The sequence below is a fragment of the Mytilus californianus genome, unplaced genomic scaffold (genome assembly GCF_021869535.1).
Source record: "Mytilus californianus isolate M0D057914Y unplaced genomic scaffold, xbMytCali1.0.p SCAF_1, whole genome shotgun sequence".
NCBI classification, from domain to species: domain Eukaryota; kingdom Metazoa; phylum Mollusca; class Bivalvia; order Mytilida; family Mytilidae; genus Mytilus; species Mytilus californianus.
This window is the reverse complement of record NW_026262581.1, coordinates 109,250,440-109,318,127: the sequence shown is the minus strand read 5'-3', so window position 1 is coordinate 109,318,127 and position 67,688 is coordinate 109,250,440. Positions and strand designations below refer to the sequence as shown.

The 67,688-nt window shown below is 32.8% G+C and overlaps 1 protein-coding gene across 2 annotated transcripts; it reads right to left on the bottom strand.

Moving 5' to 3' along the window:
- Nucleotides 1-33,852: 33,852 nt before the first annotated feature.
- LOC127730214 (beta-1,3-galactosyltransferase bre-5-like) lies at nucleotides 33,853-44,024 on the bottom strand. 2 transcript variants are annotated; one of them, XR_007994998.1, is made up of 3 exons: nucleotides 42,222-42,613; nucleotides 35,275-36,482; nucleotides 33,853-34,168 (listed from the first exon to the last, which is right to left on the bottom strand). XR_007994998.1 is itself a non-coding variant. In XM_052238504.1 (3 exons), exons 2-3 carry the CDS (start codon nucleotides 42,269-42,271, stop codon nucleotides 35,474-35,476), a joined length of 1,059 nt encoding a protein of 352 aa, XP_052094464.1. In that variant the 5' UTR covers nucleotides 42,272-42,284; nucleotides 42,861-44,024; the 3' UTR covers nucleotides 33,853-35,473. The 2 variants fall into 2 exon arrangements, 1 of the variants encoding a protein (XP_052094464.1); XM_052238504.1 differs by adding an exon at nucleotides 42,861-44,024 and having other exon boundaries at nucleotides 33,853-36,482; nucleotides 42,222-42,284.
- Between the last annotated feature and the right edge of the window lie 23,664 nt (nucleotides 44,025-67,688).

Here is a 67,688-nt window from a genome sequence, read left to right as displayed (position 1 = left end):
ACGCCTACAAAAAGTTTTTTGTCGCTGATAGTAATAAAAACTCATCAATGATACCAGGCTTATAATTTTGTGCGCCAGACGAGCGTTTCGTCTACACAAGACTCATCAGTGACGCTCGAATAAAAAAAAAACGAGACCCAAAAATCCTTAGTATTTCAAACAATTCAAAGTTTTGTAAACAGTGAATTTGACAAAGACAACAACAAAGTTTTTGTAGTTGATAATCACTGTTTAAACTACCCCGGCAAAAAATGTTTGGACTCGATGGTATCTAATATCCGGCACGGTGACGGAACATCAATAGATAGAGAAAAGGTAGTTTTCTGTTTATTTATTTGTTATTGTTATGAAATCGGAGAATATTTATACATATACAACTATTTTCTATTGTGAGATGTAATATTTTCTACAACCGTTCTAGATTAACGGAGAAATAAGTAAAAATGCACGTCAAAATGACGAATTGAGTGAACCTTGCCTCGAATTTGTTTAATTTCTCCTTAAATTGTTCACATGGTACGGAAAGAAAGATATTGACATGAAGATTGCAAAACTAGTCACTTTGAGCACCTCAATACTTGTATTTCTGCGTATGAATCGAAAGAAATGGGTCATGTCAAAATGGAAGCACCCGGTTTTGTCAATGTGTACAACCCGGTTTTGTCCTAGATTTCACAAGGCAGAACCCGGTTTTGTCTAAGAAAAAAAAGGCATAATCGCATAACATAATTGAATTTCAGCAATTAGGAGGAAAAAAAGGAGTTTGGTGGCTGGTAAGAAAACGATTTCTTACAGAGGACAACTTATTATTTATTGAATCTGTAAACACTTGAATTCCTACTTTATTGGAACAAAAATAATTATAATTTTGCTTTGCATTAAAAAAAAAAACTCTAACTGCGAAATAGATAGAAATGAAGGTTAAACCGCAAATTGAGATTTAAGCTCTCTATACGGTTTTTTTTTATATGAATTATGTAAATTTTAGTGTTTAAACTTAAAATTAGAGTTTATGGTCTTAAAAATTGAAGAACGCACATTTGATATGTGATTTTCTTGCACAACAGGATGGTTATCTTTATAAGTACCCCAATCTACCTAGGGGTGTAATATTTCCTATGATCGTTTTAAATAAATCTTCTTAAGGCTAAATGTTCAGTATATGGCATGATAATCTGACACATGTATATATGCTTGCAGAATCGCCATAGAAAATGAATGTTTATGGTGAGAAAAGGATTACAATAATCATGCGTTAAAAATCAAATCCATCTATCCCTAATTGTAACTATAATACTAAGTATAAATTAGTATAATAGTCTCAGGCCATCGAGAAAATGCAATAATGATTATTTTATTAATAGTTGTATAAATAAACGGTTCTGTTATCTCTCCATTGTGGTATGATTTTCGTACATTGACGTTGGTCAGTATATTATTGACAATATATAGGGACGGATTCAGGTTTTTTCAAAGTGGGCGTAATTCAAACACCTTACATACCGCAGAGCGTAGCAAAGCGAACAATGTTTTGGATGAATTAAGCTAAATAAAATCGTAAAAAAAAAAGATTTAATATATTTTGGGCCATCAAAGGTGGGGATGGGGGCATGTGACCTATACGCCGCCTGGATTCGCCACTGATGTTATATAACTAAATCGTATACCAACTTAAAATTTTATAAGAAATAAGAAAGCAGGGACACCCGCGAAATTGGATGTATGTGAGTAGGATTATCATGTTTATTCTAAAAATTCACATTGATATTTTGGAATTGTCGGAATGCGAGACCAAGGGATGTAAGTTCGTGGCGGCTTGAACTATTTGTATGAAGCTTCATATGTCAGAAGTTAGAAGGCCTGACTGCAACATACCTCGCAAACAGATCTTTTATGTAACGATGTTTCTATCTGTCATATGTCCATTGCCCTTGACCTCATTTTCATGGTTCAGCGAATTCCTAACAAAATGAATAGCTGATAATGGTTGATATCTATATGATCAAGGTTAACATTTCGTGTTCAAGTCCGTATCTCTAATACCATAAGTAATAGGTCAACTATATTTGCTCGTATGGCGCATATGACTATTTAAGTGACCTTGAACTTATTTTCTTGATTAATTGGTAAATGTTCAGTTCTTTTTTTTGGTTGGTTTTAATGATTGTAATGTGTTCATGTCCGTCTGGCAGGTTTCATCAGACCTTGACTTTTTTTATGGTTCCATGAACACTGTTAATTTTATGAGATACTTTTATTAAATTATTTATCTTACACTACAGACCTTCAAAATAAATTCGATAACGATCATTCCAGCAGTCGCGACATGTCAGTGCGTACAATCACTCTTGTATAAATAATACGTAGTATTTATTTTTTGTTAAAAAACAAAAAAAAAAAAACGCAATTGAAGTTGTTTTGTCATGTCTGATTAGTTTATCTCGTTCGTGAAAGCCTTAATTATGAATTGTTAGACTTTTTTTTTAATTCAAGAACGGTGCAATCTTGTTCGGAATTCTTGGTTGGTTTTAGCTCACCTGGCCCCAAGGGAAAAGTGAGCTTTTTTCATCACTTGGCCCCCGTCGTCCGTCGTATTCCGTTATTTTTTTACATAATCTTCTCCTCTGAAATTACTGGGCTACAATACATTTAACAAACCTTATCCACAATCTTATGTCGGGTTTAAAAGGTCTAACGAACTTATGTTTAATTGTTTTTCATCATCATTGGGATATCTAGTTTAAAAGGTTTTTGATGACCCCGCTTGTCAACAAAGATGGCCGACATGGCTTAAAATAGAACATAGGGGGATGCAAGTTTTGTATATTATTTGAAAACAGCTATAGATAGAGAAAATTTAACAGGGGCAGATATGTTCATAATGTTGAGCTGTATCTTTTGTCCATACACATCAAAACTCTCACACGAATTCTTATAGAAGTAAATGTCCTTGAATGACAAATTTCTCTTGTTTTTCCATTTTTGTCTATCATCTTGAAATATATAAAAGCCATAGCAAAAATGATCAGCAAGACAATATATACGAATAAGTCGACTTGGTCGATATCCTTGTAACAATTAGTGACGTTTAATTACGATTTTTACCATTTCTTTGCGTTTTTTCCAATTATCTTACAAACATCTTCTCCTCTTTAACAATTTAATCAAACTTGGCCACACGCTTTATTGACGTATCTGGTTTGAAAACCCACATGATCAGCCATTTGTATATTAATTTTTTGTTTCAGGGTACCAGTGTTAACGTTGCTTTTCATAAAATAAACAAAACCGGGTTCAATACATAGACAAAACCGGGTCATTGTGTAGTAAACAACATTGACAAAACCGGGTGCTTTCATTTTGACATGACCCATTTCTTTCGTTCCATACGCAGAATTACAAGTATTGAGGTGCTCAAAGTGACTTGTTTTGCAATCTCCATGTCAATATCTTTCTTTCCGTACCTTTCTTTTCGTACCATGTGAACAATTTAAGGAGAAATTAAACAAATTCGAGGCAAGGTTCACTCAATTCGTCATTTTGACGTGCATGCATTTTTACTTATTTCTCCCTTAATCTAAAACGGTTGTAGAAAATATTACATCTCACAATAGAGAATAGTTATAAATGTATAAATATTCTTCGATATCATAACAATAACAAATAAATAAACAGAAAACTACCCTTTTCTCTGTCTATTGATGTTCCGTCACCGTGCCGGATATTAGATACCATCGAGTCCAAACATTTTTTGCCGGGGTAGTTTAGACACAGTGATAATGCATACAGTATATAATAAAAATAAACTCATCATAGATACCTGGATTAAAATTTTGTACGCAAGACGTTTCAAAGGCCAAATACAACTTACGAAGTTGAAGATCATTGAGGTTATAATTTAATCTATGAATTACTGTGCACAAAATATTTCTATGAAAGTTATTTTTCACATGTTATAACGTGTCCCATTTTTGTAAGTTTACTGTGTGTCATAGAATATTGAGTGGTTGTATTTATTCTCTGCTAGTTAAGGTTGTATAGCTCTTGTTGTTATTTCTGATAAAGTTAACATATAAATATCTTAAAGTGAATTTACCTTTAATAATATCTGTAATTTTGTACAACCACATAATCATAATTGCGTACTTACGCCTTCCTATTAAAAAAAAGTATTTTTTTATATAGAAATTTAAAGATATAACTAAATAGATTTCATAATTGTTTGTGAAGAAGGGTTGGTGGCTATTCTTGCAACATAGCATAGTTTACTTAGTATGTATGTTTCCCATTGCTGTATAGCGTGTTTTTCCTCGCTCTCTCAAATACTATAATGTCCCTTTTTTGTCTCGCCTGCGACGAAAGTCGCGGAAAGCGAGACAGGGATTGCTTTTCCGGAAACGACGATGACAACGACGACGACGACGGCGACGGCTCCAAATCCGGCTTCAACAATTGTTAAGTTTTCTGCTTAAGTTAGTTTGATAGGAACTACTTGTGATAGATCATTGATATTTACTATGAAGTTGCATTACTATCAGTACATATAAGTATGACAACTATTTTGAGGCCCTGCCCCCTAAGTCATGGTCCAGTGACTTTGAATTAATAAGCAATTTTCAATGTTAAGTGTTCTGCTTAAGTTAGTTTGATAGGATCTACTTGTGATAGATCAATGATATTTTGTAAGAAGTTGCATCGCTATCAGTACATATCAGTTTGACGACTACTTTGAGGCCCTGACCCCTAGGACATGGTCCAGTGACTTTGAATTAATTAGCAATGTTCAATCTTAAGTTTCTGCTTAAGTTAGTTTGATAGGATCTACTTGTGATAGATCAATGATATTTTGTATGAAGTTGCATTACTATCAGTACATATCAGTTTGACGACTATTTTGAGGCCCTGTCCCCTAGGTCATGGTCCAGTGACTTTGAATTAATTAGCAATTTTTTGTTAAGTTTTCTGCTTAAGTTAGTTTGATAGGATCTACTTGTGATAGATCAATTATATTTTGTATGAAGTGTGAAGTTGCATTACTATCAGTTTACATCAGTTTGACGACTATTTTGAGGCCCTAACCCCTAGGACATGGTCCAGTGACTTTGAATTGATTAGCAATTTTCAATGTTCAGTTTTTCTGCTTAAGTCAGCTTGATAAGAACTACTTGTGATAGATCAATGATATTTTGTATAAAGTTGCATAACTATCAATACACATCAGTTTGACGACTATTTTGATGCCCTGCCCCCTATGACATGGTCCAATGACTTTAAATTAATTTCCAATTTTCAATGTTAAGTTTTTCTGTTTAAGTTATATTGATAGGAACTACTTACAATAAACAACGATATTTTGCTATAAAGTTACATTACTGTCTGTACATCTCAGTTTGTCGACCATTTTCAGGCCCTGTCCACTAGATCATAGTCCAGTGACTGAATTAATAAGCAATGTTGCTGTCCATCAGATTGTCTTTTTCTGAATTTTATGCCGATAGGCGAGACATATATATATATATCTGTGTCAACAGTTTATTTCTTTACATTTTCATTCCCGAACCATATTCCATATACATTGACTTGTTCTATATCTTGTAAATTTCTACGGTTTTCTCCTATTTTTATTATTTTCAGTTTTATTTTCATTAATTTTTTACCCGCATACAGTTTCGAAAGGTTTAAATTCATCCAATAAATGTTTGAAGTCACACATTTCTATTGTGATTGTTAAGCAATCGTCTGCATGTTGAAATAATTTACTGTTAGTTTCAAGATTTAAGATGTGGATTCCTTAAATTTTTGTCGAGTTTCTTATTCTTGACTCCAAAGACTCTATAGTAAAAAGTAAAAAGTAAAATAACAAAAAAAAAAAACGAACTCCAAGGAAAATTCAAAACATGTCCCTTATCAAAGAGCATACACATAAATAGAAAGTGGATATCCTTGCCTGATTGATCTTGTTATGTGCATTTTGTCTGTTAAAAATCCATTTCTATTTACTGCGCTAGTTATATCTTAAATTATTTCCACCATTTAATAAGGATTTTAGAAAATTCATGCATGACAAGATTTTAAGTAATAATTCCTGTTTTCATCGTTTCCGTTAGATATACTCTTACATATACTTTACTAGTATTTAATTTCTCCACTTTGGCCTTTTTCCATTTCCCAGTAAATCCCAGCTTTTGAAAAGAAGGCTTAAACAAGTCCATCGATGCCCGGAGTTTTATTATTTTGAAAATTTTTAATATTTTGAAGACATTTTTCTTCTGTAATAAAAGGGTTGATTGTTTACACGTCGTGGTGAGTCCCAAGTATTCCTGATTTCGAGTCGTTCTCAGATATAATGATGTTAAAATCTACAAATACAAACTGTCTATCCATTTTTATAAGACTGCTCTGTGTATTTGAATAAATGTTTATTTGTTTTTGTTCTACATTCACATTTGGTCCATGAATGTTTAATTTATGATGAAGTAGAGCTTATGTGTAATGATCTCCCTTTTAAATATATGTGAACATTCTGTACTTTAATAAGAAGATGTGGTACCAATGCCAATGAGACAAATCTCTACCAGAGACCAAATGACGTAGCAGTTAACAACTATGGGTCACCGTACGGCCTTCAACAATGAGCGAAACCAATATCCCCTGTGCTTCAGCCTAACCATCTGAGGTGAATACTTTTAAATTAGTATTTGGTCCCATGTCTATTTTACTTGATTCCTTTAGTATATAGAATTAAAGGAGATATTGTATGATTGTCATATACCCGTTTCCTGAAACATAAAATATTTTTTGTGGTCTTGTACTTGTTGAATAATTGATAAGAATTTTTTTCATTGAGAGAATTGCTTTTCATAAATACTTCTGAAATATCAAATAAGAATAAGGGGTCACGGGCCTTATTTTCTTGAAAAATCCAAAAAGCACAAATTGTCCTGTTAAATTCAATATAATTATATGCCTTTGATTTAAAAGGGATTTTTCTGAAAATTTTATATACACTTAACGAAACTGATTTTTTTGATAGTTTAATCTTTAAATTTCAAGTTTAAGATGTTTATGTCGTATATTGAATGATACTTGGTAAACTATTTTTAAACCCAAAAAAGTATTTTTGCAACATGCTCAGAAGGGATGTTCAGAAAAAGACACCCGATCTACCTTAAGTATACGCTTAATCATGCCTTCTTAAACCAAAAAATCACTAATTTCTTGATATTTTTCTTTTTCTATAACGCAACAAATTCTGTATTGCCTAATTGCTGTAACAATTTACTTAGTTTTGTTTATGCTTTAGTTGGTCCTCTCTTTTTTGGGTTTGACCGTTTCCGTTTCACTGTCGCTGTCTCATTTTTTCTCTCTTCTCATTGTTTTATTAATTTTTTGTTTGCTTATTTTCGGTTTGAGCCACATTTGCTCCCGTTTTTTTCTTCTTTTTGTAATCCACTCGGCCTTGAGGCACACATGCTCCGGTTGATCGGATTTTTTACCTGTAGTTTTCGGATAAGCACCATATATTTTTTTGTTTTATATGTATTTGGGATAATAAAAAAATATCCCCTTATCCGTTATTGCTGGCACTTCATCTTCTATTTTTTTGCAGTTTTATCTTTAAATAGAATATCTGGACTTGTTCGGCTAGAACCCCTTGAGCCTCTTTATATTTGTTTACAATCTTTTGAAATGTGACCATATCCGCCACTGTTGAAACATTTTCTTCCAACTGGTTGCTCTTCATATTTCATTGTTATCAATTGGGCCATTATATATAATTTACTTGGAAAGTTTTTCAGAATTCTGGTGACCTTTTCAATTCTACCTCTCAATATCTGTGAAATCTTTATATTTACTTTACATTACATTTTCTATTTGACAGTATTGGAATATAGGGGCTACAAATAGGGTGTTTTCTATGAAATGTTTTTTTTCCAGATTAAAGGGACTGCAGTTTTATATTTGTTTGTTTGGATTGCTCGGAAAAATTCTAAAAGTCTAACACATTACGACACAGACCACTGTAAAAAAACCAACTGTTTACTTAACAGATAATACTTATGGACACCTTTTGATATGCAGTACCATAAAGAACCTTACTCATTTGAAGCTGCCTATACAATGCATAGCGATGGTACTATCTAAACCTTATAAATTCTATACATTTTCATGCCTTTGTTAATGGAGATATAAGTTCCAACTCGTTTACAGCCTACTACTAGCTAAAAGTTAAAAAAAGTGTATACGCAATCCTCACGCTACTAAAACTCCTATGCCAACAACAGCAGCTAAAACAACAATCCAGTACAATCTTTCTGGACTACGAGGTTGCCACAAGAAACGAGGTAGCTGTCACCAAAACATCTACAACCTGACAAAGCTGTTGAGGCATGAGGAATCTATAAACACTACGACCATGACACAGTATGCAGCTGGTGGTAATCGTGTGAGACCATGACACAGTATGCAGCTGGTGGTAATCGTGTGAGACCATGACACAGTATGCAGCCGGTAGTAATCGTGTTAGACCATGACACAGAATGCAGCCGGTGGTAATCGTGTGAGACCATGACACAGTATGCAGCCGGTGGTAATCGTGTGAGACCATGACACAGTATGCAGCCGGTGGTAATCGTGTGAGACCATGACACAGTATGCAGCTGGTGGTAATCGTGTGAGACCATGACACAGTATGCAGCCGGTGATAATCGTGTTAGAAAAAAGAAAGTACCAAGAATCGACAATAATATCTATAAACTGGAAAAAAGACTTCGCAACTATAAAACCACTCATGTCTAGTAAGGTGACGCAGCATCATTCTTACATCATATTAATTGGGTTTGCAAAACTTATGAAATATAATATACGTCGATATACATAGTGCTACAATTTAACACTGTTTTTTGTAAAATTTATCTTGTGATCAATTGTTTCTTTATTCTATTTTGATAAATCATTTATAACATACTGTTTGTTTCTATTTGCCTGGTCTGTTTTACATTCAAAATTACAAACAAAATTTTAAAAAAAAAACCCATTATATTTCAAATTACAAAATATATCACCTAAAGTTCATTGTTTTTGTAAATACTTTATCAGAATGTTTACTTAATATTGAAACATGTATTCCATCTATTCACACTGAAGAATTAAATGTATTACCTATTATAAAAGAAAGACGTAAAAGGAACCGTGCGAATTAAACGGTCTTTTCACACTCGGCAACTTCAAAGAAGCAATAATCACTATTTTACAAAGGGTGGCCTGGGGACATTAATCCGATTAATGTTTTAAAGATTTGACATAAGCTGTAGGGTCAAGTTTAGTCACGGTTCTCCAACATTTGAAATTTTAATACACGCTTATCCAACAAATGTCAAACAATAGCTTGACTTAGTATTTATTTAGCAATAAAATTGTTGTTAAAGACCTTTATGTTTCATATAATTTTCGAATTGTACTGCTAATAAAATATGTCAAATTAAAGAGAAATTCAGAAAAGAAACCAGAAAAATTACTGACATTAAGTTTGAAAATCAAATCTATGATTTGAATTCGTTCATCTTTTTATTTTTATAATCTACGATATATCTATATATAAGCTGGGAAGACAATATTATTACAAACAATAGTAACAAAAGAAATGCTCCCATCCGTCATTTGGATCACAAGGTCGTTTAATTATAGATTGTAAAATACCCCCATCATTGTCCAGAGTTCGGGGGATATGATAAATATTTATATACAGTCCAGGTTGACGGGGGAAATAAGATAACAATAAACAAAAGACAAAATATCATTTGTTAGCGTAACATATTATCTAAAATGTTAAATGCTTTCTATACAGTTTATTTTATTAACTTTTGTTTTTGTCGTAATTATAAATTCTAAAATTTTGGGCCAGATTTTAGATTTGGTAAAGATTGACATCTGAAACGCATTGAGTATTACGGTTCCGAATAGTAAATGTCAAATGTGTTGACACACCCGTTGCCGCTTTCAAAAACTTAAACGTCAAAGACCATGTTATAACTATATCTTGTGTAAAATGGAATAAAGAGTTGAGAGTGTGTCTATTTTACAACCCGGAAACAATATATAGGCAGAAAATAATGAGTGAAAATAGGTCAATTCAGGTCCTTTAAGAAAAAGTGGAGGGTAAATTTGTTCCCCAAAAACTACTAGTCCAAATGATAATGACGTCTAAAAAGTTATTTTTTTATTTTTGCTGTTACGACTTCCTGCGACGTCATTAGAACGTCCAACAAAAAAAATTCAAAAAGCAGTACAAAACTTCATAATTATTTGGACTACAAAACTGCCAGTCGGACAATTTACAAATGGCGTTAAATAAAGGCAACAGTAGTATACCGCTGTTCAATAGTCATAATTCGATTAAGCGAAAACAAATCCGGGTAACAAACTAAAACCGAGGGAAACACATCAACTATAAGAGGAAAACAACAGAACAACAGAAACACTGAACTACAACAAAAGCAAACGCCAACATACATAGAAACGGACTATCTGATAACAACTGCCAACCGCGGAACCCAGTGTCTCGCCTACTTTTGCTGTTAATCGCAGGCTCAACAAAAATGAGGAAAAAAATTTATAAAAATATTCCTCTCTATACTATCTTTTGATTGTAAGTTGCTTCTGTCCAAGTTTGGTAAAAATCCAGGATAGTTTATGAATCTAATAAATGTTTTAAAAACTTAAACTGCAGACTGTATGTAATGTTAACTGGAAGAAAAACTAAGTCCACTTATAAGTAAAATACAGAAAAAATGGAACAAAATTTTAACAAAATTTCCTTCTAGATACTAGCTTTTGATCATAAACAAGCTTCTGTCCAAGTTTGGTACAAATCCAAGATAGTTTAAGATAGTTGTTAAAATTTTAAAAACTTTAACCACAGAGCGAATGTAATGTTAACTGGCAGAAAAACTAAGTCCATTTATAAGTAAAATACGGAAAAAATGGATTTTTTTTTTACATAATTTACTTTTGGATATTATCTTATGATCATAAACAAGCTTCTGTCCAAGTTTGGTAGAAATCCAGGATAGTTTAAGAAAGTTATTAAAATTTCAAAAACTTTAACCACAGAGTGAATATTTGTGGACGCCGCCGACGACGCCGACGGAATGTAGGATCGCTATGTTTCGCTTTTTCGACAAAAGTCGAAGGCTCGACAAAAGTCGAAGGCTCGACAAAAATGGTGGGTTGAACCTGGTTTTATGGCTAGTCAAACCTCCCGCTTATATGGCATTGTTAAAAAATACCGCTAAAATGACAACACTACGTGACAGGAATACAGTACAAACAAACAAAAAGGAGTTGTGGTGAGTATTTTAACTGATGCAGGATATTTTGTCTTGTACATGCAAGGAATTTTTAGAGCTTTCACAAAGATTTCCCTTTAGAAACAATTGAACCACAACAAACGTCTGAGTCAGCTACATAATATGCAATGACCAACCATTTAATTTCTGAGGGTGGGTTGGTTTTGGGTCAGTGACACAATGTAGTATTTCTATAAAAATAAACTTATTTTTTTACGATTTAATCTAAGGGTTTTAAAGAGTTCTTTAGATAAATTGAATCGTTTTGTTTATAAGATATAATTTTTTTTTATTAATAAACGCTATATCAATTCAATTAAGTTGATAAATCATAAAATAATCATGCGTATATCATACCATAATGTAAATCATGATAAAATTAAACCTATAAATATATCAAACTGAGAAGTTGCTGAAGACTGCTTATCAAGAACAACAACTCCAACTATCACCGTAGATATTTGACTTTTAAGACAGCATCACGTTATTCCGTCCTACGAGCATTTGCCAACGTCACTTTGAGATGCTGTTTCTTCTTCTGTATTTAATGCATCTGGAGATAAAATCGAAACTGGGACTTGCAACCTCTAGCAAAGAAATCGACAAAAGTGCACACTGACAAATAAACAACAGAAGCATAGGATTTCGGAAGTTAAAAAATACACCCGTCTCCTTTAACAAGATGACAACATTGAAAACATAGTGCAAAGAAACACGCTGCAATACAATTTGCAATTTCTTTTTGCTTATTCTTTAGTTTGCGGGATAGAAATTTCAATCTACATGGTCACTTCCGAATATTCATAATATCAATAGAAAATAAAGTGTATACTAAATTATACAATATCAAGTTTTAGAAAAATAGATTTAAGTCGGATTCGATATTCTAAATATGAAACTGTTTATTATAAATTTAGTAATTCAATAGAAGATTTTGATGATTTTTACAATGATACAAAAGAGTCCTAAATATCACTCTGCTACATTCTCCTCGATGTTAGAAAATGACTTCCATGTCATTCAAATCTGGTTTGCCCGCTCACTAAAAGCTGACGTCCCCAGCAAATCATTAATAACTAGGTGTTGCTTTGCGTGATGTCAAGGATGGTTCTGTACAACTCTATTTTCAAGCCTTTAAATCCTTCTGTTTTGGCTTCAGATTCCAACCAGTGTATCTTCATCAACAGTCCGACTGTTGGGTCGTGGTCTGTTTTAATACAATATAGTCCTCGATATATTTTGGTGGTTTTCTCTTCCTCTGTATTTTAGTTGTCACTGGTGGAAGTGTTGGCAATATTCGTCATCTTCGTAGCTATACCGTTTCAGGAGTTCTGGTTGGTTTATCTGCATCATCTAGTGATGAGTCTTAAAAGTGTGTAGTGTGTGTTGTTTTCCTCTTATAGTTGATGTGTTTCCCTCAGTTTTAGTTTGTAACCCGGATTTGTTTTCTCTTAATCGATTTATGACTTTTGATCAGCGATATACTACTGTTGCCTTTATTTGGTAGCCGCCTGAGCAGTCGCTTCTACAGCTTACTCATTAAAATAGGTTTGTTCTGCAGCCGTAATGTTGTCCGCAGCAGAAAGAGTGTGTCATAATTAACCAGTTCCCTGTTGATTACTACTATCGGCAGCATCATGGTAGTCCTTTCGGTCCATATCTGGTTCATTACTGTTAGTGTTGTCCTATGTACTCTTACAAGGTATCCTAGAAAAATACTTCTGTTCCGAATCCTTTGCGATGGTCTTATTCTCAATGTTCTTTTCTGTTTTCGTCGGTTCCATATACTGCTTCTTGCTTCTCTTTCTCGACACAGGACGTTTTTTCTTTTTTTTGTCTTAAATTATTGGCAAATCTTCAAGTGGCAAATGAGGATTCAGCTGTAGTGTCCTCTTTCTTCCCTCATTGTTCTCTTTCTGTTCCACAGATATGCTGGAAAATTTTTACGAAAAGTAAAACGATAGCTGAGACTGGCAACAGTCCATACGGTTCAATAAACATTTTTAAAAATCCTAAACTTTCCAGCTAAAATCTATGTATCCTTGTTGTAAAATAGGACCTACTTTTATTTACACAAACACAAGTGAAGGTCATTACTTCGAAAAACATCCTTGACGATAGTGAACTAAATACAATTGTTCGAAATGAAAATCACACTTTATAAATATCGTACGTCCGAAGCGCTTTTCTGGATTTTCCTTCGTTTACAGACTTCATCACATCATAATGGGTTAATACCAACTGGCAAGTTTTGAATAACTACCAAACCAGAAAACCAAGGACGACGAACCACATCGAAGGATGGCACAACAGCATAAAGAAGATGATTCAAGTACCACACCCAAACATTCAAACATTGTTAAAGTACTTAAACGAAAACCAGACAGGGAACAAAGTGATCGCTATCCAGTACCAGGCCGCAGTACTACAATCCACAGAGCGAAGAAAGAAAACACTACCAACGACTACAACAACTCAAAGTGCACCTACATAAGGATGAAGTAAGTGCAATACAGTATGTTGCAATTCCTCATATTTATTACACTTGGACTTATTTGCCTGTATAGTTCGGATCAGTTCTAACCTCAGTTCAGAACCACCAGAATAATCTGTCATATAACTGTTCTTAACTGTTCTGCCCTAGAACTGTTCTAGGGTATAACTGTCAGAATCATTTCTAGGGTAGACATGTCAGGATCAGTTCTGGTATAGATCTGTCCAAAATCTGTTCTAGGGTTAAATGACACAAATTAGAGCAGCTCTCTGATCATGATATAGAAAATTTCTAGTTAATTTCGAGGTTAAGGGAATTAGCGGAATTTTCTCTGTAGTGTACATTCTAGATAAAGGGAAACTAATTACTAACATAATAACAACAATCTATGATGAATGTAAGTTCTGTTATGTCTCCGTATTTATAATTAATTTTTAATCAAAATATTTGTATTTGTATATATTTTTTTCTTTGGAAATGTGAATCATACAATTCGAGGAGCACTTTGTTACATCGTTAAAGGTAAAATATATAGATTACACAGTGACCATATCATTTTCTCGTGAAGACTCGCTTATTTATGACATTATGATCTCTTATGTAGTGATTTATATGTGGTTTAAGATCATTGTGACATTCTGGCACACACTAATAGAAATTCATAATAACTGTCGCACACACTAATAGAGATTGACAATAACTGACGGACTCGGAATCTCTACTGGCACACACTAAAAGAGATTTACATGTACAATAACTGTCGGACTCGGAATCTGTACTGGCACACATTAATAGAGATTGACAATAACTGTCGGACTCGGAATCTGTGCTGGCACACACTAATAGAGATTGACAATAACTGTCGGACTCGGAATCTGTACTGGCTCACACTAATAGAGATTTACAATAACTAATAGAGATTTACAATAACTGTCGGACTCGGAATCTGTACTGGCACACACTATTAGAGATTTACAATAACTGTCAGACTCGGTACTGACACGGAATCTATACTGAAAAAGAAAAGTATATATCAGGTGCTGATACCTCAATCTCAGAACCAATACAACAAATGACGAAAACCTGAAAAAATACAATCATTTTAAATTACAATATTTACATTGTATTGAATAAATGTTATTATGTACAAAATGAAAACAACACGTTATAAATTGCATGCGTCCGAAGCGCTTTTCTGAAATGTCAAATATAAAATGATAGCACTCTCCGTTAAATCTGAGATCATGGAAGTATTATATTGACATTTTACTTTCATGGTGACATAAACAAACTGTTAATAATTAAATATAACTCACACTGTGGTTAGCCACAGATTGTGTCCGAGATGACGTTCTCTAAGAATGTTCCTCATTTTATGACGATCTTTTGGTTTTGTACGTGATACAGGTCAGAAAGGGGAACAGTGACGATGTTTTCGATAATAAAAGGTTTTACATGGTCTTATTATAAGATGTATAATTCTTCCATGGTCAAGAATTCATAATAGTACACGAATTGTGAATATTATCAAACAAGCAATATAAATTAATGGATGTGTTACCATAGAATCCGAATGATAATAGTATTACGACTACAAAGTAAACTATAAGGGTGATCTCAAAATAATGTTGACGCTAATTTATATGGCCATGATGAATGTCTGTATCCGAATAGAATCGTTCATTATAAGAATTTGAAATTCTTTTCTGAATTGTTTTTTTTTTTCATCAAAGCGTGGATTTTTTTTCGGGGATGAGTAAGTGTAGTATCGGTAAAGTAAGCGAAAAGATTTTCCCTATTTCACAATATTCTCATGTTGGCTCCTCTTATCATATTTAGTTGATCGTCAAAACATAACCCTCCTTTTCATGTGTAACTGTCCCTTTTCTAATCTAGTTCTGTTTGATATATTGAACGGGAGGATCTCGTTGCTCACTTCGGTTTATGAAATTTTATGACTTTTGAACAGCTGTATACTACTGTTGCCTTTACTTGTCGAAATAAAGGGACGAGTTATAACAATAACGATACCAATTGTACTGCACTAGAAGCACTTTTCGTCAACTAATATCTCTTCAGTGATGCTTGAGGCCAAAATATTTGAAAATCCTCAAAATTTAACCAAGGTTCAGGTGCTGACAAAACCAAAGGACAAAAGGTAAAGCCAAACCAGACAAGGAAAAAGAGCTTTGCATTTTATGTACGATTGGTTTACATTCCTTTCTCCTCTTAACGTGACACAATGCATGGACATTTTACATAATACAGCACACACTCAATATTAATACAAATTGATAGGGTTTAATTCATATGATTTAAAGTAAATGTATTTCTTTGATTATTCAAATTCGATTAGACGAAACTCTATCTTTCCCGGTAATTATGTATTTTTTTCCCCCACGCAACGCGTTGCGGGAGACATAGAAATACCGGGCGTCCGTCCGTCTGTCGTGCGTCCGTCCGTCCGGTCTTGTTCGAGCTCTCATGTGTACAATTCTTGCCAGATTTTTATGAAACTTATATCATAGGTTTATATCAGCAATGTCTTGGACGAGTTCGAAAATCAGTGCTGATCATTTTTTTATAAAGGAGTTATGTCCCTTGGATACATTAATTATATGGAAAATTGCATCGTTAGCGCTCTCATTTGTTCAATTCTTGCCAGATTTTTATGAAACTTCTATCATAGGTTTATATTAGCAATGTCTTTGACGAGTTCAAAAATCAGTGCCGATCAATTATTTTTAAAAGAGTTATGCCCCTTCGAAACATTAATTATAAGGAAAATTGCCTCGTTAGCGCTCTCATGTGTACAATTCTTGACAAATTTTTATGAAACTTATATCATAGGTTTATATCATCAATGTCTTTGGCGAGTTCAAAAATCTGTGCCGATCAATTATTTTTTAAAAGAGTTATGCCCCTTCGAACCATTAATTATGTGGAAAATTGCATTGTTAGCACTCTCATGTGTACAATTCTGGCCAGAATTTTATGAAACTTAAATTATAGGTTTAATTCAGAAATGTCTTTGACGAGTTCGAAAATCAGTGCCGATCAATTATTTTTAAAGAGTTATGCCTCTTGGATATATTAATTATATGGAAATTTGTCTTAAGAGCGCTCTAATGTGTACAATTCTTGCCAGATATTTATGAAATTTATATTATAGGTTAATATCATCAATGTCTTTGACGAGTTCGAAAATCAGTGCTGATCAATTATTTTTAAAAGAGTAATGCCCATTGGAAATATTGATTATATGGAAAATTGCATTGTTAGCGCTCTCATATGTTCAATTCTTGCCAGAATTTTATGAAACTTTATATCATAGGTTTATATCAGCAATGTCCTTAACACTTTCGAAAATAAGTTATGATCAAATAATTTAACGAGCTCTGCCCCTTCGAAATATTAAATATAATGGAAATCACATTGCATTTGCTCTGAAGCCTTCATTTCTCTAAGATATTGATAAAAAAAATTAAAGAACGAAAAAAAATGATTTTTTTATTATTGCCCTTGTACCTAGGATAGATAAAATATGAACTCTGTATCTATTATTTTAAAAACTATATCATGATTTTATCAATTTGAGATCGGCACCGTAATTTTAACTGTCATGCTCTTGTTCGTATTCGCAGTCGGGTCAGAGTCATACACTTATTGCAAATCTCTAATAATAAATGCTCAAACAGCAAAAAAATATATTCAATATTTTATTTATTTAAGTCTCGTTTCTAAATAATATATAATACAACATTTCACTAAGTGTATATTTTCAATACAAAATAGAAAGCCATTCTATATATACAAAAATATAAGGAGACTTTAACATTAAAACATCACAACGAATTCGTCAATTACACAGAATTATAAGATATAACAACATTAAAACATTTCAAAAAATTCGTATATTATAAAATATATGTATATGTGCATTATTACATTTTGTATTATACTTTATATAGAAATATTGCTTGTGGTGAGCAAAATGGGTCGGAAAATACCCTGATCTTTTCCAAGAGTATAGGGAAAAAAGGTTAAATAATATAAATACACGTAAGCCAATACAATCCATCTTTGGCTAAAATGTTACATTTTTCACAGTTAAAAACGTCCCTTTTTTGTATAATTTCAATTTAAATACGTGAAATCCCCATCTCAAAATAGAATTTTTAAAGTTAAAAGCCTTGATGATTGGACATGTTTTTACTTTTCGGAACGCATTGAATGCATGTTCGGAATAACCTGATCTTATGACAGAAATGTGTCATCGCTTCACATGTAAATCTAAACAACTTGAACACTTGCGTCTTGGTGAGCATTTTTTGCTTACAATTCTGAATTGATAAACATATGATATTTATATATATAGACTGCAATGTGGACTGATTGTTGTTGATCAATCGATTTGAGATCATAGAAATATAGTGTCAAACAATTACCTCCCGTGCAAGCATAATTATATTGTTATGTAACCGTCGTCTAGAGTATTAGAAATTATGATAACTGAATATTAATAGGCTCCTGACTTTGGACAGACACAAAGTGTCCTCAGTTTTTGTTTGTTACCTAATCTTCTATAAATTCGATTTATGAGATTTGAACATCGATCAACTACAGTTGCCAAAACAATAAACATGTTTGTGACAATGTCCAATGTAGGACACTTCATTGCAAATTTTACTACATACTTATATTAAATAAAACCTAAGTTAACAGTTAAGATGTGTGTGCAATACTTTCCACGATTGATTACCCTTTCAGGCATACCCCATCCCCCTTTTCAGCATATAGCCTAACCACACAGAAAAGTTCTGCCATCAACTGACCAATTCGTAAAAGTGTATTCCTTCCAACACCTTCCATCAAAAATCAAAACCAGAAATACTTCTTTTCCTTGAAAATAATCCCATTTCCCTGCAAATTAAATTCACATTGTTGCATAAAGTTGAAATATTACACATTACTTATAACCATGGAATGGGATGTGTTTGCCTAACATAATATTTTTGCTCTACAACCGTTCGCTCACAGAGTCTGTTAACTGTGGGTTCATTTGCCATCTTTTTATAAATTCATTTTTATTAGTAAATGGATATGATTTTTTGATTTTTTGAATTCATACATCATGAACGTGCGTTCAGAATGGGGATGTCAATACGATGCTTCGTGCTAAGAGAGAGTGCATGTTAAAACCCTTTCAACAACTCTTTGAAGTTTCTCTACAAGAGACCAAATGACATAGAAGTTAACAACTATAGGTCACCGTACGGCCTTCAACAATAAGCAAAACCCATACCGCATAGTCAGCTATAAAAAAACCCCGATATGACAAGGGTAAACCAATTCAAACGAGAAAACTAACGGCCTGATTTATGTAAAAACAATGCACGAAATACAAATATGATACACAGCAACAAACGACAACCACTGAATTACAGGCCCCTGACTTGGAACAGGCACATACAAAATGTGTGTGTGTGGGGGGAAGGGGGTTAAACATGTGATCGGGTGCCCAACCCTCCCCTAACATGGGACAATGTTGTAACAACCCAGTCTTGCTAGGGTGTGTGATATGTACATGTATGTGAGATTGTAGTACTTTCACATACATGTACACCATTGGATTTGGATATAGCACTGTATCCCTTAAATAATAGCACCACACTTATAATACATTCCATTATCATATCTATTCAGATAGCAAAAAATATAGCACCATGGTGCTATAAGGTTCTATGGAATACTGGGTAAAGTTCTTTATGCATATTTGAATTTTGAATTATATGCATATGTGTTACTGTAATTTGCTATTTCCCTGATGATACAATTTCAGGGAATTGGCACTGACATGTAATAGGGTGTACAATGATTGTTTACATGCACTTTGATTGGTTGATTGAGCTATAGTGTTGAACACATCTTTCAACACCCTTTGCTTTATCAAGGTTGCCATTTTTTGTAGTAAGAAGCCGAAGTACCAAGAGAGAACCAGCAACCTTCGGTAGGAATACCGGCAATGTTATATTCGCAATATATGACAATAGTAGGGTACTGAATGTTCAGCTGCTCACCCCCGTACCACTATAGGATAGAAGTGACCCCCGTCCTTTTCCCCTTTTCATGAACATTATGTATCAAACAACATTGGAAAATATGTATACTACTTTGACATCTACTTTTATTCATACCTTGCATATTTTTGTCTTGAATTTCATTTATATAAATATAAATTTGTCTTTTTTGTGAATTTACCATATAGTGTACATGTATATGTAACATTTATTTTTTTTCAGAGTGACAATCATCAAAATAGAAATACAAAATCTAAAACCCAAAGTTTCATGCTCTATTAGTATATAAAATAATGCTTATTAACAATTTATTTAAAGTGAGATTTTAAAGGCTGGTCCCTCAACAGACTGGTTCCTGTCCTTTATCTGTTTCTCTCTGATACCCGTATGTTGCAAGGGAGAGGACCAGCCTAGTCCCTCAACAGCTTTATATTTTCATTTCATTTTGATTTATTTAGTTCTAACAGCTTTCATCCAATTTTATTTCATTTGTTCAACATTTATGTCTATTTACCAAAATATATGCCATTTGCACTTTTCTATTCGAATAGTCTACTGATGAGTCCCATTAAATAGGATCACATTAAATTCAAGATGTGGATTCATTTGTATTATTCGTGGGATACCAATTTTCGTGGTTTTCATGTGTATAGGTGAACCACGTATTTAGATTTTCAACAAAGTACAAGTTTCTATTGGCTTGTTTGCAGACTTTCGCAAAACCACGAAATCAAATTTTCTGGATGCCCCTCCCCCACTCTTTTATGAATATTATGTTTAGAGACAAAGACTGCCAATGTTGATGAACTAATAGTCATAAATCGTGTAAATTAGAGAAATTTCCTTTTTCTGAAACTACATTAGACAATTTTTAACAAAGCTCTATTTTTTTTTATATCAACATCCTTTATACCAGAATTTTTATCATAATTTTATATTACACTTCTTTTTATAAAGCCAATGATGACTAACATCAATGAACCCCTTAGCTACACACACACACACACATGCATTTCCTGAATAAAATCTATATTATGTTAAGAATTATTTGAGATACATCACTGTAAATACATGTACATGTATATTATAGCAGAGACATATAATTGTATCATGTCTCTGATTGTAAGTTGTGATATGTTTTATATACCTTTTGTCTCCTCCCAAATTCCCCAATTATATATTTATTAGATATAAATAGTCCAAAATGTACAGTATCTCGGTTCATTGATGTTTTCAGATTGTTTTACAGTTATAGAGACTAGAAAGACGAACTACATAAAGACGGAACAATATGATTGTGCACGGAACATGCATTTCGGGATAGCAGTGGAATATAACCACGGTAAGTATAGTGTCCGGTCAAGTTGCGATTGTGATTTTTCGGGTGAGTCGGACCACTTTGTTCGAGTGTAGACCGGGTTTTTTTTACGAGTGAAATTACATACGATCAAATCGATTTACTCTTTTTGTTTTGCAAGTATATAGATTCTACCACTGCATAAGTGTGAAACGATATTTCTCCACTCGAGGCAGTCAATTTTTTGGTCATTTAATAACTCTAATGATTTTAAAACGATATGTAGACAAAATTCACTTTTTTTCTCAATATGATATGCAAAAAGTTGTGTTATTTTTATGTGACGTCATCTGGCATGGGCGTCTTTTTCGTGATGTAATAATAATAAATTAAGAGGGAAACAAGACCTTTTTATAAGTAAATGTTGACCGATAGGCCACTTCACGGTTATTTCGGCCATATTGAATAGGGGGCAGATTTTTTGGATAGAGGTGGAAATAGTATGAAAGTACGGGAAATCCTATGCATGTTTCCAAGCAACTGTTCTGTTTTAATGATGGTTTCCCGTCTTTTTCAAGCCATTTTTTCCTCCATTATGAAAATCTGCCCCCCTATTCAACATGGCTGCACTAACCGTGAAGGGGTCTATTTTAAAAGAACTTAGATCAAACGACTGGATCAAACGAATAACACGCTGATTATATATAGATTATTCACTGCATCGAGTGTTAAACTATATTTCATTATTTGAGACAGTTGAATTCCATATCAATAGCGCTATACTTGCCGAGCTATTTCAAAAGTTGAAATTTAACTGTCGATAGTGGAGAATTATCGTATTGCACGAAATTTGGTGGTGAAATCTGTTTTTCTGATCACAAATACGATAAGTTGGCACACATTATTTTTTCTTTATAAAGATCTACAAAAAGATGTGTTCTTAATATGTGACGTCATTTAAGGAATGACATTAATATTTGTTTCTGTCATCAACAATGTGGTGCACACTGAATTTTAAAAGTGTGCACCACATTTTCGAGGTTATTTAGAATAGACAGAAAAACTATTACAGTCATTCCTTATAATTTAATTCTAAATTCCGTTTTTAAGGAGTAAATCATGAAAAACGTTGATGACGTCACGGTCACATGACAAAAATTATGTCTATGAGTGGTAGACAAAAAACTCTCAGCCATGCAGAAGACGTGTTACATCCAAAATTAAATTATTAAGCAGTGTCGCCTTTTTTCTTGTCAGAGGAAAGCAAGAAAATTAGACGTCATACGTTGATTATAAAAAATATAATCAACCGGTCAGGAAAAGTAAAGAGCGGGTAAGAACTATAGAAATCAGTTTCATTCAATACTGCCCTATTTATTCCAATTATATTCAAGTTTTCAACACAAACTACGCGTTATTGTCTTCTATTTCATTTAAAATCAAGCTGTAATTTAGCAAAGGATAATAGTGTTCATTAATTTTTAACTTTTTTTAATGGACTGCAAAATTTCTGTGCGTACATTTCACCATATTATGAAACCATAACGGTCAATAAAGAACTCACGGCATGAGACTAATAAATTTCTTAATGCTTGTTTTGTTTTTATTGTAATTATTTATGGCTTGCAAATATTCCTGATGAAGGTTAATCCAGAAAAGCGCTTCGGACGCATGGAATTTATAACGTGTTGTTTTCATGTTTTATGTTTCTTAAATTTTCTTTGTCGCACACTTATGTTTAATTACAACAAAACTAAAGTCATATAAAAAAGAAAACACAATACAACAACATTAAGGAACTGTTTTCAAGCATTACAAAAAGAGCCAACTATTTAACTTTACTATTGTTTATAATTATACATGATTTTTTTCTTCATTTCTTATGCCAAATTTGATTTTTGATTTCGAAGATTTACAGGTTATTCCAATGACTGATAGAGATGCGAATGAAGATTTATTCAATGATAGTCTTTTCACACTCGTCAACTTCAAAGAAGCAATTATCGCTCTAAGTTGGCCTATGGTCTCTAATCCGATTGTTTTATACATGTAAACATTGAACACCATTTATAAATTTGTTATCCAAACAGTCTGTTGTCGTTTCATATGATTATATTATGAATAAATGAATATTAATCTGTTGATTGTTAACTGTTACACAGTCTTCTCCTATGTTTTGAGCTGTACATATAGTGTGTAAATAAATCTATATGTATTGAAAATGGTATTGCGTTTAAAGCAGACACGGTGTCAACTATTGAACAAATATTAGTGTATGTATTCCTCGACCTTTGAGAGTTATAAGACGACAAAGTAAATTCGTATATAGTTGATTGGTTAAACAATATAGTCTTTATAAAAGTAAAGATATACAAAAAATTAACTCCTACTCAATTTCATCTTTTTGGGTTTTATTTTATATAAACATTTTATGTATAACATGTTTTATCTGTGCCAATTGCTTTATTTTAATTACACATTTTTAATTTCGAAATTTTTTATTCTAGTAAAAATGATTAGAATTTTCCATTCTTGCAGATTTATTCTACTTCGCTATTTCATAATTGGTATTTTGTCCTCATGTGCGACACCATACGGTTGCAATGAAAAAATTGATGGTATAGGTATTCTATCTAGTCCTTCCCGTAGCTCGTTGATAAGCAAGTCTGTGTTGTTTTTTTTATCCAGTCGAAATGTATTGGAGACAGTGTATATGTTCCGGACCATATGAGTATTTGGAAGAAATTAGAGACACCAGTAGTTGGATCATCTAACCTCGTATATTTAATTGAAAGAAACCAGTCAAACGTTTATTGTCGTTATATATGTCGCTTTACCTCAAGCACCTTTTAACTGTTAGTTAGCATATTATGTAGAGAATCATCAAATTAAGGGCATTTGATATCTTAAATAAAACTATTCTAATTAGATATATTTTCATCTGATATTGGACGGAAGATGTTGCCCTTTTATGTAATATAAGCTACGATTATTTGAAAATGCTTATAAACAGCCAAATGAATGCACAAAAGTAAAAATATGAGTCACAAATCCGATTGAATACAATTATCTGTCCTATTTTATTGGTTCTGTAACGTTTGTTTCAAATAGGACCAACTTTTTACCAAAAATCACCAGCACCGTATCAGGACCCACCAGCATAATGACAGGACCCACCAGCACAGAATCAGGACATGTCTAAACTGAGAAAATGCACAATTTTAATAAATTGCGCAGGTTTTTCACAAAATAATTTTATCGTGTGGATTTGGGTATAGAAAGCGGACTCCAGGGGCATTTTTGTTTTAATTTTTCAGTTCTAGATTTTCTAAAAATGAGCACTTTTGTGTTACGCTCACTGAAACAGTTTAGAGGGTCACATTTTACAATGTCTGCCTGTGAACCCATAAGAAGCAAAACTCAAACATCTCAACTGTTTCCTTCGATTTTTTATGCGAGAAAACGTCAAAAATCATCTTTTTCGTCTTTGTTTACATATTTTCAATGATCACCAGCACCAGTCAGGACCAAATCACCAGCACAGAACGTTTTCTCGCAGGACAACCTTACCCACCGTGTTATACCTATACCAAACCAATTGCAACTAAGATTTTCAATTACAAGCACGTGTTGCAGGATCTCAATATTGGCAACTTCAAGTCTAAACCTCCTGATTGCACCTGTGCTAGCGCCCCATTCATATATACAACGACTGGCCACGTTATTACTGGCGACATGAACATTGTCAATAACACTTCTCTGCGAAATGTTTTATCAAAAGGCCCAAAATATCGTGAGCCTAAATCCATCAACTGGAAACACAACTTTAAGGTTCATCAGAAGGAATTGAAAAATATGGCCGTGTTTACACCACAAAATTTAATCTGAGTACAGACAAACCTGTGCATCTGCAAAAGTTTTAAGGTGTGGCAGGAACTAGGTAAATAGAATTTGTATGCATTTTATGTTTCAAAAAATTAAACACTTACTTGGAATTTAAGATTCTTTTTTTTAAGCCTGCAGAAGGTGATAAAATAAGTTTCATTTGATATGGTTCACTCATATACACAGTTTAAATCACCTGTTGTTGTCCAGATATCAATTGTCCAGTTAATCAATACAATTATTTACAAAGGGGAACATCTCAAAATAGTTTCCAAACTTAGTTTTTTTTTGGCACCTTCTGTGAGAACGAAAAAAAGGAATCTCAAAATCCAGAAAAGTTTATAATTTTCTGAAACTTAAAATGCATTTAAAATTTAATCATCTAGTTCCAGTCATGCCTTAAAACTTTTCCAGGTGCGCAGGTTTGTCTCAACTCAGAGTAAAAATTGTGGTGTAAATACGGTCATATTAGCCAAAAGGTTATGATGAACCTTATTACACTGATGGATCCAGTCGAAGATTATGCCAGACAATGGGCTAAACGCAAAAAAGAAGACGTAGATACTCTTTCCGAATGGATTACGGTTGTGAGGTCGTTGATACAAATTAGAATGCAAAAACTTAATGGGTCTATGAATACATATGCTACATCGATATTTATAAAGACCCAAATGTATCTAAGGACCTGTCCTATCCACATGACAAATATGTTGTTGTCCCTGCAGATAAAGCCCCAAACAACATCGTTTTCGTATGTTAATCATATTACATAAACTGCTTGATAAAGGAATAAGGTGTTGACAATTCACTTGGAATCTCAACACATACCCCTACGACACTAACCAAGGAGTTTAGGATAAACTCACCAATGAAGTGTCAGTTATGGTCGTTGATCCGGTAAAATTATGTAAACACTATATGTGTATTCACAAGGTAAATATTGAGAAACGGCCGTTGATTTTCTTGTAAAACGGAATTTAAAAACATGTAACAAAAATGGCACATGGTGAAAATAATGGAAATGAGAGTATAACAATGACGACGACAGTTGCAAAATGTGCATATGTCGTTATTCTATAACGTTTTAATATACTTTTTTCTTCCTTTAATTCCGAATGCATTTTTTGTTGCGGGGGATAAGTTGCAAATGGTATCAGAACAAAATGAAACATACGATTTGACTTTGAAAAGTTGAACATTACTGAGATGAATGTTCACAATTTTAATATGCATACGAAGAAGGGTACAAAAAAGAACACCGGGTAAAATGAATGTACATCCTAAAACGATCAGTGCTCAAACGATTTTTTTTTATCATTCACCTTTGTGACCACTCACGGTTTCAGTACTATAAAAGGAAGTAAAAATTATAGCACCAAAAAGTGGCTGGGAAGGAAGCCCATATTTAACATAGCAAAAGAAGATAACACAGTGGACTAAATACCTTCATTATGTTGATAAAGCTCTGAAATCTACTACACCATGTATTGACACAATCAAAAGGTTATAATGTATATCATAACTTATTGGTTGTAAGTTTTTTTATCAATTTACGCATGCGCAATGTCGGTGCTCATAACAGTTGTGTATGACTTCTTCCAATGACCTTTCAGTCTCTCAATTGAGACGAAATGTTGCCTAAAGATTTTTTACCCCAGGGAAAGATTACCGTAGCTGTATTTGGAAAAAACTTTTTGGAATTTTAGAACCACAATTCTTCAACTTCGTACTAAGTAAGTAAATAAGTAAGTAAGTAAGTAAGTAAGTAAGTAAATTTTATTTAGAGTCGGCATGTATATACATAATCACAGACAAAACATGAGCTCTGGTGAGCTCTTTAACCGACTATCACACAAAAGTCATGCAGCATCATGCAAATACTAATAAATAACAAGAGTGCACACGCTGAAATATCTCGCCTTTTTTACTAACCATTGATTTTATGTTGATAGTCCTAAATACAAAGCTTTACTACAAGTAACACATAAACTTAACATGATCCAAGAAAATGAGGTCAAGGTCAGATAAACCAAACGAGAAATACATATACACCTTACAATCATTCAATAAACCAAACATAGTTGACCTATTGCTTATTGTTTCTACGAAACAGTCTTAAACAAGAAAACTTAACATTGACCAATGAACCATGAAAATGAGGTCAAGGTCAGATGAACCATGCCAGACAGACATGTACACCTTACAATCAATTTAGGCATTGAATATAGTTGACCTGTTGCTTATAGTATCTAAGAAACAAACTTAACCATGAAAACTTAACATTGACCAATGAACCATGAAAATGAGGTCAAGGTCAGGTGATACCTACCAGACAGACATATACACCTTACAATCCTTCCATACATCAAATATAGTTGATCTATTGCTTATAGTTGAAGAAAAACAGACCAAAACACAAAAACTTAACACTGAGAAATGAACCGTGAAAATGAGGTCAAGGTCAAATAAAACCTGTGAGACTGATATGTACATCATAAAATATTTCCATACACCATTTATAGTTGACCTATTGCATATAGTATTAGAAAAAAAGACCAAAACTCAAAAACTTAACTTTGACCACTGAACCATGAAAATGGGGTCAAGGTCAGATGACACCTACCTGTTGGACATGTACACCTTACAATCATTCCATATACCAAATATAGTAGACCTACTGCTTATAGTATCTGATATATGGACTTGACCACGAAAACTTAACCTTGTTCACTGATCCATGAAATGAGGTCGAGGTCAAATGAAAATTGTTTAACGGGCATGAGGACCTTGCAAGGTACGCACATACTAAATATAGTTATCCTATTACTCATAATAAGAAAAAAATTAACATTACAAAAAATGTTGACTTTTTTTCAAGTAGTCACTGAACCATGAAAATGAGGTCAAGGACAATGGACATATGACAGACGGAAACTTCGTAACATAAGGCATCTATATACAAAGTATGAAGCATCCAGGTCTTCTAGCTTCTAAAATATAAAGCTTTTAAAGGGAAACTTCGCAAAAAAATGAAAAATTGATATTATGTCCATTCTGTATAAAAAAGCTCAAATTCATAAATATTAAAATTTTATTCTGCTAGATAAGAGATCACCATCGATTTTAAATTTAGAGTATCAATTCTCTGCGTGCGGCCATTTTGACATCTTCTCGGTTTAGAAACCACGATATATCTATAAACCACAAAGGACCAAAACCAGCAGTAACCTAATGTAGTCGTAATTACGTGTCGATATCTTGTCAATCGTACGGTTGTTTTATCCGACTAACTAACTTGATACGGAAAATGTAATTATTTGTTAAATAACTACGGTCTGTCGGTTTTTAAACTGTTTATATGGGAATTAGTTAAAAAGTCAAAGTTCAAAGTCATAAATAAGTGTTCCGTGTAAAATTGTTTTCGAAAATCTTATTTGTTCATAATTCTTTTATGTAATAAACTTATTTAAATAAATTCGGACCTTCCCTTATCTGATCACCAGCATGGCTTAAGGTATTAGTCCCAAAGGTATTGTGAGGTGACACGTCCAGGTATTCAAGCGATTTCCTGTCGGGCTTAAAAACTCTTATTACACAATTACATAAAGCAAGTTCATGCATCGTCTCACTTCTGAGAGTATTGATCAGTGTACACGGCCGATAACTTGTAACTTTCCATTTTGAAACTATCAGGTGTATAATATACATCTCTGTCTTGCGTGCCGATAGTGATATACTAGTCATTACAAGAGACATCTCTGTCATTACTAAACTCATACGTTTGTTTATAAATAACATTTCTGGTGTAAAGAATACTATTTATGAAAATCTAAATAATTCCAAAAAAAGATTTGATAAAATAAAAATCTATTTACAAATTTTTTTCCAAGGGTAAATTGGGGAAAATGTAAGTATATACTCGTTGTCAATAATGATGGACATTTTGAAACATACAAGAAATATTGATTTAACAAAAATGTACGCACTTGTCGATCATTGGTTTATACGCCTGGATAGAAAGTTACGGAACTATAGATAGTCGCAATTTAAAATATATACATGTATATTGAATATAAGAAAGAAACATCCAGAACAATTTGATTTAAATACAGGTCGATATCTAACTTGCTTTGGTTCATCGAAGTTATGGACATAGTAAAATCACAGATTTATATTTCAATTAGATTGTTCTCGAACAGTTGAAGAAATTCATCATCATCACTATTGTTGGGTATAATCATGGAAGTAATATTTAATATTACTTCCATTGTATAATGTATAATAAAGTGAACATGGTTCTGAAAGTACCTTATGTCAATTTTCCTGTTCCGACATGCATGTAATATATGCCACTGGACGTACACTAATGATCCAAAAAAGTCTATTTGAAGAAATAAAGAAACTTCACTTCGGATAGACTGATAGTAGTTGTACAAAAAATAAATTAACGAGTACCGTATTAACGTCTGACCAGCAAGAGGGTTGATTAATTTATTACGTTAGATTGTGGGTGAATAAACCATTCCCAATATTGCACTTAGTATGCATAAAATATTAAATAAGAGCATAGATATAATAGCCAGCTATTACATCTATGATAAGAGAAACATGAGAAAAAATATAAATACGAAAAGTCGCATATCTGGTAAAAAAAGTCTCACCATCTATAGGATTTCACGTACAATTGTTATGAAATAACGGACAGTCATTCACATGAATGACGGTACGCTTTGATAAAAAGGGGTGCCGTATATTATTCATCATCAATCTATTTTTTTCAAGTTTATACTTTCCTGTTATTCTTATCAATTAACGCAGAGACATGTCACTATGCACTGATCTCTAGTTAACGACAATCAACTATATAAATATCTGAATCTGATGTGAAATACCGTTCATCTCTTTCTTTCTTTTTTCTTCTTTTTGGGGGGGGGATTTGGGGGTGTCTTCCTCGAATGCCAACATTTTATATGTTACCTATTCCTTGAACGCCAACAAAAATATTTCAATAGATGTTTATATAATAGCAATAGGTGTTTTTATAACTATTTAAATGTTTTTATAAGTATTAAACTGTTAAAAATAATTAGTGAACTTGATAAAATTTAAACATTTTATCACTTTTTGATAAGAAAAAATAGTAGATTTTGGGGTTAAAATTATTATGAATTTTAAAGAAATAAAGAAAATTTAAACATTTTTATTACTTTTTATTAAAAAAAAAAGATATTTTGGGAATGGCAAATTTTAATAACGTAAGACATATAAGAAATTTTAGTTAAATACAATTATTACAAACTAAAAAATGTGTATGGATGAGCTGATATGAAGCATTTTTTCAAGTTATTACATATATGTATAGTCTTGTTATGTGCTGAGAGTGATTTTATTCAGAAAGACGGACGGACCTATAACCTAGAAAGTTGTACATACATTATGACACACCCTCTAGTGTTGGTTAATATACAAGTATAAACTTTGAAATCATAACCGTTCCCAAGATATAGAGTGGACACGATCTTTACCATAGGACATGGGGTTGTCAACTGAAACCAAAGTTTTTGACCTTGACATTTAACCTGGGAAGTTGTACTTACATTATGACACACCCTCTAGTGTTGGTTAATATACAACTATAAACTTTGAAATCATAACCGTTCTCTAGATATAGAGTGGACACGATCTTTACCATAGGACATGGGGTTGTCAACTGAAACCAAAGTTTTTGATCTTGACCTTTGACCTGGGAGTTGTACATACATTATGACGCACCCTCTAGTGTTGGTTGATATACATGTCAAGTATAAACTTTAAAATCATAACAGTTCTCTATATATAGAGCGGATACAATTTGTCGGACGGACGGACAGACTGATTACAATAGGGCGAACCGCCACTAGGCGGGGCCCTAATTACACATAGTAATCTTACACGAGATACAAAGTTTCAAGAAATTCCATCAAGTAATATGGGCGGATATTACAGCACACACAACTATAGAAATATTGAAAAGCAACATCAAAGTTTAAAGAGTCTAATGTAGAATTTGTGCAAACGGGAATTTCTGAAAATATGCACAAGTTAAATTTGTGAAGCAACACTTTTCAAAGTTTCATTTTAAGAGAATCCATATTTGTGCAGTAGCAGCAAAAAATGATTTTTAACAACTTGACAAACATAAACTAGATTTAGCTACCTGTAATTTACCTATCTGTTTAATTAGTATGATTGTTTTGATAAGCATGCACTTTTGTTGTGATAACTACTTACACCTATTCCTTGAACGCCAACATAATTTTACAGGTAAATTGTCGGTAGATCAAAGGATGTTGGCATTCAAGGAATAAACCGATTTGGGCAGGGACATAAACATTGTTAGATGTAATTAGGGTTCCCAGGTTGTTGTTTTTTTTGGGGGGGGGAGGGGGCGTGTTGGAGGTCAGGTCTATCGAAAGTTACAAAATAAGAGCGTTTTATTTATGAATTTACAAGAAGAATTCTGTTCTTGGACGTACTTTTCTCTTTTTTTTTTAGTTCAGTGATTTAAATTGAGAAAAAATCTAGTCAGAATTTAAATCGTTTCGGCAATCCCCATCTAAGACTACTTTAAAATCATGAATGGCCATGCTTCACAATCATGAGAATTTTCTTTGCATTGGTACATTATGTATCGGTAGTGATTAACCATGACATTTCCGGGTATAACAGAGCTTCTTGTATATTACCTGTATGTGGTTAGGTGTCGTCCTATGAGGTCTTGCGTATACAGGTTCACATTTATAATGGTTTGTGATATAACAAGGTTTTATGACATTCACACGTCTGCATGTTCTGTTTACCACATTCTTATCTTATTTTCAGACCGAAAGAGGAAATGAATAATTTCCAGGAAAAATATTGAGTATCAAAGTATCAAATTAATTTCGGGATTTTTTTCTTTCTTGGTATTAAATAACAGAAATTTAAAGAATAAACTGCTTTTCCGCTTTGAGGTATTCTTGCCAGTTAAAACAGACATATAATTATATATGTATATATGTCTCTGGTATAGACATGGTTTATGAATGAATTATAAGTCTTGCAAAGGTACACGATATAAAGGACATTGAAAATTGATTCCGCCGGTCTGTCTCCATTCAAAAAAAGGAAGGTTGACGTTAGATTGATTCTGTCATTTTTTTAAAACATCGTTGGTCAAATAGCTAAAGTATTTATACGTTGTGAGACTTAGAATATTTTAATAAGGACATTCCTGATTAGGTATCCTTTTTTTTAAAAGTTTTTCACACCTGAAAAGAATATTTGCTTGTAATTATTTGATTCCATTCCAAGAATTTCCTGTCAAATTTTTAAACATCTTTTTTCAAATAGCTGAAGTATTTTTACGTTGTGACAGAGACAGATTTAAAATATTTTGATGAGAACATTAATTCATGAATATGTAAATAAAGATCGCTTTGGACGGACCAAATTATATAATTACAATTGGTAATTATCTATTTTAAATAATAAAGGTTACCGATTCTAATTTGAAATAGTACAATTTTTAGTTCATACACTCGTGTTTAGAAGGCCATTATTATTTATAAATCTATTAAATTAAATCAATTCAGTATTTCATGGTTACACAAACAGTGACAGCGGTCATAATTCATTTTAAACTGAGCTTACGCAAAATATAAAAATATACCACGACTATCCAGTTATTGTGCAACCTTATTACTCCCCCAAAATAATTATATTTCTTTTTTATATTTCTGATTATAAAACTATCACACCCGTTTATCATTCATACAAAATGTTGTTCACACCTGGAACGGTGAACCGTGACGGCTAAGATTCACTGAGTGAAGATCAAAAGATTAGAATTACAGAATGCTAATATTTTAATTACCTTGAGTTTAACCACGCATTCAACAGTCACTAAGTGTCACAGTACATTACACATTGTATTTACACAGTACTAGCTGGAAATGTTTGCTAGACTTAAGTAAAAGGTCAGAATACAAACATGCATTTTTAATACATTATCAATCATGTCAGTTATATATGTTTGTTCAAAATATTCGTAGGAAAAAATATCATAAAAATGTTCTATTGTATGATTTACTTTTATTACTATAATCATATCAGAAATCCTTAAAACATAAATCCTACAATTTAATTTTACTGATCACTTTACTTTCTTAATTTTTAGTTGGTTAATAGCTACACCAAAAGTCGTCGATGCGCTTTAAATCGCGTTATAAGTTGGTTAACGAACAAGACTTAAATGAGATTAATTCCACTCCCGGCATGCAAAAAGACTTAAACTACGTCACAGAAGTCAGGAAGTTTGAATAAATAAAATTAATAATTCCCAATTTTCTTCTTTATTAGTTTTCATATCCAAATAAAACTTGGTGAATATGTTTTTATTGGTATTATGAACATAATAAGATGATAAGTAAAAAATCGCGAATTTTCCCTTTAAGAAGTTAGCTAACGCCGCCGCCGCCGCCGCCGTAGCCGCCGGATCACTATCCCTATGTCGAGCTTTCTGCGACAAAAGTCGCAGGCTCGACAAAAATGAAAAAGCATGCAAATATAATGAAAGCAAATTAATTTTGATTTCTGAGCCTCCAGAGTCAAAGCTCGTGCGGCAAGCACCTCTATGTGCATTGAATGGGGGAACCAGCAAATCACTTAAATATCTTAAAATACTAACAAACAAAAAAACATAAAAGCAGTAAATAAATAAAAAATTAATTATTAAGCACTGGCATTTAATAGCAGGTATATATAATAAATGCATAAAAAAGCAGAGCAAAAGGCCATAATAAAAAACAAAAAGAAAAAAAAGAAATTTCAGCTTTGAGACAGCACTGGATGGAAACGGCATGAACTGCAGTTGCATTTTTGACCCCCACACCAAGAATTTATATAATTCCTAAATTGGTCAAAAGAGGTCATAATTCTAGCCTCATTGGGAAGGGAGTTCCATACTTGTGCTGCCTCAAATCTAAAGGATCTTTTACCATAACTTGAGGTTCTAGGTCTAGGTACCTCAGCAGTGTTCACATACCTGAAATTATATGAATTGATTTTTATAACAACTAGATCTTGAATAAATAATGGACATTTTTTATTAATTATTTTAAAGGTTTCCAAGGCAACTGAGCGCATCCTACGAGTTTTTAGTGATGGAAGGTTTGAAATTTGCAGAAGCGTGTCGTATGAATTCTGATAGTCTTCATAAATAAAGCGGAGCGCTCGTTCTTGTATTTTTTCTATTTTTCTGGTATTTTGTTCCCCACAGAAATGCCAAGTCAAAGGGCAATAACTAAAGTTTGACATAATAAAAGAGTAATAAATTGTAAGTTTACTCAGTTTGTTTAGGTGTTTCCCAATTCTTTTCAAAACATTTAATTGCCTTGCAGCCTTTTTACAAATATTTGAAATATGTAAACTGAAGTTTAATTTAAAATCAATTGTAACTCCTAGTAGTTTTACCTCATCCTCACAGGATATAGAAATACCATTCAAATCAAACACAATCTTTTTATCATGTGTTTTTTTTTGCCAAGAGAGATAGCTTGAAATTTCTCTGGGTTGGCCTGCATTTTATTTGAAGAAAACCACTGTATTAAATAATTGCTGTCTTCCTCAAGAGCAGAAATTACATCTTGTAAGGAATTTCCAGACTTTGACAAAGTATTGTCATCAGCATAATTATATAAAGAACAATTTTTTACAAAAAAGAACAAATCATTTATAAAAAATATTAAATAGGATGGGTCCAAGGATGGAACCTTGTGGTACCCCTTTAAATATGTCAAGCATACCACTTAAATTTTGGTTTACTTTCACACACTGATTTCTTTTTGTTAAATAACTATATAACATATCAAGTGAGGATTTGGAAAGACCATAAGCTTTTAGTTTCAGTAGCAGTAAGTCATGGGGGAGACAGTCAAATGCTTTTGACAGGTCCATAAGGATAGCTGCAAGGTATTTATTTTGGTCTAAGGCTAATTTCCAATCTTCAATCACTCTTAAAAAAGTTGACTGACATCCAAAACCTGATCTAAAAGCTGCCAAAAATGGATTGAAGATATTATCAAAGTACTGTACTAATTGTACTTCTATGGCATATTCAAAAATTTTAGAAATGGCCGGTAATACACTTACCGGTCTATAATTTCCTTTTTCTAATACACTATTCTTTTTGTGAATAGGTGCAACTTGAGCTTCCTTAAGACGGTCAGTACTTTAATTGTCCTTTTTAACTTGTTTGATTCGGGCGTCACCGACGAGTCTTTTGTAGACGAAACAAGCGTCTGGCGTACATCATTTTATAATGAAAAAAAGCCTGGTATCTTTGATGAGTTTATTGACGCAAACGCAATAATGGTGCTGGTAATAATTTTGTGTGACTTCTTTCAATAGCCTTCCAATCTCTAAGTAAGGCATATGTAAGTTCGTAACCAGGAGAAGATAATATTTCAGGTAAATGATGGGTGGTACGTTTTTTATAGGGTAAAAATCCAGGATGATGTTTCATTTCTATGTTAAAAGCTGTTGCTACAATTCCAATATAACTATCCTCAACTTGAATAATCTTTGCATAAGTGACTCCTAATGCCAACATTTTTACGGTTTTCATATTTGTCAAGATCGTTCCTCCTATTATATATGATGGAAAATATGGAAACGGATACTCATTTGGTGAAAGGTATACTTTTGAATTGATAGCTCTCTGTGGTTTTGAAAAATCCAACTTGTAACCAATTATTACTAAATCCCGTGAGGTAATGCTGTTAGTTGCGACGTTATACACATTGTACGTATTGACTAATCTGTCATCATCTACGAAATGCACAAATGCAGTTGGAATATTTACGTCCGATAACCACAAAAGTGAATAAATCGTCTTGTAAACTAGATTTTCGTACGTATCTACAATATTTAGCTGAACAATATCTTTATACTGTTTTGATTCTATTTCAATGAAAGGATTTGCACTGTCTATATAGCCTATAATAAAAACAACTTTTGTTCGCAGTCCTTCAATACCTCCCCAAGTCTTGCGTATAGCATCACGTTGACCAAAATTTAGCACATATGATTTCACAATAAACAACAACTTCAGGTTATCGCAATTTAAATTATCACAGATTGTTTCTGAAGGATCTATTCTGTAAGCGTCCTCCTTCATAAAAACATTTAATGGCTTGACTTTTGTACTTCCTGTTTCTTGAATGTTATCAGTTATTCGCTCTAAATTAGGTATTAGGAAATCTAAGTTCATATACACATCCATGTAAGCATAGTAATATTGCAAGTAGGCTATTTGGAAGGAACAACATCCACACATCAATAATATAACTATCCTAAATCTAAAAAAGAATATAAAGAATATATGACAAGTAATTTAAAGGGCTTGCATAGCTTAAAGTAAAAATAATTCATAGTGACTGAAAATTCCGTAAGCTGATGTTTTTGTCCAAATAATTTACTTAAATTCAAGAATCCTTGTATAGTAATGATTACTCCTAGTACAACTTGAACATTTAAACGAGCTATATTCATTCATGGCAACTACATCTGTTCAAAATAGCTTACAGAAAATCGTTTCACTATATCTCCAGCGCCAAACATTTAACTCTGGCGATAGACATTACAATTCCATATCAAAAGAATTTATTAATAAGTATATGCATTATCGAATTCATGAGTATGTATTATAAAAACAAAATTCAAGCCTAACAATCCTTGGGACGACCTACATTTGACAGGTATTACGTTTGCGCGAATTTACTTGTAATTTACCTGAGTATTTATCTGTGTTTTTATCCTGAGAATAACCTGAATTTTGTTTAGAATTAATTATATTGATTGATAATTTATATAATCAAAGAAGTCTTTCTTCGTTTATGTAATTATTAAAAATCACTACATGTATGTCGAATAGCAATGTTTTGTATAAAATAGTTTGTCTTTTCTGGAAAGGAACATTCTAAGTATATAAAAACCATATTCTGGATTAAAACACAGTATGTAATCTTGACAGGAACAATATACAAGTCAGTCCTTGCTGTGAAAAGACTCTGTGTCATTGTTGGTACGTTTTGTGCTTTCATTTGGAACACATTCTTGGCTATATTAGAGACCCACTGGTGACGTAATTTTCTACTAAGTAGATGGCAAATAGCTTGCGGCTTTCATTTGGCATTAAATCATCTACAAAACTGCTCTTAACGCTAAATTAACTGGCAATCACAAACCCTGGTCGTGTTTAAACCACTTTTATCTTTCAGTTGACGAGTTTTTGAATATCTTTTTTTTATTAGAAAATAAATTTGTTAAATTCGCGCAAACGTAGTAAATTTTCAACAAGTAAATTTCGCGCAAACGTAATGCATTTTGTCGCGCAAACGTGGAAAATTGTTCTTGCAAAGGTTGAAAATTGTTTGCACAAACGTAGGACAAATTCGTCCAAACGTAACGCGCCGGTTCTCTGACATTCCCCTTAATTTCTTTCAAAAATCTTGACAGCTGACTTCTAATTTTGGATTTAAAAAACTGAAAATAATTTTGAATGTTATAGCAGTCATCACTTTTTGTTTTTGGGGAAAATTTAATTTTAATCGGCCATTTCACAAAATTAAAAAAAAAAATGTTTTGTTAGTGTTTTATTGCACTGTACAAAATTTTCTCATACAGTCTAGTGTAAAGGCATGAAATGAATAAAATGATACTTACTGATTAGAAGTTTCAGAATACTTTAAAGTCGTGTAAAGGCATGACATGAATAAAATGATACTTACTAGTTAGAAGTTTCAGAATACTTTAAAGTCATATAAAGGCATGACATGAATAAAATGATACTTACTAGTTAGAAGTTTCAGAATACTTTTAAGTTGTGTTCGTAAGGATGCACTTAATGAACTTGAATATAAAACAGACATTTTTTGTCAAAAACATTAATTTTTTATCAATTATTTTTTGTTCTAATGTTTAGTAGAAACATACTGTTTTTTCACTTCCCTTCTAAAACATTTTTTTTTTATAAAAAAAAATTAAAATCAAACAATGGATTTAAAATAATCAACATCACTGCATAAATACTGCAGTAAGGATTCTACTTCGTCAACATTATCTCCCCATTAAACCACTTAACTTTCTCAATCATGAAAATGGAGGTCGTTGTAAGGATGAAGATGTCAATGTAGGTCGTGAAAATCGAAAATTTATTCATATGGCAACATTACGATTTTTAGATGACAGTTTTATTGTATCAATTAGCTATAAATATAAAAATAAGAAGATGTGGTATGATTGCCAATGAGACAACTCTCCACAAGAGACAAAATGACACAGAAATTAACAACTATAGGTCACCGTACGGCCTTCAACAATGAGCAAAGCCCATACCACATAGTCAGCTATAAAAGGCCCCGAAATGACAAATGTAAAACAATTCAAACGAAAAAACTAACGGCCTAATTTATGTACAAAATAATGAACGAAAAACAAATATGTTACACAGCAACAAACGACAACCACTGAATTACAGGCTCCTGACTTTGGACAGGCACATTCAGAATGTGGCGGGGTTAAACGCGTTTGAAGGCGCCAACCCTCCCCTAACCTTGGATAGTGGTGTTACAGTACAACATAAGAACAAACTATAAAAATCAGTTGAAAAAGGCTTAACTCATCAGATGGATACACATAGAAATACATCTAACAAAAACACAAGAGTGGGCTCGGTAAACAACACCTCCGTAAAAATGAGGATGTGCTATCCCGTTTGAAATAAGTTTTCTACAGGTACAACCAAACTCCAAAACCAAATCTTTATATAAATCTTCATTCAATGTACTTTTATGCCTTTTGTCAACTTCATATTATAGTCGGATTGGTTGTCAAGGGGGTTTTTGAAAGTTAAAAAAAAAAAAAAAACACGATATAAAGTCTATGCAAATATTTCGCGGAAAGACAGTTTAAAATTTTTCAGAAATTAAATACTACATGGACTAACTACCCTAGATAACACATACACACATTGACGTTTTGATTTTCATTTCTAAGATTCACAAGTAAAGTCTGTTGTCAAGGGAGTATCAGTTAACGGTGTGTTAAACTTTTATTTTTTGTATTGCATTTCACGAATAAAATAATTGATATGCCTAAATTTTAATTGAAAAATGAGTGAACGAAAATAAAACAAAATACATGTAATAAATAAATCTGATACTTTATCATTTGTAGTAGCAAGAGTTTTTTTTTTGCCTCAGGGGGTTCACGCCTATATATTGGTGAGTTTTGGTAGCTTCTATGGGCCATTCGGATATCTTCGGAAACAAGATTCTCGGAACCTCTCGAAAATTTTCGATCATTTATACAGGTAGTTATCTATGTCTTTGATACGGTCCCTCTATGGATAGGCTACCACGTGACATTGTATATTTCAATATTCAAAGTTCATTTGTAGATCGGATAGTAAAAAAATAAAGACTAGGTTCAGTCAAAAAATCATTTATATGTTAGAATCTATTTGCCTTTTGACAAAACATATGTGTTTTTAATAATGCGAATGTTTATTAAATATTAAGTATAATGATAACGCAATTATATAATTCATGCTTTGAGACGGTCCCTGTACGCGTTGTGTGTGTAGTATTTAATACAGATTGTGACAATAAACCTGGGAATAGTTTATTAATATATATAATGTGTCAGAATTAACTAATTATTTATGAACGTTTATCACTTGATATTTTGTATTTCAAACTGGAAAAATGTCGGAAAGCATGAAGATAATTTACAAAATGATATTTCTGTTATAAATATTTATCTTACGTCGGAAACACAGTGGTCGGAAAAGCAGAAAGAGAAATTAAACAAAAAGATTTTTTCTGTAAAAAATATTTAATTTCATTAATAGATTCCTGACCAGGAGAATTTTCATTAAAATTGTTAGTTTTAAACTGAGACTAAATTTATCCTGAATGAAATATAATTTAAAATGTTATATATACGTGTATTATGCCCCACAGGTTTGAACAGTGAATACATTTATGAAAATTTAATGCAACATATGAGCCCCAATGAGCAGGGATGCGTGCACATAAGTTAGTATCACCCTGTTCACAAGACACACTTCACACACATTCCGGATTGAATGGCAACTTACGGTATTCTGACCTCTAGCTGTTTCTCTTTTTTTTATTTTTTAGTGACTGTCCTATTATAAACTTTGGCATTTTCAAAATGCTAAGGATTTTCTACCCCAGGAATAGATTACCTCAGATGTATTCGGCAAAACCTTTGTTTCGAAATTTTGAGTCCTCAATTCCTTTCAACTTCGTACTTTATTTGGCCTTTTTAACTTTTTTTATTCGAGCGTCACTGGTGAGTCTTTTGTAGACTGAACTCGAGTCTGACGTACGACATTTTAATACTGGTATCTTTTTATATCTACATATCTTTTTATATAAATTGGTTCTTTTGAGAGAATGTTCAGGTATTCATAAAACTCCTGAAAATAAGATATTCTTCAAAACCAAGTTTTCCTGTAGAATATTTGGATTGATTTAAGTAACTTCAGGGAATCCTTAAAATTTGAGATGTTTTAAAAGACCAAAATAATTGTCAGTATATAAGAGGTCCCAATGAAGCTGGTGTGTTACTCTTAAAAAAACTCGTTATAAGTTGCGTGCCACAGGGTTTCACTTCACATGGAAATTGGACTTTAAATTTATCTATACAACATCTACCATGAGTACAGACAGCTTCAATAACGTGTATACGAATAATTGAAGGCATCCAGGAAACAAAATATGAAGATATGGTAGATAAAATAAATGCATCAAGATTATAAAGCAAACTGAGTGCTTTAATTTATATTGCGATTGGTTTGTGCAATTTGCCATGGTGTTGTCAGTTTATTTTCGACTTATGAGTTTGAATGTCCCTTTGGTATCCTTCGCTTCTCTTTTGAATTAGACATCCGGTTTGCAGAAACCGGGATTTGCAATAGGATTATGAAAAAAATATGTACATTCCCAAGTAATAAATAAAATAGTCAAGCCTTAAAATGTAAATTCAAATAGTAGCTGTATATATACACTTTTCTATTCACAACTATCCATAATTGCTTTCAATTGACTTGTGCAAGAATCTACACACAATTACATATTTTTTAATAAAGGTGTTTTGACATCATCATTATCTTATTCTATTCACAGTCAATTATTTCAAATCAAAAGCAAACAAAAAATTCAGCAACATTTTTTGGTGACCAGTCAGCGGTCTCGGGTTCACGTGTTGCTTTTTTTTTTAAGAACCCAACTTGTTTTATTTAAACTTACCATCCATGTTGTTTCGGTTTATTACAAAGGTATTTCACTTGACCCATATATTTCATATTTTGGTGCTGTGAATTTTTAATGTTATTATATATCAACATGAAGCCTTAATACATCTGAGGCGAAATGTTGTATCAAATATATTTGTTGTATACGCTTTCAGGACAAACCAGTCAACTCATTCACGCTGAACGTAGAAACGTGTTATTGACTTTCTCAATAAGACGATTGCCCATTTCCCCCCAAAACTGTTACCTGAAAAGCGATCTAAATAAATGCTTATAAATGATCATTTTTTTTATCTTTCCGTGGGTTTTATTTGATGGAATTTATGCTTATGCATCTTCAAGATTTAAAAGTTTTTGCATGCACCTACCATAATCGGTTGTTTTGATGGAAGTTTCTTTAATTTAGAAATTGACAAATATCTCTAAGCTCCATACTATAATTTAAGTATAAACACGTGTATAAGCTGCAAAAACAAACCTCTATAAATTATTCACCTACATTTATCTTTTAAAGGTTATAGAAACAGTGTATACAATTCAAATATACCAATTTGGCCGTTTTTGCCTTCTCTAATAAAGCATACCATTTCTTTTGTTTAATTTCAATCGGATATCAGCCTGAGTGACATCTGTCGAACTATTTTTTTCTTCTTCTCTTTATGTATTTCTTACCTACTTAAATATGTATTTCTTATATACTTAAAATTCGAGACAACACTTAAGAAATTAAGATTAACATGGAGATAAAACTCACATTTTATTACGTCCACATTTTCTGAACGGTATTTTCCGCATTCGTTTCATGCTACCTGCTTCGCTGAAAATAATTGACACTTTGTAATAAAACAGTATAATTTTCGTTTGACAGTCGTATTATAATAGTCTGATATCGTACTATATTCTGCATTTAATCCTTCAAAATTATCTTCATCACGAAATGACTTTTATAACGAGTTTGTAATAATTCTTTCGATATTTCCTATCGTTCCAATATTTACCTTTTCCAATCTTTTCAATATTTACCTTTTCCAATCTTTCCAATATATTTCACGCACTATTGAACAACAGTTTATAGAATTCGTTTTTATTTGGTGAAACAATAAACATGCTGTTAAGCAAGTGGAATCAAAAATGTACGAAATGATGAAATATGCAAATAATTTTATCTTTGAAAATTGTTGCATGGTGTGTGTTGTGGTACTGCAAACGACCTTACTTTTTTAGGATAATCCTCTTAATCTGGCTTATCGTGCAACTTTTATTAGATTATTATTTAATTAATGTATTAAAGTTTCACAATAATTCATCAACACGATTAATGGTTAATCCTTATATTTTAATCAGGATTAATCGATTCTCATTTTTTTGTATCGAGCGCAGGATGAACACTTACTTTTGTACTAGTTATCTGTAATCTTTAAAGTTGTCACCATTACGCAGAGAGCCTTAAACGGAGACCATCAATTATTATTTGCGCTGGATTAAAACATATAGACAAGTTATAACAGAAACGGTACCAATGTTTGGCACAAGATGCGCATTTCGACAATTGATGTCGCATCAGTGATGCACGAGGCCAAAATATTTGAAAGTCCAAAACCTAGTACAAACGTTGATGAGCTGATTCGGGGATTTTCTTCGCCCTAAGGCTTATGAAATTACTATTTAATGCACGAAAAATTTACAGTGCTTTTTTAAAACATTTATATTGAAGAAATTTTCATTGATTAAACATTCAAATGCTCCCATAAATTCTTTTAGCAGTTTTATCCAATGCATGAATTAACGGACACTAAATTCCTCGTGTCTTTATCATATCACACGGCTAAAGGATGGGGAGAATAACAAAACATGAAATATCAAATATCCTGTAAAAAAGCACAAATATTCCGTAGTAAAAAGCCAAATGTCCTTTAGAAAAAGTGCGAATGTCCTGTAGAAAAAGCCCAAATTTCCCCTTTCTTCAATTTCAAATATCCTGCAGAAAAAAATATCTTTTTATTCTCTTTTCTTAGAGATCAAATGTCCATTAATTAATGCTCAAATGTCCTATCAATTTATTTCCAGATAATTGTTCGTAATTATTAACATTTGTTTTCATTTAATCTTGCTAGTACCCATTGACTTTCAATTATGAATAATTACCTCTTTGACAATAATGACAAGTGGATCTTTGTACGATTCGGTAATGGGAATACACAGTAAAAGAAACAAAGACCAAACATTTTTATAGGAACTACTCAACAAAGATTAAAAGAAAAAGAAACAAGAATGTGTTCATAGTACACGGATGCCCCCTCGCACTATCATTTTCTATGTTCAATGGACCGTGAAATTGGGGTCAAAACTCTAATTTGGCATTAAAATTAGAAAGATCATATCATAGGGAAGATGTGTACTAAGTTTCAAGTTGATTGGACTTCAACTTCATCAAAAACTACCTTGACCAAAAACTTTAACCTGAAGCGGGACAGACGGACGAACGGACGGACGGACGGACGAACGGACGCACAGACCGAAAAACATAATGCCCCTCTACTATCGTAGGTGGGGCATAAAAAGACGAAGATTTTCCACCTGCTAATTTTATTTTCTAACGGACTGATCATGTTGATGATAGTTCCTAAAAACTTATCAAAGATACCAATCCTACGATTTCAGGCTACATTAAACACGTGTTTCGTCTACATAAGGCTTAACAGGGTATTCGAATCAAACCAGAGGAGGGCCATATTCGAAGTTGAAGAGCATTAAAAACCGAAAACTCCAAAAAGTTTTGTCAAATACGACTATGGCAAGCCATGCCTGGGGGTAGGAAAATCCTTAGTGTTTCGAATAATCCAGCATTTTATAAATAGTAAATTGACAGACATTGAACATATCTATGATATCAGATGTCATTACAAAAGTGCTGACTACTGGCCTGGTGATACGCAAGGTTTTTTAAAAACCTGAACTTTTTAAAATTTACTAATAATGACCAAAATATCGTCCTCTAAAAATAGATTGTCGTTCAACTGATTGTGAAAATTGGTGTAAACGGGAAAAATTTGAAAAAAATCTCTTGATACTAACTTAATAAATGTATGATTATTGTGAATACTCGAATATCAGATTTTGAAAATGATTTAGTAACAAATAAGAGGGTAGATAATACGCCTATTATTAGAATATAAAAACTAACTCCAAATACTCGCAAAGCGGTTTGTGTTCTTATCGACCAACAAAGCAAACACAAAGTGGTGGTAGTATGACGTAAAAACTACAGATCTTAAAAATGAAATGATAATTTTTTCTACATTCAGGTCCGTGCGTTCCACAGAGAGTCGTAAAGTAAACAATCATAGCATTATCACATCTCAGCCTAAGGCATCCTCTGAACATTTGAAGGTCCATACTATGTATTGGTTACTTAATCTACACAAAAACACGTTAAATATCGTTTCATCACGGCCTCTAGCAAGTGTTCTACAACTGATCTTTCATTGCTTTTAACTAGTTCCTTAACTACTATAAAAAAAACTTTATAACTTTTCTAACAAAGCATAAGAAAGTAATGGAATAAAATATATTTTGAGTGTAAAAAAATCTTTGGATGTTTTAGATAAATTACGTGCTTTTGATGGTCAATTTAATTCAGTTGACAATTTTGACTTTTCGACTCTCTACACTACACTTCCACACAATCTTATAAAAAAAAGTGTTCCTATTAAATTAAATGGTCGTTTGAAAAATCAGATTGCAAATTTATCTGCTGCAACTTATATAAAGCCTTCATCTGTAATGAAAAGGGTAAATATGTTAGATATACTTACTGGAAGTGTGATCAGATGATTAAAGCTGTAAATTTTCTCATTGACGACATTTATGTAAGTTTCGGTATAAAATTTATTGACAGATTGTAGGTATTTCGATGGGCACAAGTTGTGCCCCTTTAATAGCAGATTTGTTCCTGTATTGTTATGAATCACAGTGTATGACCAAATTCAGTAAAGACCCGTATAAATTCAATCTAATTAATAGATTCAACAACACTTACCGTTATCTTCCTGATATTTTTCGTTAAATAATCAAGAATTCTTTAAATATACTGCCGAAATTTATCCAAAGTAACTTACTTTAAATAAATCAAATAGAAACAGCAATAACTGTCCTTACCTCGATTTGGATATATCAGTTTTACATGGGAAACTTTTCGCAAAAATTTACGACGAAAGAAACGATTTATCGCTCCCTATTGTTTCCTTTTTTGGACGGTGATGTTCATTTGGATCCATCCTACGGTGTTTATATATCCCTACTCGTTCGCTATGTCCGTGTCTGTAGTGACATTTTGGATTTCAATGAACATAATCGAAGTATTACTGGTAAATTATTAAGTCAAGGATTTCGTTACCACAAATTACTTAAAACCTTTACTAAATTCTTTTATAGATACAAAGACTTGGTTTGGAAGTTTGGCTGTACCTGTAGAATACGTATTAAAAACGGCATAGCACATTCTAATTTTTACAGTGATGTTGTTTATCGAGCCCGCAAATTTAGATACGATCCGGGTAAACTTATCGATTCTTTAAATAAACTTATTGAACTGAATATAATTATTATACACATAGTTAAATTTACGGTCATAAAATCAGTCGATATCTATATTTTGGCATTGCACAAGGTCATGTTTTGTTCTGACTGTTAACGACGTCTTTACACTAAATCCATTGGATGCTGGATATTACCTGATTGCTATTTAAGTCTTGGGAACATGATTTTTGTAATAGTTGTTATTTGCTTTGAACTAGCTTTTAGTAACTGCGAGTACTCTCAGATATGTACTTTGTGTCTTTTGTGTTTTTGATAATTGTTTTTGTTCTTTGTATCGAACTGATTTTTATAGTTAGTTATTATGTTGTGCTGTTACACCACTGTCCCCGGTTTTTGGGGAGGGTTTGGCGCCTTCAACCATTCCCGCCACATTCTGTATGTACCTGTCACAAATCATGAGCCTGTAATTCAGTGGTTGTCGTTTGATGATGTATATCATATTTGTTTTTCGTTTATTTATTGTATTGTTCATTAATCAGGCCGTTAGTTTTCTCGTTTGAATTGTTAAACATTTGTCATTTAGAGGTCATTTATTCTCTGATTCACTGCCCGGCTTTGGCTATACTTTTTTGTCCTTTTTGGCTTATAGCTCTTCATCTTTTTAATAAGCTTTGGATTTTCAAATATTTTGACCTCGAGCATCACTGAAGAGACATTGATTGTCGAAATGCGCATCTGGTGCAAAAAATTTGGTATCGCTTATGTTATTATAGCGTGCTGTGCGGTATGTGTATTTTTCCATTTATATAAAGTATTAATTTACTTAAAACCACTCTCGACAGTTCTTCGTCTTATTTTTGTAAAACTGGAGCCTCTTTCTTATGCTCAGGAATAAGAATCTTTCTCTTGTTATTTTATGTGAGTGAGAACAATCATGATTATGCGAGAATCATATCATATTTATGAATGTCGTATGGTGACCTATAGTTGCTTATGTCTACAACATTTGGTCTCTAGTGGAGAGTTGTCTCATTGGCACTCATACCACATCTTCTTATTTATTTATGAATACTAGAAGTTGTAATTCGCCTGATAGGCATTTCTTGTTTTTCGACTTATCATGATAATAATTGTCACGTTACTGAGTATCATTGTCCTTCGTCTCCACTTTCGACAGTTCTTCGTCTTATTTTATAGATAACGAGAGCCTCGTTTTTTATGCTCAGGAATAAGAATCTTTCTCTTGTTATTTTATGAGAATGAGAACAATCAAGATTATGTTAGAATCATATCACTATCAGAACATCATAACATGCACGGGAAGTTATTATGGCTAAAGTTTCAAGGGTTAAGTTGGTAATTACCGTTCATAGCGATTGTTGAAGTTATTCCAATTATCGTGGTTCATTTGGCTTTTACGTCTTGGAAAATATTATCTAGCACTGCATTCGTATTCCATTTATTAAAGTGATATGTTTCATAACTGTCTTAATAAATGAATATTTTGCATTCGCTTTCAACGCTTCGGAGTGAATGCCGGATATAACAAAAGTGTACACATTTTTTCGAAATTATATTCAATGATACGATACGTTCATAGTCGGCGTTTGCATCTTTCGACATGCTCTACTTTGAACAGTTTCATTTTACGTCGATCATATTCAATAAGTAAATGTTCCATTTCAAAAAGATCGTGAAAAGACCATCCCTCTTAAACTAAATTATGATTGTTTCCTCTCATAAAGACAGGTGTTCGTGTCGAAAAAATCAATGTATCCACTTCGATCCTGGTCAATCAGTGCACTCGTCAATCTATTGCTTTTGCATTTTGTCTTTAACCGTAATGCGTGTTCATCGTGTATTTTTACGGGTATATATATTGCTAGATGATATCAGTAAACAATTGTAGATAACAGCAAAATTGAGAAAATAGTGCAAAGAAAAAATCAATTCACTGATCCTACACTGGAATCGGTAGCAATATTGTCTCAATTGATGTGCGTCATTCTCGGCTTTTCATAAAATTCCGTACGTTTAAAGTTGCTGTATTCAAGTCCATTTTTGAGCGCACAAATTAAATGATATGGGATTGTAAGCTATCACTTATGGTGTGGAATGACATTCCTGATATTGAAATCGATATGTAACCTTCTTTCTGATATGTGCATCTCAAAGACTTTATTTGTGACGGAATAGCCTCACAAAATGTTTGGGTCATTAGTAAAGCTATAACAGTATAGCGGTGAAAAAAATCGCGAATTGGGGGCAAAAAAGTATACAAAAAACATTGGTGGTTTTTATTTTGGCAGATTTGTAATCCCCAATTAAATATTTTGGGAGATGCTAAAATGGTTGCAGTTAAAAGGTTGTAAAAATTGACAGGAAGAAAACAGTGAAACATATCTTTGCTGTAGTTCTGTATAGATACAAGAAATTAAAATAAATTATTACTATAATATTAAACAGTTATACATATATTAACCCTGCTTTGTACTAGACTGACACACTGAGCCGGATTCTTAACGTGCAGGAAGACATGTCACCCTACCTGGACATATTATTCTAACTTCTGACTCCGAGCCAACCAGTATTTGTTCTTACCCCTAAACGCCGTGTCCTTAGCGGAGATGCAGCGAATAAAAATGTCGTGTCTTTTGTTTGTACCCGCCTGAGTTCCAACACACAACCTCATCCGGGCAAATAACGAATAAATCAATTGCATTTATTCCTTTCAGATTGGTCGATTACCTATATGTGATTGTTGTTTTTGTTGTACTAATTTAAAAAGTACTAGTAATAAAAATGTACTCGCCATGTAAGTTGTATAATCTAACAAATCGCTTTAATTATAGAAGAGTGCTCTCGACCAATAAAATTGTAGGATTTGATGTGTCTCAATTGTAAAGAAGCTTGAAAGGATTAATTTAAGTTAAATTGAATTAAAAATTGAACTGTTAAACTAAGAAACAAAATCTAAATAAGTTGAAGTTTACTGATGCAGTAAAAATAGATACCATTAGTTATAATTTGAATATCAATAACTTCAAAATTACTAAAAAAAAAAAAAATTTTTTTATCAAAGCAATACTAAAAACCTTAAAACTAAATTTAATTCAAATCTTTAGCTAATACGGTTACATAATTTTAGATTATCCACGGTAAGTAAAAATAGTATTTTTATAAATCCGAGATCACGGATTGGGAAACCGGGATCAAGGCTTGGGAAACCGAGATCACGGATTATTAATCCGAGATCACTGACTAATTTTATTTTTTATATGTTCCGTTACGGCTTCCGTAAAAACGAGCATTTCTAAATTTGCAAAAAAAATAAAGCTACGATGTAAAGTAGAAAGGGCTAGATGCTGAAAAAAATATTTGTGAAAAGAATTTGGTTAAGATGGCATAGAACCAATTCAAAAAAACGAAAAAAATCATCCAGATTTTCACAGCTATCTAAGTTTGAATTCATTGAACCATTATATCTTGATTTTACATGTACAAAACTGTATAAAGTTTTAACATGCCGATAGTCAATCAATGTTAGACATATGACATTCCGTAAATCATCTACTGCTAACATTCTAAATACCTTAGCACATCTACCATAGAATTGTAGTGGAAACTCATGGTCATGAAATCTGGTCTCGAAATGGTTCAAATATCATGCATCTTTAGGCAAAAGTTTTATTTGTGCAAATGTTTTGGTATATGTATTTATTAAAAAGCAACATCAAAAGTTCTATGTTTTGACAAAATAAGCCTACTTTTACAAAATATGCCTAAGGCTAATTGGTATGAAGTGTGGTTTGACAACAACACAGTAATTTACGTGTTTATATTACTAATATTTACAATATCTATGAAGTCTGTATCTGTAAAAAAAAAATGAAACCTGCTTTGTACTAGACAGACACGTTGAGAATTTTTAACGTCATAGCTTACAAGGTTACAGTCCACAGGAAGACATGTCATCCTACCGGACACATTATTCCTATTCCTGGCCAAGTAGTGTTTGCGCTATTTCCTTATTGTCACATGCTTAGCGGAGAAGCAGTATTTACCAATTTTAAAGTTCCTACCGGTGATCGAAAACCACAACCTCCAGCACTCGAGGAACGCTACCACGATACCACCGAGGCGGTTCAATACACATTGAAATATCAATGGTTTGACCGCTATTTTGAATTAACGGAAATTACACCGTACTAATATTTGACGACCGGGCAAAAACATAGTACAGGTGATATGCCTTCGAATTGTATACGATTTAGCTGTATGTTAGGTGGGTGCATTGCAAATGAATTTTATAGTTGTCACTATAATACTTAGTTTAATGTTAATACTAGAACGTAGAGTCAATTTTAAAGAATTGTGTAAGGAACAATGACTGTTCTATATAAAGCAGAGGAAATAGAATAACACAGAATAAATAAATTAATTAATAAAAAATAAAAATGAGCATCTAATATTGGAACGACTCGTAATTTCAATATTTATTGAATCTTACCGTTATCAAAAATATATACATTTCTCGAAAAGCTGATTTATCATTGTGTGTTTTTAATGAAAGAATTAAACAAATATAAGTTATCAGTTTTACCTTAAGCAGGTACATTCAATTCGTTTCAAACCAATTTATCCTGTTTGTCCTCACAAAAGTACTTTTTCATTATCTCGTGAAATTATTATCAAAGTTGAATAACTTCTCGTTTATTAACACTTTAAAGTGAACTTATATTAATGGTTGATAAATAACAATTGGAAATGATAAATTTGTAATGCTAATCGAAGGTGTAAATATGTTCTAAATTGATTTATTATATTTCACATCAATACTTTATCATATTGTATCAACATTTAAATCCCTCGACTACGCCTCGGGTTTTAAATGATCATAAAATATGGTCAAGTATTGGCTAACCTAAACTTGAAATCGATAATATGTTAATTCTTAAATAATCAAGATGAACTGTGAGCTATAATTGCTCATTAAGGATACCCCTGATAGCACAGCTGTGATTCGGTATATCGAGATAAATGATCACGAAAGACTAGTATAAACAAGAGTGTACACGCTGAAATATCTAACCTGATTTACTATCCATGATTGATTTAATGTTGACAGTCTTAAAAAATAAAGATTTTACTACAAGTATCACATGAACAGAACATTATCATTGATCGATGACAATAAGGTCCTGGCAGACAGATATGCACACCTTACAATCATTCCATACACCAAACATAGTAGACCTTTTGCTTATAGTATCAAAGAAACAAACCAAACAATGAAAACTAAAAAATTACCAATGACCAATGAAAATGAGGTCAAAGGCAGATGATATATTACAGACAGACATGTACACATTACGATCATTCCATGCATCACATATAGTTGACCTATTGCTAATAATATCTTAGAAACAGACTTAACCAGGAAAACTAAATATTGGCCAATTAACCATGAAAATTAGACCAAAGTCAGATTATCCCTTCCAGACAGACATGTAAACATTACAATCATTCCATTCACCAAATATAGTTGATCTATTACTTATAGTATCTAAGGAGAGGACCAAACTACAGAAACTTAACATTGACCAATGAACCATGAAAATAAGATCAAGGACAAATAATACCTGCAAGACAGATATGTACACCTTACAATCACTCCACATATAGTTGACCTATTGCTTATAGTATTTGAAAAACAGACCAAACACAAAACCTTAATATTGAACCATGAAAATGAGGTAAAGTTGAAATGAAACCCGCCAGACTGACATGTATACCTAACAATCATTCCATACACCACATATAGTTGACCTACTGTTTATAGTATCTGAGAAACGGACCTAATCACGTAACTTTGACCTTGATCACTGATCCATGAAATGAGGTCGATGTCAGGTGATCTATATCTGACGGACATGAAGACGTTGCAAAGAACCCATATACCAAATATAGTTATCCTATAACTCGTAATAAGTGAGAAATATACATGAAAAAAAAACTATAATCTTTTTCAAGCAGTCGGTGAACCATGAAAATGAGGTCAAGGAAAATGGACATATGACAGACGGAAACTTCGTAACATAAGGTATATGCATTCAAGGTATGAAGCATCCAGGTCTTCTACTTGCTGAAATATAAAGCTGTATACAAATAGTATACGCCACTGCCGCCGGATTGTAATCCCTATGCCTCACTCTGCGACTTGCGTTGCAGGCGAGACAAAAACGATGGTCAAGAATTACGATCGGATTGAGAAGAACCGGTACCGGATGTTGATGGGCGGATCGTGAAAGTAATTTCATCGGGAGGACGCATGCATGGTTAGTTTTCAATCCAATGTATTGAGTTAAAAGAACAAACATTTGAAAAATATATGGTTGTCAAAATGACTCAACATTATGATCAATATCTGAGAGAAATCAATGTTTAAACATTTACTGTTTTTACAAGACTACATAAGGCAGATGGCTCATCAACATTTCAATGACAAACAAAATGTAGAAGAACATAGATTTTTTTTATAATATAAATGACAGAATTACTTTTTTTCTGAACAATGTCGTTCTATATCACTATTTTAAGAGGCTCCTAATATTGGTTGCAGAAGCTTATGCACTGACTGTAAAAGCAGAATATGTATATAAATTTGATACTCCGGATCGTGTATCGCATATTCATGATCATGAAGATGATCGTGAAAGAAGAAATATCGCTTATTAGTTATTAAAAACATCATTGACAGCGTTCCAATCACCCTGTAAAGGTAATTTATCGTTTTAATTGATAACCTAGTATATTTGGAGTCTTGACACACATTAATAACTCATTTTCACTTTTGTTGGAGAAAAAAATTGTAACGGTGGTTCAATGTCGTTGAATCTGGTTCCTTATTTTATTCTTGATTTTACATACAACCCAATTAAAACACCACACCAAGTTTAGTAAACTATGTCACTCGCGAACGAACTTTGTATCTTGCTTCAATCGTGATAGAACAATGTCGCTAGCTATATTTAATATTGGTATAAACATCATTTCAAAATACAGGTCGTCCAACTGATATTTCAATATTTCCACCGGCGCCATGTGATTCCATATAGACACTGCGTAACAATGAGACGTTTAGCCACAACTAACCACCAAATGTCATAGCGACATCTGTCATTTACAGTCTGATTTGAAAAGATTACCATCCTTGTTTGGTTAAGATACTTTTGTGTATATATCATGCACTATAATAGATTATTTATTTATAGGAAAATTTAAAAGAAGGACATCAAAATAATCATGTAATCTTAATAGTTGTTCAAAATATCTTGTTTGTTATGTGATTTGTTTCTGTACAACTTTCCCATCGCGTTTTTTCTCTTGTTTTTGCGTATAAATTATGTAAATTTAATCTTTTCGCTAGACGTGACTATAGTGCAGACAAATATATACATACAAAACGCCCCTGTCTCTGAAAATTCAATCTGAGTACATAAAAATCGGAGAACCGGAAGTACTATTTATTTATTCTTGTCGTATATTTGTCCTATTTCATTTGTATATTTGATACAGGTAAAACAACTGCTCAATAAACCTGGGACATTATATATTGTCGGTATTCTATTCTTAGAATAAACTAACAATAAATGTCTATAGGGAGTCCACACCGTGTCTTTAAAATAAATGTACCTGTCATTTTTTTCTTTTGCCGACAACGTTGTTGGCTGCAGTGAATATGGAAGTTGCGTGACACCATATAAGTAAAAAGGTGTGATAATATAATATTTTTATCCATTTAACCCATTAAAGTCAGACATTCTGGTGGAGAATTGTCTCATTGGCAATCTACCACAACTTCTTATTTTTATATCTGTGCTGCTCTATACATAGAAAAGAAATAATGGTATAAATATTTTAAAAGAACAAACATATGACGAATATATGGCTGTCAAAATGAGTTTGTTCTCGAGAACATTTATTTCACGGTCAAATCCCAGAGTGTTTAAACTTTGATTTTTTTTCAGATACTGATCATAATGTTGAACCATTTTGAGAGACTATTTACCCAGCCATATTATGTATGCGCCAGTCAGGAGATTGTAATTCGGTAGTTGTCGTTTGTTGCTGTATATCATATTTGTTTTTATTTATTTATTTTTTGTACATTACTCAGGCCATTGATTTTTTCGTTTAAATTGGGTTTTTTTTATTTTCGGGGCCTTTTTATTATAGCTTGACATGCGGTATTGTTTTTTATCAATGTTGAAGGCCGTACGGCGATTTATAGTTGCTAACGTCTGTGTCATTTGGTCTGTGGTGGATAGTTTTCTCATTGACAATCATACCTTATCTTCTTATTTATATGTAATTCGTATATTTTACTTTTTCCGATACTTGTTCATATAATTCAATACATTAGATTGAATACTGACACGGCATGCGTCTTCTCGATAATAGTTCTTTCACATTCCGATCGCAGTACTTGACCACGGTTACAAAGTTTTATTAGTTCACGATCATTTGTCTCGATATGCAGAATGACGGCCGTGCAGCTGCACAGTTATGGTTTTCTGGTATATGTCATTTATCTTGAGTTGTATGCCAAAGGGGTTACGATAACAATGTTAATTTTAAGACCCCACTTGCTTTAAATATACTGAATACAATGTAATGAAACGAAGAAAACATATTTTAAATAAATACTTACCTTAACACCTAGCTTATACGCTCTGTGTAACTTTGATTTCTGGATCTGCGGTAAGAAAGAAAATATTTCAAATATTTTAATACAAGTCGACTGAAGGGAAAAAATATTTTGATAACAGGCAGATTATTTCTTTTAATTTAATTTGAATTTTTTCAATTTCAGTTAATAAGCACACACACATGATAAATCTTTACATAAAGATGACATGATTTACCTTCAAACTCACAATATTGAAACCTTATATAACTCCTTTCATTTCTTTGCACTGTGTGTTGTTAATGTCTAAAATAGGTATTTTTTTATTTTCCCTAATATATAAGACAGTCCTCACAATACTAAGATTAGTCCGTCATTGAAACGCTTTTAAATGAAATTTTGCAATAACCAATGAAAATATGCCTATTGGCTAATTCAGTTGATCTTCTAAAATATTGATTTATTATTGAGCAGCAATTTAAATTTAAATAAAGTAGGATAATACTTAGAAGTGGTTTATAAACTCATTATAGATACCAGGATTTAATTTCTGTTCGCCAGATGCACGTTTCGTCTACAAAAGACACATCAGTGACGCTCGAAAAAAAAGTTAAAAAGACCAAATAAAGTACGAATTTGAAGCGAATTGACGACCATATACCTGTCTAATGAACGTGATAAAAGGTTACCCTCCTTGATACAAAAAAAAATATGTAAGGCCACACCAATTTGATTTTTAGTTCTTCGGACAAAGCTCCAAAAAAAATGGGGCGAGCGAGCGAAATTTTTTTGATTGTATTTATTTCTTGAAAAAAGTTTTGTTGAGGCGGGTGCTCTACAAGTGGAGCGAGCGGTATAATATTTTTTTTAAATTGTGCGATTTAGAATTTTATGTACATGTAAAACTGGTTACTTCAAAGAAAAAGGAAGATAAACATGCTCTTATGCATATAATTTGATGTATTTGTGCCTGTAGTACAGTCTGTACCATACCCAACTTTTTGGTTTGCTTCGGTTTAGTATAATTTTAATTATTTTCGTCAAATAAGCTTTGACTGCGTGAATTTTCATTAAAAATTAAATTCATACATGCATATATATTAAGGAAGCATAGCAGATGCAGTTTAGCAAGAGGAATTATGTTAGTGAGGTAAATGTAAATGAAATGTGTTGAATACAATTAAAATATGTGTATGTATTCCAAAAAATGCCCTAAGAAAAATATTAGTTATCTTTTGAAATAGTTGTTTTTATTATATGGTAATGATTGTTTATTGGCTGCTTGACATCCAGTTGGAACTATTTATCCATAATAGGATCAACATAATGAGTAAGGTCAATAGTTCAACAACATCCTCAGTAAGATAGTTATATTGCTATGCATGTAGATCTCAATTTATTAAAACATTCCCTTAAAATACCGTTAACCACATTCACATGCACTAAGCAAAATCCTTTTTCCTTTTGCCCCTGAAACCTGCAATATATTTCAAACTGTAAGTGGTTGCACCAATAACACATCCCTAATTAGTATTAGCATGCCAATTCCAATACCACCACTTTGGTCTCGAACGTTGGAACTCTTAAATTTTCCCTTACAAATGAGTTCTGATTGCATGTCAATAGACTAACAAGGGGATATGAGGTTTTCATCAAAATAAGATTAATCTGTCATTTTTAAAAACTCTTGTGAATTTAATATTAATTTCATCCAAGACCGTGAGATAGCTCTTTCTATGTCTGTTGTAGTCCGAGATTACTCTGACGTATAACGGCTGTTTTGCAGGACAAGCTGGGGCCGTGGGACAACAGCGCCCTATCTCGTCTGGCAAAACAGCCGTTGGACGTCAGAGTAATCTCGGACTATGTCTGTTGAAACAATGATCGGGGATGACAATGGTTCTAACTTCTAACAAGTATTGATGTGATCGTGGTCACCTAACGAAAGATTTTTTATTTTTGTCTCCTAGAACAGGTCTTCATAGGTAAAACGAAATGCGTTTAAAATAACTGTGTGTTTAATAACTATTTGTCCTCGGCAATGATCTGACACAACTTCATGTTGGCATCCCGATTTTTGACCTTTTATTTACAAATCGACTTATCACACGTGCGTTTGAATCGATTGGAGCAATATATGCACAAGAAACGCGTCTAAAAGAAAAAAAATGTCAAGGATAAACTAATTTTGGAGCGGCATGCGGCCCAAAAATTAGCGGAAGCGGTAATTATTTTTTTTTTTATTGAAAAGTCAATTTCTCCATAACAGAAGCGGGAATATCCAAAGAACTATTAATCAAATTGGTGTGGCCTAAATGGAATTAACTGTAATGGTTCTAAAGTTGCTATAAATCTAACATATCTTTATCGTTGGTTCATTCAACAATCTCTATCAACAGCTTCCAGTTTTGTGTACTGTTGTTTGTCTGTTGGTCTTTTTCTTTTTTAGCCATGGCGTTGTCAGTTTATTTTCGACTTATGACTTTGAATGTTCCTTTGGTATCTTTCGCCTCTTTTCCTATTTCAGTTACAGCTGACGTTTTACATTTTATATAAATAAGAAGATGTGGCATGAGTGCCAATGAGACAACTCTCCATCCAAGTAAAAAGTTATCAATTATAGGTCAAAGTACGGCCTTTAACACGGAGCTTTGGCTCACACCGAACAGCAAGCTATAAAGGGCCCCAAAATGACTAGTGTAAAACAATTTAAACATGAAAACCAACGGTCTAATCTATATAAAAAACGAGAAACAAGAAAAACCTATGAACCACACCAACAAACGACAACCACTGAACAACAGGTACCTGACTTAGGACAGGTGCATAAAAATGCAGCAGGTTTAAACTAGTTTCTTGGCGCCAAACCCCCCTAACCTGGGACAGTGTAGTAACGGCACAACATAAGAACAAACTGTGCAAAACAATAAACGAAAAACAATTATGAGAAACAGCAAAAAACGACAACCACTCAATTACAGGCTCCTGACTTTGGACAGGCACATATAGAATGTGGTGGGGTTTATAATATTATTTATTATTATTGCTCAAATATAAAACGAACTATATGTTGATTTTTATAGTTTTTTTTTAATGTTGCACTGTTACACCATTGTCCCAGGTCAGGGGAGGGTTTGGAGCTAGCAATCAGGTTTAACTCCGCCACACTCTGTATGTGCCTGTCCCAAGTCGGGAGCCTGTACATCAGTAGTTGTCGTTTGTTTCAGTGTAGTATATTTGTTTTTCGTTTATTGTTTTGTACATAAATCAGGCCGTTAGTTTCTCGTTTGAATTGTTTTACATTTGCCATTTCGGGGCCTTTTGTAGCTTACTATAAAGCATGGGTTTTGTTCATTGTATAAGGCCGTACGGTGTTTACTTCTACATCATTTTGGTCTCTGGTGGAGAGTTGTCTCATTGGCAATCATACCACATCTTCTTAAAAAAGTATTTTTACATAGGCAAAGGGGGAGTATTTCTTCCACCTTAGGTACGCATAAGGTTTTTATGTGAAATAACTAAAACTATTTGTTTTAATAATAATAAATGTTTTGATAAACAGTTTAACGGTTCACAAATGTTTAGGCTGTGATAATCAATGTTTTCAAAATATGCGATTCTTACGTATGTATATGTACAGCAAACTAATGACACACTACGACTGTTCTTTTCAATGTTTGCCATTGAATATCTTTCCATATTTTGCACCAGAAATATTGTTACTAGTATATGTTTCTTACTTACCGTTTATGTGTTTCCCTTCACAAAATAAATTTCTAAGCGACGTTTCGTCAATTTCATAATACGAGACCTACCAAACACCACACTAAGTTCAGGAATCTGAGCAGGTGTTATTTTTTTTTATAAAAGACAATATCAAAGACAACCACTGAATTACAGCTTCCTGTCTTAGGATCGGCACATACAGAATGTGGCTAGGTTCGACGTATTTCTCCCAGTAAAAATCTGTATGAAAGTGCTTGACTCATTAGATCGACACTATGCACACAATGTACCGATCTAAGAGTACTCGCAGTTACTCTCATTTATAAATAAACCATTATTTCCTGGCTTAATATTAATCAGTGCACATCCAACGGATCTAGTTGAAAGTCTGAAAAAGCATGACCTTTTACAATGCAAAGATATAAGTATCGACAGGATGTAGGACAATGAGTGTTCATAACTGTAAAGCAATAGATATTTAGTTATATACTAATTTATCCCCCCCCCCCCCCCCCCCCCCCCCAAAAAAAAAAAAAAAATTAGTACCGATGGAGACAATATTCAAAGATCTTACTTCAGTGTAAAATCAAAAACCTTTAGAATAAATTCATTCAAAGGATCAATAATTTATATGGATCCTATCTAAATTTACAGGCTCTATAAACAGCATCATCATAAAAATATGGATGTGATATCCCGTTCGTAATAAGGTTTCTTCCTTTTGAGGTTTCTGCAGGTACAGCTAAACTTTCAATCCATATCGTTGTATCTACGGAAGAATTTAGTTAATTTAAAAACAATGGCCTAGATCGGTACTTTGTTTATTTTAGGCTTTTTGTTTGATTTTTTGTTTTTGTTGTGTCGATCTGTTGAGTCAAGCTTTTTCAGTTTAAAAATAAGGAGATGTGGTATGATTGCCAATGAGACAATTATCCACCAAAGTTCAAATGAAGTGGATGTAAGCAATTATAGGCAAGCGTACGGCCTTCAACAGTGAGAAAACCCCATGGTGTTCTTATGTTTGCTGTTACACAACAGTCCCAGGTTAGGGAAGGGTTTGGAGCCTATATTTCAATGGTTGTCGTTGGTTGCTGTCTATCATATTTTTTTAGTTGATTGTTTTTATATAAATCAGGCCGTCGGTTTTCTCGTTTGAATGTTTGTCAAGTTGGGACATTTTATAGCTTACCATACGGTATTGAATATGCTCATTTTTGAAGGCAATACGGTCACTTATAGTTGCTTAAATCTGCTTCATTTGGTCTCTAGGTAATAGTTGTCTCAGTGACAATCAAACCACATCTTCTTATTTGTATAGTAAAAATTTGAAGTAATGTGTGGTAACAAAATATCTTATCATAGAGTTTCCAGTGTTTAACTTAATCATCAAAATCTAGAAAATAACTATTGTTTCTGTTTGATATCAGATTTATTTAACAGTCAGTTCTTTTGGATAAGTTTCTACACTATACTTAGATAATTCTTGATTATAGAACTAAAAAAATATTCCCGAGGTAACGGCAAGTGTTATTAAATTTTTTTATTAAATATAATTTAGACTGATTTTTACTGCATTTGGTCACAAATTGTGATTCATATAATAATATAGAAACAAGTTTGATATTAAAGGGGTGCGATTTTGTTCATTTTATAGAATAAACTCATTGTATTATAGTTTATAAACTTACTTTAGAGAAACCCGTGGTGCGGATACATATACACAGCAGTCTCCTCTTAATTTCTAGTGTTAATTGATTGCTGTTCTTTATTTTCATTTTTCTGAACGATTTACAGGACAAGAAACATGATCATAAGAAGTTAGGGAGGGCCTCAGTATTTTTGATAAATTAAACAACAAATAAAACATATTCGTACAAAAGGCAAACGATAGAAATTTCACCGACGTAATAATGAAACTTGAAGCTAGTATTAACTGCATTTCATTTGTTTTGTACAAAGAGCCATTTGAAGCGAAATCAAGTCTTCTAAAACAAATCGAATCAATGTAGATCTCCCAAAGAAATCGCAAAGTAGTTTAGACCGTACTTTGACCTATAATGATTTACTTTTATAAGTTTTGACTTGGATGGAGAGTTGTCTCATTGGCACTCATACCACATCTTCTTATATCTATTTAGCGAGATATTTCAGGACCAAGATAAATATTGCGAAAGAACATAACCGGTGGAAGACTTAAAGGCCTCAATGAACATGGTAACGCGTGTCAAAGATGCAAAACCAATACTTGATCTTACGTATTGGGAGAATGTACTAGAACGTGAATTTACGATACATATAAATTAATATGAAATATAGATCTAATCTCGCAGGCGACAAAAACAATAGCATTTCTATTCTTACGTTCATTAGGTACATAAAATGAAATGAAATGTATTTTTTTCTTGATCACATCTAATAACATTACCGTGCGCTGATTGACAGTTTCACATCAAATCAAGAAAATCGTAGATCCTATATGCTTAAAACTGACTTATCATTAAAGAAACAAAAAGAAAAGAAATTGCTTTAACTTTCTGAAAGTTGAATGAATGAATGAATAAATGAATACTTTATTCTCTTAAAACAATTGTTACAGAGAACATATACATATTAGCAATATACAAACTTATAGTGCATGTGTGAATTACATATACATGTATAAAGTAATACTAAAAAGTTCTAACCTGGAGGAACGACCTTCTCTTGGACGTTCTTAATAAGTTTACACAGATTTTCTAATATAATTACATTGTTGGAAGAAAATAGCTGTTCAAACTTATAAATGTTAAGTTTGATGGTACTTATTGTCAACGGTTTGAGTGAAATGTAAATTAAGGGAGACGGATTTATGTAGGTTCTTCTTGTTTCCGAATCCCCGTATTTCTATTGTATAATTGTAACTTGTGCACTTTTGAAAAAATAAAATATAATAGATATTGTTGAAAATACATTTAAATTCCCCATTATTGGACAGCTAAATTGTTGTTTTTTTTCTTCGAAAATAATTACTAGTAATATTAATCACATTTAGTTTCTTCAGCGCTCATGTCACGTTTTGATGCAAATCTTATCATTAAATGTCCCTCCTCTAGTTGAATACAAAATTTTTTAACAAATTTGTAGCAACTTTTCATTTTTTATTCGCAACGGACCCTTAGCTTACTCGATTAATGGACTTTCCTCCTATGTGATTTCATACAAATGTAGATCAACGGACCAATCTTCGATGAACCGAATGACACTTTTTGTAATATTATAAGAAAAACACACAAGAGTGCACACGCTGAAATGTCTCGCCTTCTTTACTAACCATTGATTTTATTTGATAGTCCTAAATATAAAGCTTTACTACAAGTAACACATAAACTTAACATGATCAAAGGAAATGAGGTCAAGGTCAGATAAACCACGAGAAATACATGTACACCTTACAATCATTCAATAAACCAAACATAGTTGACCTATTGCTTATAGTTTCTAAGAAACAGTCTTAACCAAGAAAACTTAACATTGACCAATGAACCGTGAAAATGAGGTCAAGGTCAAATGAACCATGTCAGACAGACATGTACACCTTACAAGTAATTTATGCATTAAGTATAGTTGACCTATTGCTTATAGTATCTAAGAAACAAACTTAACCATGAAAACTTAACATTGACCAACGAACCATGAAAATGAGGTCAAGGTCAGATGATACCTACCAGACAGACATATACACCTTACAATAATTCCATACAACATATACAGTTGATCTATTGCTTATAGTTGAAGAAAAACAGACCAAAACACAAAAACTTAACACTGAGAAATGAACCGTGAAAATGAGGTCAAGGTCAGATGATACCTGCCAGACAGACATATACACCTTACAATCCTTCCATACAACAAATACAGTTGATCTATTGCTTATAGTTGAAGAAAAACAGACCAAAACACAAAAACTTAACACTGAGAAATGAACCGTGAAAATGAGGTCAAGGTCAAATAAAACCTGCGAGACTGACATGTACATTATAAAATAATTCCATACACCAAATATAGTTGACCTATTGCATATAGTATTAGAAAAAAAGACCAAAACTCAAAAACTTAACTTTGACTACTGAACCATGAAAATGAGGTCAAGGTCAGATGACACCTACCAGTTGGACATGTACACCTTACAATCATTCCATATACCAAATATAGTAGACCTACTGCTTATAGTATCTGATATATGGACTTGACCACGAAAACTTAACCTTGTTCACTGATCCATGAAATGAGGTCGAGGTCAAATGAAAATTGTCTGACAGGTATGAGGACCTTGCAAGGTACGCACATACTAAATATAGTTATCCTATTACTCAAAATAAGAAAGAAATTAAGATTACAAAAAATGTTGACTTTTTTCAAGTGGTCACTGAATCTTGAAAATGAGGTCAAGGACAATGGACATATGACAGACGGAAACTTCGTAACATAAGGCATCTATATACAAAGTATGAAGCATCAAGGTCTTCTAGCTTCTAAAATATAAAGCTTTTAAAAAGTTAGCTAACGCCGCCTCCGCCGGATCACTATCCCTATGTCGAGCTTTCTGCGACAAAAGTCGCAGGCTCGACAAAAAACGATTTGAAAGAATTATAACTCTTATCAGTCAAAGAAAAATATATATAAAACAGAATTGTGACTTTTATCTTGTGACGTTGATTCCATAACATTTTGTCTTGTGATTTTCCTTTCTACAGTCAATGTGTCCTAAATTTCCGTTTTCTTTTTAGGTTGTAGATAGGAACTAGAAGAGAAAATTTACATTATGTAAAAGATAAATGTAAAATACTATACATGTTTCTTGAATAATATCGTCGTCCTTCATCAGCTTCGCTCGAAACCAAAAGTTTCAGAAAGTAGATTCATAAAAGTTTAAGAACATTAAAAGTTGAGGGGCCTAAATAAAACAGGCAGAAGAGTCAAATAACAACAGTGCCTGAGAGAGCTGCAACCTTTTAGTACAATCACATAATTAATGAAAGTAGAATACTGTCAAATGGTATAATGTAAATCTGGCAAGTACCTAACTAATGACTAGTACACTCGTCGACTTTCAGCCAACCAACATTAGCAAAGAATCAGTCAGTGGTAATATTGATTGACTGTTTTCTGTTTAACGTCCTGTGACAAATGTGTCATGCCTATTTAGAACGATAACAAATAAACAACTAATGCAGTTGCTAGGCTTTGCAAATTGGGACAACCTAGACGAAGGGCGGAAACTTGGACTCCACTGATAAAATATTGCATGATTTTGTTTATTGTATTTTTCATTGCATCAGGCTAGCTACGCAACCCCAAAAAGAAATGTACCAACGTACAGAAAGCTTGGCACATTCCCAAATCAAGGGTGTGATACACAGTACATGAAATGGTATGGCATGTAGATTAGATAACTTGCATGTGAGCTGTTTTTGATGACGCAAAAGCATAGGTTCATATTCTGCTTAACGATGATATTTAACACACATTGTTTGGCCAAATTTAAGACGAAGCATATGTAATTTGTGGTGTTAACCCTGTATAACCATTACTTTTCCGATGGAAAAACATCAATGTGACTTCATGGTAAGTATATATGTTATCCTCCTTAACAGGCCGAGTGGTCTAAGTAGTTCAACTAGTGTATCACTAGCCTGTCAACACTGAAGTTTTGAGTTCGAACCCTGCATGTGGCGGGTGCGTTCGACTTCGATCTAAATTAGACAAAGAATACCAATTTTCCTGCCTATGGTCGGTGGTTCTCTCTGAGCTTTCAGACTTCCTTCACCAATAAAAACTGGCCGTCACGATATAGCAATTAGTGCTAAGAGCGTCAAACACCAATAACCAATCAGTCCTTAATGACGGAACACAAAGAGCTGAGATGCAAAATATTCCATCCACATTCCATTATATATCGTGTCCTGTGAACCAGTAGTCTGGTGCGCTGGCAACATTGCAGGCGGAGTTACCACGATGTCACAGAATCCTGGCTTCCCGCTGACGGAAGGACAAATATTTTCAACGGTGCAATATATACACGAATTTAATAACATTCTCTTCGTATATAACCATCTTATATTGGTATCGTTGCGCAAATGTTAAGACTTATATATATATATATGGCAGTCAGTAGGACCTGTTAGTCAAATGCGTTTTGTTTAAATATACTTTTTCACTTTTTTGGTCTTTTGGAAAATGTTGTTTGTGCTGTAATTAGACCCCTCTACCAAGAAATTTGTTTTGCATGCACACGTATAAAAATTGCGGTTTTTATCCAACACAATCATAGGTTTGAACGTTGTTTTCAATTTAGACTTATTTATATTTTTTCGTTTGGGCTTGTATTATATTTGCCTTCGGGTTTATATGATCCGTTCATCCTATTTCGACTCTTCAAAATTCAAGAGTCTATCCTAAATTGAGGTAAATTATATGGCCTTCCAAATACCGTTTCGATTCCTAACATCACTGATGAGACATTAATTGTCGAAATCCGGATATGGTGTACAAATTTTTGCACCTCATGTTTGCGGTATACCATCTTTCCGCAAATTTATTGTTTTCTGTTTGGTATTAAATTAATAATAAAGATCCATTTTGTTACATCTTGTGATCCGTTTATTTAGCAATCGCCAATGGCAGTCAGCAGGGTTTAAGAACATCCGTTGTTCGATCTGTTAGTCAAATGCGTTTTGTTTAAATATACTTTTTCACTTTTTTTGTCTTTTGGAAAATGTTGTTTGTGCTGTATTTAGACCCCTCTACCAAGAAATTTGTTTTGCATGCACACGTATAAAATTGCGGTTTTTATCCAACGCAATCATAGGTTTGAACGTTGTTTTCAATTTAGACTTGTATATATATACATAGTATATATATAAACGCCTAAAAAGTGTACAAAACAACACCAATATTAAAAAAAGGAAACATTAAATGTAATTATCTATAAATATTTCGGATAACAGATATCCTTCATCAGAATGAATAAGTATATCTGTTATCCGAAATATTTATAGATAATTACATTTAATGTTTTTTTTAAAATATTGGTGTTGTTTTGTACACTTTTTAGGCGTTTATATAATTTATTTATTGTGTACATGTATCGTTACTCGTGTCCACTTAGCCACCTAGACTAAACTAATAATTCAGCTTTCGGTGGCCTAGTGTTACCTTTCCTCGTCAGTAAATCTAGAGTTGTAACACAATACATGATATATTAGGCACGAAGATGGAATTGATTGCAGATTAGCTAAATATCTATCGTAAAGGATCGTAAGATACAGTCACTGAAATAATAATTTTGATAACTACGTCTAAACAAGTGACAACTGTACGACAGATCCATTGATTGGATCACCAGTGAAGGTGATACACGGCTGAAAACACATATTATATTCATCGTAAGATACAGTCACAGAAATAATAATTTTGATAAGTACGTCTAAACAAGTGACAACTCTACGACAGATCCATTGATTGGATCACCAATGAAGGTGATACACGGCTGAAAACACATATTATATTCATAATTACTCTAAATATCAGCACAACAATCTTAAATCTGCAAATTTGCGGAAGCAATTTTTGCTCTTCCCTCGCCGGGATTCGAACTCATGCTTTTGGGATATCGAGACAACACCGGCTGCGCTCTAGACCACTCAGCCACCTAGACTAAACTAATAATTCAGCTTTCGGTGGCCTAGTGTTACCTTTCCTCGTCAGTAGAATCTAGAGTTGTAACACAGTACATGATATATTAGGCATGAAGATGGAATTGATTGCAGATTAGCTAAATATCTATCGTAAAGGATCGTAAGATACAGTCACAGAAATAATAATTTTGAAGCAATTTTTGCTCTTCCCTCGCCGGGATTCGAACTCATGCTATTGGGATATCGAGACAACACCGCCTGCACTGTGTCCAGCGCTCTAGACCACTCAGCCACCTAGACTAAACTAATAATTCAGCTTTCGGTGGCCTAGTGTTACCTTTCCTCGTCAGTAGAATCTAGAGTTGTAACACAGTACATGATATATTAGGCATGAAGATGAAATTGATTGCAGATAAGCTAAATATCTATCGTTAAGGTTTAACATTGTTGTGCTGATATTTAGAGTAATTATATATATATTATGCATATATAAGTAAAACACCACCACAAAGTCAGGAAGGTTTTGGTGTTTTGTGGTGATTTAGAGCCTTTGTGTAGACATTTCCTGTATTGGGTAATTTGGACTTTGGGCTTTTGATTGCGTGAACCCCTGAGGGTTCACGCATATTAATTAGTTAGAAATATAGTCTATGGAGGAATATTCGGAAGCTAAATTATTCTTCATTCGGAACACTTATTCGTCTTATCTATATTAGCCTCCTGCAATTAAGAGCACCTCCATACGGGGGTATCTGAGATATTTAAAACGTCGCAATAAAGAAATTGTCACAAATCGCTAATTCTCTTATCTGATATATGATAATAAACTAAATGTATCTATAGATCACTTTCAAACATGTATGTTAAAGCTATATTTATGCATCGTAAGTGTTTACTTGAGCAAAGTTGACAGTTGCAACGTTTGATAAACAAGGGAAAGTTAAATGGTCAAGATTTAACGACCTATGGTATCGAACATCAGTGCCAGATAATAATGGTGTTGTGGTTTCTACATAATGAGTTCTAGTAGGCTTTGGGATTTGTTAATTTGTAACAATAACATGAGTTTTATGCACATGTCATTTTGACAAATCAGATAAACAAAAATGTCCGTTTCAAAAACTGAAAATAAAACAAATAAAATAAAGACTGTTTGTTAATATTCCCAGGAAATGATCATATTCTTAATAATAAAAAATATATTATATACTTTTTTAAATAAGGAAATAGATTTAACAATTGCATGTTAATCTTTCATGAGGTCTTTAAAAATATGTTATGCAAAAGAAAAAAATACAAATACACTAAACAATTAACTCTAGATTTTTACACTGAATAAGCATACAATGGATTCTGTAAACATTGGAAAGTTAGAAAAAGAGTGTATTTGATCTTACGTTCGGGTATTTGTTTAAGCAATTATAATTCAATATAGGAATTAAGATTGAAAATACATAATATACTGAGACCAACATTCTTTTACTAAATATATCTGAATTTATGAAATTGTGTTTTAGAATTAAAAATTATTATGAAATGCCGTTTCTTCAACCAACATACGTAATAAATCTCAAGACTTAAAACCGTTTTT

Coding starts and splice junctions, on each gene's coding strand:
- LOC127730214 (XM_052238504.1), bottom strand. CDS start 42,271: ATGAAACGAATGCGGAAAATACCGTTCAGAAAATGTGGACGTAATAAA. Junction 36,483..42,221: donor AAATGTGGACGTAATAAAAT/GTGAGTTTTATC, acceptor ATTCTTTTTTAG/ATTTAGGATAGTTATATTAT.